Here is a 71,365-nt window from a genome sequence, read left to right on the forward strand (position 1 = left end):
TGTAGAAGTACCCCCTGCCGAGCAGTTGGTACTCACGATACCTTCGTAGGTCGCCGATTGGAGGGAACAGTTCATCAAATACCTCTCCAACGGTGAAGTACCCGTCGACAAAATCAAAACCGAACGACTAATTCGCCGAAGTAAGCACTACGTGTTGGTGGATGGTAGCCTGATGAGGAAAAGTGCCAAGGAAGGGATACTGCAGAAGTGCATCATCCAAGACGACGGTGTGAAGCTACTATATGAAATTCACTCTGGCTCCTATGGCAATCATGCGGCTTCGAGAACACTGGTCGGCAAAGCTTTCCGAGCAGGTTTCTACTGGCCCACGGCCATTACCGATGCAAAAGATCTCGTTCGACGATGTGAGGGATGTCAATTTTTCGCCAAGCAAATACATGTGCCGGCACAAGAATTACAAACCATTCTAGCTTCCTGGCCATTCGCATGCTGGGGACTGGATATGATCGGGCCTTTCAAACCTACGCTAGGAGGTTTCCGGTATGTGTACGTCGCCATTGATAAGTTCTCCAAGTGGATCGAGTACAAACCACTCGTCGCAGCTACTGCTAAGAAAGCAGTCGAGCTCTTTGAAGACATCGTACACAGATTCGGTCTCTCGAACAGCATCATCACCGACCTCGGGACAACTTTTACCGGCCATCATTTTTGGGACTTCTGCGAGGACAGGTGCATCTCTGTTAAATACGTTTCCGTTGCTCATCCTAGAGCTAACGGTCAGGTCGAGCGAGCTAACGGTATGATCCTCGACACCCTCAAGAAAAGGCTCTATCAAAGAGAAGAAAAGCACCCAGGCAGATGGCTCAAAGAACTACCAGCTGTGGTCTGGGGACTGCGCACTCAAGCTAGTCGCAGTACCGACGTATCTCCATATTTTATGGTATACGGCTCAGAGGCCATACTTCCAGCGGATATTGCATTCCGAGCACCCAGAGTAGAAAACTATGATGAAGACCAAGCCGTAGCTGTTCGGACAGAAGACATTGATCGGGCCGAGGAAGAACGTCGGATTACTTGCGTTCGCACATCCAAGTACCTCGAAGGTCTGTGGAGGTATTACAACCGTAACGTCAAAGGTCGTTCGATCACAATCGGCAACCTCGTCTTACGTCGGAAACAAAAAACCGAAGGGCTTCACAAGCTGTCTTCACCGTGGGAGGGTCCTTACATCGTAAAAGGTGTTACTCGACTAGGGTCTTATCGCTTATGCGACTTAGATGGACTCGATGTTCCCAACTCCTGGCACATAGAGCACCTTATACGTTTCTACCCCTGAAATAACATAGATATGTATTCTTTACTTTAATATTAATAAAGTTCTGGTCTCCATAATTTCTCTACATTTTTTCCTTCATCATAAGCTTCACTTACTGTTAGCGGGATATAAGCCACTCCGCGACGGCCTCCAATACGCTCGACAGGTACGCCCAAAGCGCCGAGTACGATTTCTCCAAATCACCGAGCACGGTAACTCCAAATCACCGAGCACGATTTCTCCAAATCGCCGAGCACGATTTCTCCAAATCGACTAGCATGATTTCTCCAAATCGCCGAGCACGGTAACTCCAAATCACCGAGCATGGTAACTCCAAATTGCCGAGCATGATTTCTCCAAATCGCCGAGCACGATCTCTCCAATTCGCCGAACACGTTAACTCCCGATCGCCGAACATGACCTCTCCAATTTGCCGAACACGTTAACTCCTGATCGCCGAACACGACTTCTCCAACTCGTCGAACACGTTAACTCCCAATCACCGAACACGATTTTTCCAAAAATCGCCTACTATGCTTCCTCCGGGTCGCATAGGTTTTCTACAAAAACAACGACGGTCTTGCGTTCCAATTTTCGCAACATAGCCCGCCGATCGTCAAGCAGCACACCTTTTTCCTTCTATTTTCTATGGAAACGACCCAGTCTCTGACTACATCCTACACGTGCTTAGGGGCTCCGCCCTCTGCGTTATGGTTGGTCGGCTGCGGTTCCTTGGCCATGCCTGTTCGTCCTACACGTGTCAGCGCCTCTGCGCTCGACGTTATGGACTATGGGCTAGTCAAGGCCTAGATTTTAGGCATGAACTAATTGCTCGGACGCCGCTTTAGCCATTTCTCTCGCCACGTTACTCAAGTTGGCTACTGGGCAGCATGTTTTTTCACAATAGTAACTCCGGAGGACACCAAGGCTCTAACATCCCACCAAACGTACTATGAGCTCGGTGCTCTGCGTGTTGGGCAGTAGGCCACGGTCTTATGACAACGCCTGTTTCTCCAACATATGCATGGGCTCCGTGTTATGCGTTACGGATCACGACCTAACTAAGGCATCAAGTTTAGTGAAAACTAACTGATCGAACACAGCTTATATTACGCATAACTGCATCGGGTTGATAATACGAAGATTCTTCATAGCCAGATAAATCAAGTATTACAGGCGGTAATATCCGGGCAGTTCGTTAAGCTTCGCCAATAGTTTCTGTTTCGCCAAACAGGTCTATATCGCCGACAAGCACTTTCGCCACATCCTCAACGTCATCCTCCAGCTGCTGGGTTTGCGCGTCGCTCAGCCCATCGGCGAACCCACCTCCTATCGACTGGATGTCGACGGACGGATAATGGGACCGAACCACTGCAAGGGCATGAGTAGCGGCGGTCAAAACGGCGTCGCGGTTGAAGTTTTTGAAGTTCTCCCACGCTGCCTTGCATCTCTGAACGATGGTGTCTGGTCCTTGCTGCCTACCATCAGGACGGGGCGCCGGTTCAACGTCGACGCAGTCGAGCACTGGTTTTATTGCGGCAGTTATAGTGTTGAAGTTGTCCTTCTGGACTTTGGCTTCCTGCACCAGCACATCGAACTGTGCCTTGGTTTTATGTCGATAATCTGCAAGAATTACAATGGTTTGTCACGGCAAAAAAGTATTACGGTGTCACTTCCGATCAGGGGAAACCTACCTTTCAATTCTTTGGACAGTTTGTCGGCTCGCTCCGACTCCTTCGTTTTCTCTTATCGGATTTGTTCGATGGTCTGGCAAAGCTGATTGAGTTCTGCATCTTGCTCTGCAAGCACAAAAGATAAGAAACAGAAAAATATACGGCCACTTACTGCAAAGCACATTATGTGAAAAAGAATACCAGATTTTAGCTTGGATACATCCTCCAACTGCTGGCACTTCCGGTCGAGCTGCTCAGTTTTACTATCGAGTTCTCCGTTTTTCTTGCTCAACTGCTCGGACGAAGCCGTTAGTCGCTCGGACAGAACCCCATTCTGATGTTCAAGGTCCCGCGAGTTCGACTCTGCAAGGTCCCGCTCGCGCTGGGTCCTCTGAATACTTTTCTCCGAAAGACTTAAAGCCTCTCGGAGTATCTTATTTTCCTCGGCGAGGGGCTCCATCCTCTTTATCAGTTGGTGCCGTTGATCGGCTGTCCGAGCTATCCCCTGCGGATTAACAATGAAAGAGATAAACCTTGATCTTCCGACAACATATATCGGTGTTATTGGCGCGGCACTCACCTCGATTTGAGTCATAACTCCAGCGACGGCGGATTTCAACCTCTTTATCTCCCTGGTGGTGTTTTCTTCCTCGACGACTACCACCTCTTCCCCGCGTTTCTGGAGAATCCGGACGGACTGGGGCTCAGGTGCGGCACGCTCGATCTCCATGACCTCGTCCTCCTCCACCGTCGCTTGAGGCACCACCGGGGGGCTCCGTGGTCAGACCGCCGCTCCGACCACTCCTGGCATCCCTGCGGGTGATGATGTTTGCTCCTCAGCCATTAATGGAGTCGCATCTGTAACCTCCAGCGCATCAACAATAGCCGCAGTTTCCGCTTCCAAGGTAACGGCTTTTTCGGTCGTAGTCGAGGTTGCGGTCGCCGACGCACCGGCCGTGTGCGCCAATGATTCACCATCGCCAGGTCTGCTGGGAGCGGCGGCTGGCCCGTCCTCTATTCGTCGAGCATTAGGGGACTCCCGGACAGGAGCAGTCGTCGTTTTTTCTTCTGAGGTCACGGGCCTTGGCGTCGCACTGTGTAATATCGGCTTCTCAGTAACAAGGAGAAATCAAGGAACAATATTATTACTCCAAGGCAAATATACTTACGGTTTGGTCTTCCGATTGATCTTCTTGAATCGGTGATGCCTGCCTGACCCCCCAGGCATGGCTGCTTGGTCGGCTTTATGGGAGGACTCCTGCGCCTCTACAGCGGGCTGCCGCTCTTCTTGGTGCCCGGGGGCACCCCCTTCTGTGCGTTGTTCAGGGACTTCGGTAGTTTGCATCACCGGGACATCCGCCGTTGCCCGACCATAACTTTCCCATGATCGATGCTTGGGAGCGTCAGCATCCACCGGTGCCTCCGTCGTGCTCGGTGGAAGCGCTGACTGGTCCTCGTCATCGTCCGACCACTCCAGCACAGCCGTTCGTCGTGGCCGAACTGCTCGGTCCTCTCCAAGAGAGATGCCGCCTGGTTTGTGTGCATGAGAGCTAGCGGGTTTTCTCCTTTTTTGGACCGGCTCGTCTACTGCCGGTCTTTTCCCGCGGACCTTCTCTGACACTGGGGATGGACTATCCAACGAGGAGCTCGGCTCATCCTCTTCGGGCTGCAGTGGCCACCGAGGATCTACTCCTTTCGGCCAATCGGCTCTCGGCACGTCTGAAAAGTATATTGCCCTATCTTGCGAATGGATCTTTTCATAAGTAAGTCAGTCCTATGCTCAGCAATTAATGCCTGATAGACGTGAAGCGAAATGGTTACCTGAGGAGGTGGATTGGTGCAGTTGAAAGCCTTCATTCCTTTTGGCCAGCTGAATGAGACATTCGAAGTAAATAGATCCATGGCACGGTCTATCACTTCCTTCTTCGTCAGACGGTCTGTGTTTTCCCGGGTACTGTCATTGTCACCTTTATAGTCAAATGCCGGGTGGGCCCTCTCTTCGTAGGGCTGAAGGCGCCACACTATAAAGCTAGCCGCCACCAGTTCACCCCGAAGCTCAACGCCCTTAATCAAGTCCAGCAGTTCCATTACCTGCTCCATCTCAGCATTGTTGGGTCTCTCCGACCAGTTAATATGATTAACCGGGATGTGGTGGACGTCACATCGAATCATTGGGTGACTTTGTTTGATATAGAACCATCTGGCATTCCAACCTTTGAGGGAGGTATTTAGTGGAACGCTGATATATTCGCTGGTCATCCCATCCCTGAGTTGTAGGTAAACGCCGCCGACCACCTTGGAACCGCTACCCCCCTTCTTCTTCAGACAGAACAGGTGCCTGAAGAGGTTGAAGTGCGGAAGAACACCGAGAAACGCCTCGCAGAAATGGATAAAGATAGAAACATGCAGAATGGTGTTGGGGTGCAGATTACAGAGGCTAATCGCCCAAAACTCCATAAGATCCCTCAGAAAGGGGTGGACAGGAAACCCTAATCCTCGCCAGAAATAATCCTCAAATACTACAGCCTCATCAGTATGTGGTGTCGGGAAGGGCTCACCACTAGCTGGCCGCCATCCAGCAGTGAGACGGTCTGGGAGAACGCCCACCGCCACCATCTTATCGAGATCCGCCGCCAACGTCTTCGACGGCACCCACTCCTCGTCGCGGCTGGCTCCGGTGGCCACTTTCTTCGGCTTTGCGGCTCCTTTTTTCGATGCCATTTCCTATGGATTGGTCCTAGGGTTGGAGGCGAATGCTCGTGATTGGTGCGGAATGTGAAGCACAGGGATTGCGAAGGCAGGAAGCAGGGTGGCTTGATAGAGGTAGGAGGCGATGTGTGTGGCGGCGCGGTTATAAAGCACTTTCCCCACTCTCCCTTGACTCTGAGGGTTTTTGGGAAACCGTTCCCGCGATCAGCGCTACTTCGACTCCTCCAAAATGGTTTAATGGGCCACAACTTGGGCTATCGCGTCACAGTAGCCCACGCCGCTCATTTATCGCCGCCACTTATTCTCCGAATTCTCTGCATTTTAATGAGGCTTAGTAGCTGATACTGTACAGCCATTACTCCGAATTTCTCGCCGCGGTTTGATTTATCCGATATCTACGCCAGAAACACGGGGACTGGCTACCTGCTTGGACGGTTTACTAATTTTTGAGCCTGGCACCACATGACTACGTCACCTACTGTCAGGCTCGGGGACTAAGTGGGCACACTTCACCTTGCGGTGAATGTGTTTGTTTTTTGTCTCGAGGCTACGCTCGGGGACTGGCTGCCTGCTCAGACGGTTTGCTAATTTCTGAGCCTGGCACCACATGACTACGTCACCTACTATCAGGCTCGGGGACTAAGTGGGCACACTTCACCTTGCGGTGAATGTATTTATTTTTCTGAAAGACTCTGAGCCTCTAAAAGATAAAACTAGGTATCTTTACCTTCGTTTTCGGATTCTAAGTGGGCACACTTCCCTTTACCATGCAGGAATTTTTAATTTTGGACTTGAGCTCCTTACACCCTTATGACAAGCCGTGCTCAGAACACACTGCTCGGCGATGTTGTACGCTGCTCGGCAGCTGCTCACAACTGCTCGGCGACTCCTTATGGTGGTCGAACCACGATTTGGACAGCTCAGTTTTGGTTCGCACCTGCTCGGAAAGTCTCAAGATGGCATTGCACAATGGGTACAAGGCGCTTGGGGACTAGCTGTGGGGGGTATGACCCTGGATACCCATGGCAGGTCACATGGGCTATGCCTCCAGGGGTGGCCCAGCCCGCAAGAAGGAGCCTTACGGGGCACGATTCTGCTCGGCGACCCCCGCAAGGCACGGAGAGGATATCCTGAAGATGTTACGAGATCTGATAGGATATGTACGATCCCATGTTTCTTGTAATCTGTTATTACTTTCTGGTTATCTCTTAGATCTAACCGACTTGTAACCTTGCCCCCCAGACTATATAAGGCGGGCAGGGACCCCTACGAATTCACGGCAAATTATACGATAGCTAATACAAACCAATAGACCATAGGAGTAAGGTATTACGTCATACTGACGGCCTGAACCTGTATAACTCGTGTGTCTCTGTTGCCTTCTTGTTCTTGATCACACGCTCCTCTGCCGATCAATCTACCATCGCGGGATACCCCTCGGTGGACTGCCAACGATATTCTGTCGACAGGGACCCCCTCAAAATATACATAATATCATACGATAGCCAACACAAACCAACAGACCACAGGAGTAGGGTATTACATCATGTAGATGGCCCGAACCTGTCTAACTCTTACGTCTCTGTTGCCTTCTTGTTCTTAATTATGCGCACCTCTGTCGATCAATCTACCTTCATGGGATACCCCTTGGAGGACTGTCGACGATATTATGTCGATAGTTGGCGCGTCAGGTAGGGGTGTGCATGTGTGCATGTTGTTTCCATGATGAACAAGATGGTACACTTTTCAGGCTCTTTGTCCTCTCCAAAGCCTGGCTAGATCTTTACAGTCAGATCGATCTCCTATGTCATCAATGCTGACGGAGATGGAGAGATCATCAAGCCGGTGCAGATCGATTCTATGCCAACAACACCAACGCCTGCAATAGTAGATCCGATCTCAGAACCGCTTCTGAGGTCATTTTCACCACCAACTCGTCGCCTGCTGCCCCGCTACTCGAGGAAGCAGGTCAACAACGACGATCTGATCGTATCTATCGATCAGGTCGGCTAGAAGCTCGCCGATTGCCTCTCCCTCACGGAATCGGCTCTGACCACTCTGGTTCAGCGCCGACCACCTTTCGGTTCTGATCTATCGGAAGCCGATCGGCAAACTCCAGGGGATATGGCCGCCATCCATTAGGATGCCTTAAGGGACAAATTCACCGACCAGATTGGAGATATCTATCCTCTCATTGACTCGATCACTATCTAGCTCTCGTCGACTGTCAACATGCTATAAATCAGCCAATATCCCGAAGAATCCCTCCACATGATTTTGGAGGAAAATCTAGACTCTAAGCCCCAGGGCTCTACAGAGATTATTGCCGAAACCGCCGCCGCCAACCTCCTTTTCCACCCTTCCGTGGGGGTGGGATTTTTAATGTCAGCATCAGAAGCCCTCCGCGGGATGGAGAAACCGATGAGGACCGCACAGCTCGCGTCAACAGAAATGCCAACCGTGCGCAGCGCCGAGCGAATGAGGCTACCATTGTGCTAGCCGATGCTGCTCGCAACGGAGAACAACTTGACTCGCAAGGCAGGCCACGCCCACTCCGCCGCAACCTCGATGATGAATTCGTCCGTGTTGACGGCCACGATGTCTACAAGACCCCAAGCGCCAACTTGGTCGTGGCCGCTAACGAGCTTGCTCGGCTCGAACAAACGCCAGAGGTCGCCGCAGTGCTTAAAGTTGCACACTGCCAGGTCAACGAGATCCGCTAGGATCAAGGACCTTCCATCTGGACAAGCTCGAATCATCGATCCGACGCGCCAAGATCCAATCGCCGCCCCAGCAGAAGCCGTTTTGCCAACCAACATCATGATGATAGACAACCCCTCTAGGGGAGCTAGGGGGAACCATATCAACAACCCTCGCCAACTTGATGGTATTTTGCAAACACCAAAGGGATCTGTCGAATGAAGAAATCATTTCAGCAACAACTCTGACCATGAACTACTCACCTTCCAGATCCTTGGCCAGTTTCTCCGCTCGCCCAGACACTTTTTCCTTCTCCTCTTGGAGTTGATCGATGACTTGACGCAACTAACCGAGCTCCGCATCTTGCTCTACAAAACATAGTAAACAATGGCTACATTATGGTCGGTCGACAATGCGGAACAAGCTCACCGATTAGGGATACCCTTTTTCTGCTTGGAGATGCCTTTCAGCTACTCGGACGTGTCCCTCAGCTGTACGGAGACGGTTCTTAACTGATCGTATAGGGTCCCCTTTTGGTACTCTAGGTCCTTGGTCTTTGATTCAGCAAGATCCCTTTCGCGTTGGGCCCTCTGGACGTTCTTCTCCATCAGTTTCATTGCCTCCCTTAGTTTCTCGTTCTCCTTAGCAAGGGGCTCCATCCTTTTGATCAACTGCTATCGTTGTACAGCAGTCCACGCTATGCCCTGCAAAGCACCAAGATTATAAAAGACCTTAGTCTCCAACGCCAAAGACAGACACCGTTGACGCAACACTAACCTCTATTTGCTTCATATCTGTGCAAAGGGTGGACCGTAGCCTCTTCACCTCCCTGGTGGTGTCCTCCTCTTCTACAACCACACTTTCGTCCCCTCGCTTGCAGAAGATGCGGACGGTCTAAGGTCGTGATCCTCCATGCTCGGTCTCCTTGACCCTGTCCTCTTCCTCCACAGCCGGTGGCATTCCCTAGGGGCTTGGTGGCCGCACAGAGCGACTGACCACGCCCTATGGCATCTCAGGGTGCGCCGCATGCTCCTCCAACGCTGTCGGCCCTACGCCCCTAATTCCGGCGTAGCTCCAGCAACTCCCACTTCCACCTTTGAAGACTCAGCGGCTCTCGCTGTTGCTCCTGGCATCTCTGTCAAATCGCCCATCATTATCGACAACCGCCCTCCACCTCCAACTCCATCATCAGTGGTGGTCGAATCCTCCGCAAACTGATGAGCACCTAGGGACTCTGGGACGAAGTCTGTCCGCAATGTATCCGTGCTGGGACTAGCCCCTAGCTGCTTGCCAGTCTGGCCTGAAGGATTCAGATCCTCCGCATGCCCCGTTCTGCATCAGATTAGCCCATCGATCACCGCCACTATAAAGATTGGACAGCCACCGATCCCAAAGCAAAGATACCTACATGTCAGCTTCCCAATGAATGGTTCTGAATCGGCGCTACCTCCCCGAGCTCCTAGGCCCTGCTCTGGGGTTGACCTGTGTGTCCTGGGCTGGTGGTCTTGTGGCCCCTGTCGTCGGCGTCTTCTCTACCGGCTGCTTCTCGGGGACTCGACGCTGGGCGTCTGCTCCTCCCTTCGATCGTACCTCCACATGCATTCTGCGTGATGATGTTTTGGTGCTCGGAGGGGAAGCTACTGGAGCTTCATCATCGTCCGACCACTCGGATATCACCGCACTCTGCGCCCAAGCGGTCTGACCGCCACCAAATGAGATGTCGGCCGGCTTGCGGGGAGCTACATCCGCCGTTCTTCTTTTCTTTCGGGCCAGCTCATTTTTCATCGACCTTTTCCCTAAACTTTCTCCGATACTAGGGGGACTCCGCTTTTGACTAGCACCTTCGCCTCCGTATTCGGAAGAGGTGCTGACGGCACCTTTCTCTGGCTGAGTGGTTGGTCTGGCATCTACTGCCTCTGGCCATTCGCTCCTCGGCATGCCCGAGAAGTATGTCGCCCGTTCCTGCCAATTGATTTTTCCACAAGCGAATTATTCCACTACTCAGCGTTGGCACGAGATAAAAAGCACCAGGAACAACAGTCGAGATTTTTACCTAAGGAGGTGAGTTCATGCAATTGAAGGGTTTTGGCTACCCCCGCATGGTGTATGACACGTTTGGAGTGAATAGTTTAGTGGCCCGGTGTAGCACAGCCTCCTTCGTCAGGTTCTTCGTCCTCTCCTGGGTGTCGTCAGTATCTCCTTTAAAGTCAAAGCCCGCATGAGCCGTCTCCTTGCAGGGCTGGACGCGGCGCAGTATGAAGTTTACTGCCACCACCACTCCACTCATCTTCATGCCCCTCATTTGCTCGAGGAGCTCCTTCACCTGTTCCATATCGGCACTGGTCGTTTTCTCCGACTAGCTCCTTTGATTCTCCGGAATCTGGTCAATATCACATCGGACGGTAGAATTAGTTTGCTTCATATAGAACCACCTGGCATTCCACCCATTCAGCGAGGTATTTAGTGGCATAGGAATATATTCGCTCGCCATCCCATCGTGGAGCTGTAGATACACACCGCCGACAACTTTGGAACTGCCCTCTCCTTTCTTCTTGAGCAAGAAAAAGTGTCGAAAGAGATTGAAATGGGGAAGAATGCCAAGATAAACCTCGAAGAAGTGGATAAACACATAAATATGCAAAATAGTGTTTGGATGAAGATTACATAAGCTCACTCCCCAATACTCCAATAGATCTCGCAAGAAAGGGTGTACCGAAAGCCCTAATCCACACCAGAAGTAATCTTTGAATACAACGAGTTCGTCGGTGTGTGGCATCAGATAGGGCTCATCGTTGCCCGAATGCCATCCGGCGGTGACACGATCAGGAAGAACGCCCGCCTCCACCATCTCGTTGAGCTCCATTTCCCCCATGAGTGATGGTACCCATTCCTTGTCACGGCTCACCCTGGTAACCGCCTTCTTCACGTTACCACCTCCCCTCTTCGGTGCCATTCCCTCAAATCTGGATCGGAACTGGTCCCTTTACGCAAGCTTTTTAGCCCTAGTGATGGAGCGCGTGTGAATGCGAATGGGGGAGCGCGAGGGCAAGGAGGAAGACCAAGTGACGAAGTGGCAAAGGTGGGAAATCGCACCATGCTAATTTGCGCCCTTCTGAATTACCCAAAGCGGCATGCTGGGCCGTTATCTGGGCTTCCGCGCAATTATGGCCCATATCGCCCATTTTTTGACGTAACTCGATATTGCACACCGAATATTCACCGACGTCTCCACAATACCATCAAGGCTCAATAATTTCTACTATACAGTCATTACTCTGGTTTTTTCTCCATGATTTGAGTAATCGACACTTCTTGATTTATTCGAGATTTTCACTTATGGCTCGGGGACTACGTCATCATTATGATTCGGTTTCTCACCATACTGGGGACTTTTTTCTGGTTACTATTGTTTCTAACCCCCGGCACCACGTGACCACGTCACCTACTGTCAGGCTCAAAGACTAAGTGGGCACACTTCACCTTGCGGTGAATATGCACTTTTCATTTTAGGGCTCAACCTATGGACTGGTTGCCTGTTCGGCTGGTTTTCTGTCTTTCTTCTACTTTCTGGACCTTGGCACCACGCGACCACGTCACCTACTGTTAGGCTCAGAAACTAAGTGGGCACACTTCACCTTGCGGTGAGTGTGTTTTCTTTAACCTGTTCATTAGAAGACTCCGTGCCTCCTGAAGTTGAAGAAGATTATCTTCCTTTCTCATGGTTAGACTCTAAGTGGGCACACTTGGTTCACAACGAGGGAATTTTCGATTTTGAACTTGAGCTCCTTACATCCTTCTGGCAAGCCTTACTTGGGTAAGCCCGGGCTCGGCCGGACAGTTAAGCTGGTCGGTTATAGTCCACAACTGCTCGACGACTCATTAGGGTGGTCGGACTATGTGTCTGACTGCTCGGCTTTGTTTACACCTGCTCGGATAAGCTCAAGACGGCGTTGCATAGCGGATACAAGGCACTTGGGGACTAGCTGTGGGGGGTATGACATGGGCTACTCCGCCAGGGGTGGTCTAGCCTACAAGATGAAGATTTACGGTGCACGGTACTGTTCGGCGTGTACCGCAAGACATCAAGGACGATATCCTGAAGATGCTACGAGATCTGTTAGGATATGCTCGATCCCATGATTCCTGTAATATGTTATTACTTACTGGTTATCTTCTAGATCTAACCGACTTGTAACCCTACCCCAGCTATATAAGGCGGGTAAGGGACCCCCTAAAAAACACACGCAATATCATACGATAGTCAATACAAACTAACGGACCACAGGAGTATGGTATTACGTCGTGCAGCCGGCCCTAACCTGTCTAATTCTTGTGTCTCTGTTGCCTTCTTATTCTTATTATGTGCACCTCTGTCGATCAATCTACCTTCGTGGGATACCCTAGGAGGACTGCCGACGATATTCTGTCGACACCTAGTGCCGTGGTGTAGCAAGCGAAAATGTTTTGAAAACACTTTAAGAAATCATAAGTCAAGTGCTTAGATATTTAACAAAACATTTGGGAGTTGGCACACTTGCGAAGTGGGAGATAAGAGTTGTTGGCAGTGTTGTTTTGCACTTCCAGAGCTGTTCGGTGTGGCACTGGAGCTCTTGATCAGTGCCCTGACTTGAGAGAAATTTCAGCCTAGCACATTGCCTTCCGCTGGGCACAAGAGTGGTGGCACCGGTGGGATCCAGTGCTGGCTTGACAGAGCGCGAGGAAATTCAAAGCCCCCACGAGATCGGATCTTGAGTTACACCTTTACACCATAGAGGTCTTTTTTTGATAACACACCAGAGAGGGTTGTAACAGGGAGTTTGAGTGCTAACACGCACCGATGCTGTCCGGTGCACCACTAGACAAGTCCCCGGACTTGATTTCAGTGAAGGTGTTTTCGGGGACTCGCTGGCCGTGCTCATTGGAGCCGTCCAATGCGGTACCGGACTACCGGAGCTGTCACCGGAGTTGCAATAGTTCAATGGATAATTTTTTAGTTGCTGGAAAATACCTATTGGAGAGCACTCCGATGCGCATCCGGTACTCCACCGAAGTTGTTCGCTGGTCATGTAGAAGCTGACTCAGGAGGGTAATTGTTTGATTATCGAGTGGGCCTATAAATAGATGGGGTGGTCGGTCTTGGTCACTCTCTTGGTACCCCTAACACTGATATACACTCTTTGAGAGCTAAGCAGCATACTCTACTCATCTGCATAACTTTGGCTCACATTTTGGTGAAATTAGAGATGCTCTAGTCCATTTGCATTATCGATTTGCATCTCGTGGCACTAATTGAGCGTGGAGATTCTTGTTACTTTTAACGATTGTCGTCGCTTAACTGGCTTTGAGCTCATGGGATCATTGAGGGGATTGTTGAATGATGAAGTACAAAGGAAAAAAAAGTTAAAGAAAAAAAGGAAACGTTAGTTTCTTTCACAGAGACGGAGGATCATGGTCTTTTTGGACCTTAGATTTTGTTGGGTGGGATTCGTGCTCGCTGGGCGATCCTACTCTCTCGCAGCCTGTTTGTTTGGCTATGGCTTGTCGTAAACGATCGTAAATTTTTAGTCGGAACAGTATTTTTTTCTCATACAAACCAGCCAACAGTACTTTTTCATGAACCAACAACGATACGAACCAGCCAACCAAACATGCTGTCAGACGGGCGACTTGATTCACATTTGACACGACGTACTAGGGCCTGCGCCGCTACTGCCACTCCATCCGCAGCCGGCCTGCCGCTCCCGGCTCGGCAGCCGTCTGGGTTGGTAGCTGGCACGGTGGCACCTGGCAGCAGCAGGCCAGCCGCTTCGATTAATCAATCGCTCACACACGACACGACACGACACGACACGACACATGGGAACCCAGGCGAGAAGCAGCAGCGAACGCGGCAGTGGGCACGCTGGCACTGGCTCGCCACGGCACGGCACGGACCACGCTAATCTACCCCCGCCGCCCTCGCTAAAATCACTGTAATTGCGGGGCATCATCTCCCTAATGCCCCCACCACACCCGCTTTTTCGCTTCAGTCAGTTCACTCCCTCGCGTTCTCGTCGTCTCTCTCACCTTTTGTTCCGCCTTCCCCGCGCTCTCCCCCCCTCCCTCCATCCGCTGGATCCTCGCCCCGCCAGCCACAAAAGCGGCGGCGGCCCCCTCGCCTGCCTCCGTCCGTCCAGCCGAGATCCGCGCGAAGGTGGGCGGGCTTCGTGTCGCTGTTCATTCGTCCTCCTCGGTTTCGGCTGGTACGCTTCCCACCCAGATCCAAATCTCCTCTCCCCCTCCTCGCCTCGGCTTGCTTGTTTTGTTTGTTGTCTCCCCTGCTGATCCGAACCCATCGCCACGGCCATTTGCTAAGGTGCTTCCTTCTCTTCTTCGGTGAGGTCGACGGCGCAACTTCTGCCATCGCCGGCCTTCACCCCTCCGCGCGGCGCGGCCGCGCACCAAGCCCCCCCGCCGCTCCTGCCCCAGGTTCGTCCTTCCTATTCGGTGCTGGTTGTGTACCCTCGGCAGTCGGCACCATCATGGCTCAATCACCTACTCCTGTCCCGGTGTTATCGGTCCGTAACACCGAATGATGCCGCTGTTATCATGCTCTCTCGCATCACACATTTTTTTAATTAATGACATCGCATCACATATTCATTGCCGACGCAGTGGAGCGCACAGCTCATAGCAAACATAGCAGCAGCCTTTTTGCACTCCCCCCTCCCCCTCCTCTATTTGTTGGACTGTTTTTTTTTGTCTCCGAGTACTCGGTGGGCTATTACTGCTGATTCACCCATGATTGCCTGCTTTTTCTGGATCGCCGATTTAATATGCCGCTAAGCATACAGCCTGTTGAATCTCACTTACTCCTGTTTGGGTCAGTAGTCATGAGGTACTAGTGCCTTGTCTTTTGGCCTGAAAAATAATGTCCTTTTTGCTGCTCGTACTTGTTTGTCTGTTTCTTCACCGCAGAGATCACTCAAATGCTTTGCGTCTCTGTTGTATTGTACTTGTACCGCCTACACATCATGTTCATCAACAGCATTTTTCTCTCAGAAGGCTGCCTTCGATGTGTATCATTTTACTATTACGTTCAGGTCACTGAGGGGAATCATGTGTTCAACTTCTGCAGATAACCATTGCCACAGGGATGAGTTGAACTCCAAACCACTCTGAGGGGGTGGGCAGAGCTGAAAATGGTTTTATGAAGCTTCAACATGAAACCTCCGATGCCGAGGCGCTGGTCTCGGCAGCATCAAGGAACCTCTCGTCCTCTTCATCGGCATTTGTTTCAGCAAATCAGTCCCCTTTCTTCACGCCACGGTCACTGTCTGCCCGTGTCCCAGAGCACACTGATCCTGAGAACAAGTGCTCCTCCAATGGCATTGCGCTGAAAATAAGTGATATACTCTCTGGTGATTCCTTCACACCACAGGAGCAGTTACCATCAGCTACCGTCGGGGTCTTGCCGTCAGATGTGTCTCCTCCTATTAGCCTCTGCACTTCAAGCAACTTTGGCACTCCAGCGATTGTCTACAACATTCCCAGCTTTGTTTCTACTTTCAATGGCCCATGCCAAGGTAGTTCATCAGCGACCAGCAATGGTGGTCGTTCTGCTCCAAAGGAAAAGCACATGAGGCTAGGGGGAATATATCGTAAATCATCATCATCCCAACCGACAACATCAGCTGCCTCTGTCAGTAGGATTCGCAGTTACGATGTGTACATTGGATTTCATGGCCGCAAGGCTTCACTGCTGAGGTTCACAAACTGGCTCCGTGCAGAACTAGAGATCCATGGAATCAGCTGCTTTGTTTCTGACAGGTCTAGATGCCGAAATTCTCGCAGCCACGATGCTGTCGAGAGGATGATGAATGCTTCCACCTATGGAGTTGTTATCCTCACGAAGAAGTCATTTGGCAACCCTTATACCATCGAGGAGCTCAGGAACTTCTTTGGCAAGAAAAATCTTATCCCTATATTTTTCGAATTGGATGCAGCTGATTGCCTTGCCAGGGATATCATCGAGAAGCGAGGAGAATTGTGGGAGAAACATGGCGGTGAGCTGTGGATGTTGTATGGTGGGATGGAACATGAGTGGATGGAAGCAGTTGATGCTCTTTCTCGGGTGGTAGATGTGCAATTAGAAGCGAATGATGGCAACTGGAGAGATTGCATGCTGCAAACAATCATTCTTTTGGCCACAAAATTAGACAGGCGAAGCGTGGTTGATAGGGTGAACAGGTGGAAAGGGAGGATGGAGAAGGAGGAATTCCCTTTCCCTCGTAACGATGATTTTGTCGGCAGGAAAAAAGAGCTCTCGGAATTGGAACTCATTTTGTTTGGTGATGTCACGGGAGATGGAGAAAGAGAATATTTTGAGCTCAAGACAAAGCAGAGAAGAAAAGGCCTTGCAGTTAGGCGGTCTGCTAACAATCATGAGCACGTAAATACCGATGACAGCAAAGGTAAGGAGCCAGTTTTTTGGAAGGAGACTGAGAAAGATATTGAGATGCAGAGATTGGGTAGTCCATTGCGGCATGGGAATCCACTGAGAGTGAAGAATGGCGTAAGGTGTGGAAGGAAAAAAAGATCTAGGAAGATACTTTATGGTAAGGGTATTGCTTGCATATCAGGGGAGCCTGGAATTGGCAAGACAGACTTGGTTTTGGAGTATGCATATAGATTCTTCCAGAGATACAAGATGGTTCTGTGGGTCAGAGGGGAAAGCCGATATATTCGACAGAACTATTTGGCTCTGCGAACTTTTCTGGAAGTCGACTTAAGTGTAGATACTCACTTGCATGAAAAGGGAAGTGATCGATGCTTTGAAGAGCAAGAAGAGGAAGCCATTGCCAAAATTCGTCAAGAATTGATGCGTGACATACCATTCTTAGTCATAATTGATAATTTGGAGAGCGAGAAGGACTGGTGGGATAAGAGAGTCATAATGGACCTTTTGCCACACTTTGGTGGGGAGACTCACTTCATCATAACAACACGTCTTCCACGAGTGATGAACTTGGAACCAATGAAGCTTTCTTATCTATCTGGTGCTGAGGCAATGACTTTAATGAAGGGAGGTGTCAAGGACTATCCACTGGTGGAAACTGATGCACTCAAAATCATTGAGGAAAAGCTTGGAAGACTACCTCTTGGCCTAAGTATTGTTGGAGCTATACTCTCAGAGCTTCCAATCACTCCAACTAGGCTACTTGACACATTGAATCGTACACCGCTCATCAGGAATTCTTCATGGAATGACAGAGAAGTTCTCAGCTTGAAAAATCATGAAATCCTTGTCCGGCTGCTGGATGTGTGCTTATCAATATTTGACCATGCAGATGGTCCTAGGAGTCTGGCAACTCGGATGGTTCAAGTATGTGGTTGGTTTGCACCCTCTGCAGTTCCAATTCACATGTTGGTTCGGGCTGCACACAAAGTCCCAAAGAAGCACCGGAGGGGTCCAAGGTGGAGGAAGTGGTGGCGAACACTTACTTGTGGCCTTGCAACTTCTAGGATGAAGAGATCTGAAGCTGAAGCAGCTGCAATGTTAATAAGGTTTGGAATTGCCAGATGCAGTGCAAAGCCTGAACATGTACAGTTCCATGATCTGATCAGGCTATATGCTCGAAAGCGAGGAGGCACAAGAACGGCTCAGGCCGTGGTCCAATCAGTGTACCTCCAAGGCTCAATCAAACATTCCTCCGAGCACCTGTGGGCTTCCTGCTTCATGGTTTTTGGATTTGGTTCTGATCCTCTGTTGGTAGAACTGAGACCATCTGAACTAATGTTCTTTGTGAAACAGATTGTCATGCCACTTGCAATACACACATTTATAACATACTCCCACTGTAACGCAGCACTAGAGCTGCTTCGCCTGTGCACTGATGCATTAGAGAGAGCAGCTGAGTCCATGCTTGCTCATGCTGGAAAATGGAGAGAAACGTCATTCTCCTGCTTTAGGCAAGCTCATTCAGAAGCCCAGTACACTTATCTTTGGCAGGAGCTGGCTCTTCTGAAAGCTTCTGTACTGGAAACAAGGGCCAAGCTGATGCTCCGGGGTGGACAATATGACATTGGAGATGACCTGATAAGAAAGGCTATATTTATCCGCACTTCTATCTGTGGCGAGCACCATCCTGACACTGTTTCTGCTCGAGAAACCCTCAGTAAACTTACAAGGCTTCTTACAACTGTTCAGCTTAGTTGATTCATATAGTTTAGGAGCTCACAATATATTATTTTCAGTGTGCCTTTTCATGAACGCCGTACAAAATGCACCAGATCTTAAAATAACAAAGTAAATTTGTCTCAAGTATTCTTGACTACTTTTTGTTGCTTGATGGTTCTTTCTTTCTATCATTCTTGTTTCATCACTATGCTACATTGGAGTGAGCTACTGTATTCCAGTTTTATGGACTATACTTGCAACAGCACACTCAAAATAATAGTGAACTAATGTGTGTGGAAGTTTGCATCCCTCAATGCTAAGGTATCATAGTTTTTCTTGATGCTACAGTGATGTACATTATCACTTTAATGATCGTGTTCAGTCAAACTCATACATGGAATGTTTTCATTTGTTGTGTTGTTAGTTGAAGAGTTAGCCATTGCTTTTAGTTTTATAGTTGCATCAAGTGCAGCTAATGTTAACTTTAGAAGAACTTGCAGCCATGGATTTGCACCATGCTGTTATCAACTTCCACATTCCTTTGCAATGAACTTGCTGCATGTGGTACTTTTGATGCAAACATCAATAATGAAAGCAACTAATTTATCAGCAACTATCATGATTGCAACCTTCAGCTCAGGGATGTAAATTTTTGTTACTGATTTGCCAAGTTTTGGCTGATGGTTGGACTACTCTCTCTCTCTCTCTGACTGATCTTCACGTTTGAGTGTAACCTTCTGTTGGAGATTTGAGACAGATTTGTCAATTGGCCTGGCTCAAGGCAGAGATGATCTGAGGTCATTTCTGTATGTTTGAATACTGTGAATGGGCCATGATTAATAGGATATGTTTCTTTTTTGTGCAAGTCTGGACACATTTGTATCTTCATGCATTACTGTAATAGCTATGAGCCTATGACAGAATTAGCATTAAATATGAACCACACAATGTAAATAAGATATTGATCGATTATTATTACAGTTTATTTTATTTTATTGATCATATATTACATTGTTTGTCATAGGATGCACTGGCACTAATGTCTACTAGTTGCCCCTTGTGTACTCTTCATACTCCATATAGTTCTGTACTCATCTCAGTGCTGCAACTTTCTCTACATTAATTGTGTTGACTTTGTCATCAACCTTGTTCTGTCACTAATTTGTTGACTTTCTCCAACCATATGTTAGCGCACGTTTGTATATTCCAACTCCTAAGTCCTAACTGGCTCCAGTACTCCAGTGGGCAGTGGTTCTGCTTGAATATGGATCGGTATGAATGTGGAAATTGTGTATATTTGGTTCTATTGTGTAGCTGGGAGTGAGACTCTTGTTATATCTGGCAATTTTTTTTTGTAATTTTAACCATATAGGGATGCTGAAAGTGTTAATGTGGATTTGAATTTGTTCTTTAGAATTTTATAGACATTACTGAATTTGGGTCCAGATGCAGCATCAGGTTTGTTGCAGCCTCTTAATCTAAGTCAGAATGTACCTTCCTTTTCCTTTTTCTTTTACCATGCAAGATGAATGAAACAAGTTGTTGAGACGTAATTATATCGCCATATTAGCTTATCTGGCATACCTATGAGTTGCATGTATGGTTAATTTAGTAACCTATAATATATCAATAAATAGATTCAACAAAGTACCCATTCTAAATATTGTGAAGCTGGATTCATTTTAGTAATTTACTTGTATTTTTTTTTTATTTTACTAAGAAATGAAGTCGTTTCCAAATAATTTTTCAGAGAAATATTTTGTTTAGAAATAGGAATTTTATTCTGGTAGAGAAATATTGATATCAAAACACTTCTCTTCTGACCCAGATTGTCAAACTTTGCTGCCACAAATCTCGATGTAAGCATTCCTGGATCAAGGAATTTTTTTGTATACGCTTGACATTAGTGGATTATGCAGTATTACCAATTTGCCAGAGTTCTTGTGAGTTGTACTATTGGAATTTGGAAAGGTAAAACTCTAGAAGCTGCTTATTTGTCATCAATCTTATAATATGCATTTGATGTAATCTTGATTTTTTTGTAGTTGACATGCATTTTGCTCCAGCTGTCAAATGTGGGTTGCGAAGGGCGGGCCTGGTGCAAGCGGTAGAGTCTTACCGCCTGTGACCGGAAGGTCCCGGGTTTGAGTCGTGGTCTCCTCACATTGCACAGGCGAGGGTAAGGCTTGCCACTGACACCCTTCCCCAGACGCACAGAGCAGGAGCTCTCTGCACTGGGTACGCCCTTTTTTGTCAAATGTGGGTTGCAGCTGTGTAATATTACTTGTATATTCACTAGCCGTATTGTATAGATGTTATAGCTGTGGTGGCTCTGGGAAAACTAGATTAGTGTCTTTTGTCATGTTATAGAGGCCCAAGATGGCATGATGGCTGTTAGAGCAGTAACTTTATATGTATCATTTCTGACATTTACACTCTGCAATCATCGAGGTGAGCACAATTCTGTGGAGCAATTGCTGGTGACTCTCCTTATACATAACTAGTAGACAATAAAATGATGTACGTCAATTCTCTTATTGCTTTTTTGCTAACTCTACAAAATCATCTCATGTACGTTGCACCATCCAGCTTATGTCATACCTAATATAAGATAGGGAGCATGTGTCATAGAACTTTTAGCCAAAAACTTGAAGATAGCTGGGCAATGAAGCAAATTGTTTAACTTAGTTCTCCCGTGCAAAAATAGAAGCAACCTAATGTCAACTATAAGTTTGTTTTATCTAGATCATGCTACAACCAGAGTGATGGCTATGCTAATGATTTTCTTTTGTATTTCAATGTACACCCTTTCTTTCGTTAAGTTTCTTAAGTGGGCCTTAGATGTGGATCTTATATATTCCGAAATGGCTAGCTGGTTATGACGAAGGGTAGCTAATTAGCGATATGTTTAGGTGAAAATAATTGCTGGATCTTGCCTGTCTAATATGAGAGCCTTAACCTGTCTCTTTTGGGTGTTCTGGACTTCTGGTTAAAGGTACGTGCATTAATGATGATGGCAAGTTAGTGTGCCTGGTTATTGATAGGAAGTAACATACTCACAGGCCTAATAATTTGAAAGCAAGGGGTGTGTTGTATCAAACCTTTTTCCTAAGCTTCATACAGTGACATGCTGTTCAGAGTGTTGAGAGAGAGAGAGAGGGGGGGGGGGGGGGGGGGGGGGGGGCAAGAAAAGCGGTATTTGTGGGCTTCCAAAGCCATCATATTGGTTATAATAAATGTAGTTTGCAATAAAGAGATTTTTTGGGAAGATTTTTTTTTTTTTGGGGGGGGGGGGGGGGGGGGGACAGCTGTCCAGTTCTGTGATATCTATATTGTGTTTAATTGAAAAAGGTGCCACTGTAGCAGATGTTTTAGGTCATGGTTAAATTATATACACACTGTTTATCAGAGGTATTTATTAAATAGTAGTTTTGAATTAATAGAGGCTGTTAATTCTGTTACTTCCATAATTTTGAAATAAAGGAATCATACTCTGGGTTGTATTCCTCTCGATTTTGTTATCCTATTATATATTGTAGAGGCGTTTAACCGATAATATCTCTATGCCTGCTATTTGGAAGATTCATGTTCTTTGCTAGAGTTGTCACACATTTATGGTTTTGTGACATCACAAGCTTATGACGAAAGCAGGGCTTGCTAAAAGTAATTCAACTGACCAATGTAGTTTCTGCAACGAACGGTGGTCAAACTTGCACTTATTTTCTTGTGTTTTGGTATTGCTAAAATTGTGTAAATTGGCGACTGGCCAGATTTGGCATCATTAGCAATAAGAAACACAGACAAGCATACTTGCTGCTGTGCTGTGTTCTGTGCCCTGGGGCCTATGTTGATGTCGTAGCCATCTGGTTTATCAGAACACCATTGGAAATGCACATCATGGAGATATTATAACAGAAAACAAAGTTCTGCATCTTTGATGACTTGCAGGTCAATACACGAGGAATCTATGCTGCAGACGATGGAGCAGAAGACCCAATGTTGTTTTTCATGTAGTGCCTCTTCTAGATTTGATTGCTGTCTCCACATTTCTTCGCCAAAAGGCTTGAATTCTTCCTCCCATGATGGGTTAAGTTCAACTGGAAATGAAGAAGTATACCTCGTGATGGGTTGACCTGCCTGTCGACAGACAAGCTCACTGGAGAGATCTTTCCTTTCGATTGCCGTTGGAGAAAATAAGACTCCATTGGTGCGGATGGGAAGCAAGTGTGAAGCTCGCCAGAGTTTTTGGGTTCCTGTCTTCGTGTACCGAAAGGACAAAGCTGGACGATAGGAGCAATACAAGCCTCGCTTGGATTTGAAGAAGAGTCGGTACAAAGCAGAGTGGCACTCCAGCTTGATTGATGATACCTGAAGTCTGCGGCGGCATCCAGGATTGAGATCCTCGTCGTGCGTTCCATGTCGATTTCATTTCATGATACTCTGCGCATTCGACATAGTAGAATCCTGCCACACCCGCGGCGCTATATGTATGTATATTTTCCTGCGTCACAGTTCGGTTACGATTCGAAGGGCAGGCCGGGTGCAGGTCGCACAGGTTTTAAGCAGTCTCTTCACAAATTTTGCGGAAGGAAGGCGGCTCGATTTTTCTCTTCCCCAGACCTTACTCATGGGAGCCACCACGCACCGGGTCTGCCCTTTTACAGTTCGGTTACGATTTACAACTCCGATCCCACGTACGTGAACCCGAGTTACTTTACGCCCGCCGCGCCGCCTTTAGGTCGATCGATCGGCATCGCACCGACGCCGGAGCTAGGTAGATGGCGGGGTTCTGGTCGTGGCTGGCCAAGGTGGTGTGCTGCAGCAGCAGGTCTGCCTCTGCCTCTGCCACCACGGACGGCCCCCGCGATCCCGAGCTCCTGTCCAACCAAACCATTCTGCTCTCCTATACCTTTTCTCGCTGCCATCTGCATGCAACTGCTCTCTTCCTTCCTGAGTCCTGAGTGGCTGAGTACTACAACTTTATGTACTGTAATATATACGTGCGTTGCGTGGTGTAGTTAGCGTCAACGAGATCGAAGCCCTCTACGTGCTGTTCAAGCGGATTGACCGCGCCGCCGTCGAGGATGACATGATCAGCAAGGTCAGCTATATATGCACGTACAGATCTATTTCAATATTCCATCATCGTATTCGTACCTCTCACTCTCAGGGGCGAAGCTAGCTAGAGGCCAATGGGTGCAAATGCATCACCTAAAATTTGTGAAAACAATGATTTTTTTTTTTCTAAAATTTAACCATATATGCACCACCTATAACACAAGTCTATGCGCCCACAAGATAAGTGCACCACACTCTAATTTGCTCTAGATTCGCCACAACACTCTCAGTTGTATGCATGCCTGCAGCTGCTCTGCTCTGCGTGCATTTCGTGTTTTCCCATCCGTTTTCAGGGCATGCATGCGGCGTCATGCATGTTCATGTTATCTCCATCCGTTTTTTGCAGGAAGAGTTCAACCGTAAAGTCTTCGGTGACAACAAACGATGCACAATTTTTGTTGACCGGGTACGTACGTGTTATGCTCACGCCATGCTGGGGAGCTTTTATATATCTCAACCTGTTTTTTTTTTCATGTCCTCAAATAATGGAGTGGATCAATATTAATTACTTCTTTTTATTAAGAAGAGGATAGGCACTTGGTATGCTAGTTTAGAGATACCAACATTGGAGATAACATTGCTGGTATCAATTGTCACCGGGTCAATTTATTTATTTAACCCCATTCATTTCAAAGAAAAATTGATTTATTTACTCCCCTAGCTAATACACCATGTTTAGAGGTAGAGAACCGAGCAATTGCATTAATTTGTCTATATTGTTTGGATAAATGAATTAACCAAAAATGCATGCCCACTGATTTGTTATATTGTCGATAACTTTGCACATGTGTTTTCAGGTGTTTGATTTGTTTGACACCAACGAAACCAAGGGACTCGAATTTGAGGAATTTGCTCAGGCTCTTTCGGTCTTCCATCCTGACACTCCTGTTGATGATAAGATTAACTGTAAGTCAATTATTTTCTAGCTGTCTTCATCCACAACCTATCTTTTCTAGATTGACCCGCCTCTTTATTATCTGTATAAGTTGAGCAACTGCAATATCCATGCTACAATATAATGCCATTACCTCATCGAATTCTTATCTTATATTAATTGAATTTGGCATTACTAGGCAACCTCCCTATTGTGCTCTTGTGAAGACTGATAAACCTACTCAACTTTGCATGTTGAGGGTTTTCCATATTTTTTCTGTACTGAGACTAGTTTAGCTTCTTTTACCATATACACGTACCTAAGATATTCAAATAAGAAGTGCTTACAAAAGTTTCCTTTCTGAAGTTGCTTTCAGACTTTATGATATAAAAAATCAAGGCTTCATCGAACGACAGGAGGTGAATACAATATTGCCCAATTACATAACTATCACTATATTATGCAACAAATAATGGTCAAATCTCATAGGCCTTTGTTTCGTTACAGCTGAAGCAAATGATGGAGGTAACACTTGCCGAATCAAATCTAAACCTTTCAAATGAGGTCATTGAAATCATCATTGACAAGGTATTAAATCTCTGTAATGCACAAATGCTACAAGCCAAAAAAAAAGCTGGTGTCCGTATGATTATGTGAAACCTTTTTAAGCTACTAATTACTAGTGCATAAATTAAACCACTTGGGCAGACGTTTGAAGAAGTAGATACAAAGAAAGATGGGAAGATTGATTTTGAGGAGTGGCAGAGTCTTGTGATGGCACATCCTTCTCTACTGAAGAATATGACACTCACATACCTCAAGTAAGGATGCTCATTAACTCTATATGTAAATACAAACTTGTTTGTTTCGCTGAAATTTGGCTTGTGCTGATGCTTATGTTGAAATGTTGTGAGAGAAAAACATTGTTCGTTCGCTGAAAAATACTGTTGAGATAGTGCGGACCAAAAATATTTGCTTGGCAACTGGTGCCTACAGTGGTCTGGTGCAACTTTTGGAATTTAGCATTCTTTTGGAAGTAGTATACTTTGATGGAAAAATTAACAGGTTGTGGGGGAGGGGGGACTTTTGGTTTCATGCAGAGGCTCGGCAACACTAACGTCTTTGATGCCATGTCCTTGTTGTAGGTATTGTGGTGTGGTCCTTTTCTCCAATGTTACCATTGACCAGGTTTCTGGCTTGGCGCTGTCAGCATTAGTGGATGTTGTTTTTCTTTCTAGAGGCATATTTACGACCTACGTGGAACCCACATGTCCTCCATGCTTGTTTTGCTATAGAGTGGTTCTTTGCTTGTGCTTTTTGTGATGGTTGTCTTGCTTCCACCTTCATCTTTTGGGTATTTTGTAGTTGGATTGTTTTTATTGTATTTTGGTTGTTGAAATTTGCTGCTTCTTTATTATTAACTAGAAGAATGCCCCGCGCGTTGCTGTGGAAATCGCTGGTAAAATTATACTACTTATATTTACTAATATGATTGAATAAATATCATAATACATGTTAGTGGATGATTTTTAGCATTATGATGTAGACAACTAAATATATGTTAGTAAATGATGTGGTTTGCTAATGTCAACAGCTTGAATAAAGACATAATGACATGTGTTAGTTGGATGTGTTAGTGGATGCTGATGTGGACACTTTGCATGGCAAGATAGTTGAATGTGCTAGGATGTTTTAGGGTGTGTTTGGTTGAGCTGTGGCTTTCGCAAAAGTAGTTGTGAGCTGTGGAAAAAACTGCTGTGAGTTGTGGGCTGTGAGAAAGCTGAAAGCCATTTGGTGAAACAACTGTGGCTTTTTGAAAACACTTACGAGCGGACCCATATGTCATTCACAGTCCACCCCACTGAACTCTCTTCCTCTCTCACTGACACGCGGACCCCACTCGTAATTATCTTCTTCTTCCTCGAGACGCACAGATCTTCCTCCTCCAGGCGCACTGGGTCGCGGGCTAGAGCAAGGAGGTGCTCTCCTCCATGGAGCGCGAGGTCGAGCGCCGCAACCGCGAGGCCGAGCTCCTTGCCCTCATGCACCTCCACCCCATCTCCACCCTTGACCCCTCCTTCCTCCTCTCACCGGAGCAGCACACCGCACTGAGGCAGGCAGCGCCACTGACCCCAGCGGCCGCACCTCACCCTTCCCCTCTCCCTTCCCCAACCACCAGAATAGGATGCCCGCGCCCTCCCCTTGCTCCTCCTACCTTCCCCTTGGTCCCTAGTAGCCTGAGGCCCCAGGCCGGAGGAGGATGGGCGCCGCCGCCGGAGGAGGAGGAGGGGCGCCGCCATCGGAGGAGGAGGGGCGCCGCCGTCGGAGTGAAAGCCGTGGCAGTGGGTAATTTCTTCCAACTTGTGAAAGCCAAAGCTCAAGAAAGCACCTCCTCCCCTACTATGAAAAATGAACTGCACAAAAGCAGCTTTCTCTGGAAGCCAAGGAGTATGGGTACCCCCTTTGGTTTGGCTTCTGGCTTTTTTTTGGAAGCCACAGCACCTAGAAAGCCAAACCAAACGGACCCTTAGTGGATGCTTGCGAACACAAGGTTGACAAGTACTCTTGTGTGTTCGTTTTGTGATGAGTGACTGTCAATGTGATCCACGAAGTAGGTTGAGTGGTGACTAACCCTACCATGGCGAAAGCTATGTGTGCGACATGTCTTTTGGCTTGTGTTGTGCAGGTGTGGAGCTCGGATGCGGTGGTCGACGGCGAGGTGAAGGTCAAGGAGGACGTGCCGTGCCGATAGACCGGGAGCGGTGAAGGACGGACGTGAGGCTTGGACCGAGGGACCCAGAGGCCGGGTGACTAGCCACGGTGGCTGACACTTGGGACATCGACAAGTGCAAGAAGACATGGAGTGACGGTGTTGATCGGGTCAAGATGGTGGACGCGTGAGTCGAGCGAGGCTCAGGAGGACTTGGTGGGCCGGCCGGTCGAGGACGGCGGTGACACGTGTCGGATGGCGAGGGACGCGTATGGAGTACGCTACTCGTGGACGGTTTGATGGTTTGGACCTCAAAACCATCGGATGGACGGTTTACAGGTTTGGGCCTCAAAACCCGGGCGGAGGTTCCGAGGAGGGACGGACGGCACGTGGCGGCATCAGGGAGTTCGCGTCGAGGCGAAGCTACCGATGAGAAGGCGCGGTGGCCGTCGGATCAAGATTACACCGGGTTGGACAACAACGCCCTTGGGCTTAGCGGTTCAACTCATTTGTATCTAGGGGCAAAACTGGAAATGTGTAATAGCCCTGTTAAATAGGATGAGGGAGCCCCCATCTCCCTCACCTCCTCCAGTTTTCATTTTCTCCTTTAGGGTTTCTTCCTCTAGTTTGCTTCCATGTATGAGAGAGGTCCACAACTCAAATTGTGACTTGGTTTTCAAGGAATCGGTGGCCGTAACCACCGTATGCCCTCCGGGATTCATGATTTAGTTGTGTTCTTGATGTGATTTTGGTGTTCTTCATGAGCTCCTTTTGTCCCTTCTTGTTTCCCCTCTCGTTTCTTCGTTTTGGGATGGTTTTGGTTCGTTCTTGTTGCCTTGGATCGATCAATGACATGAGTAGAAGCTTTCCACCGAAGGAAATCCACTAATTCCTCACGAGATCGTAGATCCGAGCAATTTAAGTTCTTGACCTATTTTTTGAGGGATTCTTCAATTCCTTCGATTCATGGAGTTAGAGTTTGTTTCGGGCCATGATCCTTTAGAGGTTGCCTTTCTACTCGCTTGTGAACCCTTGTGCAAAGTTTCAAGTCATTTGGAGTTGATTTGATCAAGTTATGGCTTGATTTGATTTTTCCCGAGAAACTGCTCGTTCATACCGGACGCGTCCGATATGATCTAGGACGTGTCCGATATTTCTCACTTTGGAGTTCTGAGCTGAAATTTGGTGGAGACCTTCCCTTGGTGTCTAAAGAGCTATGGTTAAAATTTCATGATTTTTGGACACCATTTGACGGGGTTTTGGATTTTTCTCTTTTGGTCAGCTTGCTGCTGAAAATACCGGACGTGTCCGAGATCATACCGGACGTGTCCGAAAATACCGGACGTGTCCGATATTTGCAGGAGCAATGCTGTTTTCTTTTGGGAGTTTGCTCGTTTGGGCTTCGATCTGTGTTCCGTTTGCTCTGTGGTGACCCGCTGTGTTCTGAGGGAGCATCCACCCTTCTCTAGGGTCGTGGTCATCAAGTCTTTCGTGTATGTTTTTTGGGGATTGATGTTGGGACAGTGGTCAAAGATTTCGAAAGAAATTTGAGGCTCCCATTCACCCCCCCTCTGGTCACCATTTTCGGTCCTTCAATTGGTATCAGAGCCGGTTAAGGATCATTCCACCTTAATCGGTCCGTGATCCACGAAGGCGACATGGAGCGTGGTTCCGGCAAACCACCGCACTTTGATGGGTCCAACTATCCTTATTGAAAGATCCGCATGTCTGCGCATCTCTAGGGGATTGATTGGCTCGTCTGGGAAATTTGCGAGGATGCTACTTATGTTGTGCTCCCTATTGCGGCCCGTACCACCCAGGATCACAAGGATCGGCACAACGCAAATAGCAAAGCTCGCAGTGTGCTTTTCTCGAGTCTTTCGCTTTCTGAGTTCGAGCGTGTCTCTGATTGTACTATAGCTCGAGAGATCTGGGTGAGGCTTCAGAGCTATCACGAGGGGACCGCACAGGTCAAGACCAGACTCTACGAGACGCACAAGCATGAGTACGAGAATTTCTCTCATCTTGATGGCGAGTCCATCGATGCCATGTTTTCCCGCTTTCAGACTATCGTCAACAAAATGAAAGCGAACAAGGCCAACCTACCTTATAGCGATCATAAGAGGGCGCTCAAGCTTCTCTATGCCCTTGATCGAAAGGTATGGGATGTGAAGGTGTCAGCGATCATCGAGTCGGCCAACTACGACACCCTCACCGTCGACGAGCTTTTCAGCAAGCTCAAGTCCACAGAGATCGACTACCAAACCTAAGCCAAGCTCAAGAATCCTTCTGCACCAACCATGGCTTTGGTCTCAGGTAGTGGTTCAAGTTCATTGACTAACCCTTCACAAGCTTCTTTCTCTTTGTCGTGCTTGATGTCAGTCACAGAGGAGCAGCTGGAGTCTCTTGGGGATGATGAGTTGGCACTCGTCATAAGTCGGTTCTCTCGGTTTCACAACAACCGTTTGAACCACCGACGCAGTGGTGGCCCGAAGGAGGGATGCTATGGATGTGGAGATCCGGACCACTTTGTCGCGCACTGCCCCAAGAAGAAGCCCTTCACCAACAAGTACGACTCCGGCAAGCGCAAGGATAAGCGCGACTACACCTCCGGCAAGCACAAGGCCAAGGGCGGCTTCGACAAGGAGGCGATCAAGAAGGCGTACCGCAGGAAGGCCAAAGCTCAAGAACGTGCCTTCCTCGCCTCCCTCAGCGACCTCGACGACGACTCCGACGATGATCACTCTTCTTCTCCCTCGACCGACGATGAGTCCGAGAAGAAGCGCGAGGACAAGCTCAACGATCTCTGCTTTGTTGCCGGTGCAAACCGTGGTGAGTTTTGCACTATGGTGGTTGACGGTGGAGCAAAGCTCAAAAAGGACGTCGACGTCGACGACGATGAAAATGAGGTACCGCCCACACTTGACTCACTTATGCTTGAGCTTGATACTATGAATGATACATTGATGAGTCAAGATAAGTTGCTTAAGCGTGCTGCCCGCGAGAGAAAAGAGTTTAAGGACCAGCTAGAGGTTGCTTTGAAGGAGTTGGAGCTTGCCAAGAGTGGTGTAGTGGTGTCAGAGGAGGAGGAGTGCGATGAGTGCGCTATACACATGTCTAACCTCTCTGACTTGCAATCCAAGTATGCTGTTTTGCTTGATGAATGTGATGAGCTGAAGTCTCGTTCTGGGTTGCTCGGTGCATGCAAGTCCTGCTCAGGCTTGCAATCTGAGTTGGCAGAGAAGGTTGCCAAACTTGCTGAGTTTGAGAAGGCCAACTCAGATAGCACCACCACTACATGTGTTCGATGTGAAGCTTTGGTGTTGGAGCTTGAGTCCTGCAGGCATGACAAGATGGGAACCGAGGAAGAAAACACACAACTTCGGTCCATCTTGAGCTGGGTGTCGTGCAGTGAGCCTCAGTTGGGCATGATGGTGAGCCAGTTCAGGTGGGGAACTGACTCATCGTGAGTAGGCTTTGCTATAGGTGGGAAGGGTGAGCATGTCTATGGCAAGGTTGGTGAACATAGTGGTTTGAACCCAAGTGAGAAACCCACCAATACTCCCAAATTGATCAAGATCCCTCCACCAGAGTCTACCAAGCCTATGATCAAAGATGGTGTGTTTGAAGAACCACCAAAAGCTCCACCATCCAAGCAAGTTTGGGTTCCCAAACCGAACCACTTTCGGAACTCACTCGATACTCTACCCAACATCTCTAGTGCACCCCTTCCTAAAGCCAAAAAGCCTTAGAGAGTGAACCACATCCACAAGAGAGTGAGTCAACCACCATCCAAGAGAGAGGTGAGGTACCACTGTGACTATTGCCATAGAGATGGTCATTTGGCTAAGTTTTGCTTTAGGAGGAAGAGAGATGAGCGGCGCGAGTACGAGTTAAACAACCGGAACATGTACCATCCTCCCCATGGCGTACATGTACCGCCTGTTCAGAGGCACAGTGTTAGGCCTAGAGGTGCAATGCCTCAAGGTGCTAGGCCTCAGGTGGCGAGACCACGTGGTGGTCGTGCCCGGCGTGGCCCAAGTCATGATCTATATGACTCTAGACCTCACGATGGTGGCTTTCAGTCCCACACTCCTAGCGGACCACATTTTCCCCCACGTGATGATCGCTTCTCTCCAATGGGACATGGCATGTATGGTGTTTTTCCTAACACTTTTCCAGGGCAAATGACTCAACACTGGTATTCTCCTCATTTCACTAACCCCAGTGTTGTGCCATTTGCTCACCCCCTGTCTTTCTATTGATGCAGAGCGGAGGCCTGGAGAACACGTGGCTTGTTGATTTCGGCTGTTCGCGCCACATGACCGGAAGTTCCAAATGGTTCTCCAGTCTCGACCCCATGCAATACAAGGAGTACATCACATTTGGGGATAATAGCAAAGGTAAGGTGCTGTCTCGTGGGACCATTCGGGTCAATGAGTCTTTTATCTCGAAGGACGTTGCTTTGGTTTCAAGCCTGCATTTCAATTTGCTCTCTGTTTCGCAACTCCTTCAAGATGGGTTTGAGGTGCGCTTTAAGACTGGACTTTCTCGTGTGCTCGATTCTCAGGGACATCTAGTTTGTCAGATCATTCCTTTTGGCCAAGTTTTCAGAGCTGATTTCTCTCAGTCTTTTGGTTCTTCTCGCTGTTTGGTTGCTGGATCTTCTTCTGATTTGTGGAAGTGGCATAGGAGACTTGGTCACTTGAGCTTCGATCTCCTAGTGAGGTTGAGTTCTCTTGACATGATCCGAGGATTGCCCAAACTTAAGTTTGAGAAGGATCTGGTATGCCATCCCTATCGCCATGGAAAGATGGTGGCTGCTTCCCATCCTCCAGTGACTCAGGTCATGACCACGAGACCCGGTGAGCTACTCCATATGGACACTGTTGGTCCGGCTCGGGTTCGGTCAGAGGGAGGGAAGTGGTACGTTCTTGTGATCGTGGATGATTTTTCTCGCTATTCTTGGGTGTTTTTCATGGAGGGCAAGGACGAAGCGTTTTCTCATGCTCGTGACTTGATCTTGAGGTTGCAAACTGAGTTACCAAAGAATGCCATACGAGCTATCCGCAGTGACAATGGCACTGAGTTCAAAAACTCTCAGTTTGACACCTTCTGTGCTTCCTTGGGTCTTGAACATCAGTTTTCTTTGCCCTATGTCCCTCAGCAGAATGGTGTTGTTGAGCGCAAAAATCGAACTTTGGTTGAAATGGCCAGGACGATGCTCGATGAGCATAGGACTCCTAGGCGTTACTAGGCCGAAGCCATCAACACCGCCTGCCATGTTTCAAACCGCATTTTTCTTCGTGCTTTCTTAAAGAAGACATCCTATGAGTTGTGGTTTGGGCGTCCACCCAAGGTGAGTCATTTTCGAGTCTTCGGTTGCAGGTGCTTCATTCTTAAGCAAGGTAATCTTGACAAGTTTGAATCTAGATCTTCGGACGGTATATTTCTCGGTTACGCTTCTCATTCACATGCGTACCGTGTGCTTAATCTTGAGACTAACCGTGTTGTGGAGACTTGTGAAGTCACCTTCGATGAAACCATGCCCTCTTCTATTTTGGTCTTTGAACGTGCAGGTGATGAAGAGATGGGTGATAGCATTTTTGTTGAGGATGACGATGACGTCGATTGGGATGATCCCAAGCCATCTCAACCAGCTGCCTCGATCGAGCCAGCTTCGACCACTTCGGCTCACGGCCCTGAGCCCTCCACCTCTACTTCATGGGGTCCGTGCGAGCCACTTCCTCAATCGATTGAGGAGGCCCTAGCTGTGGATGAGGGGGAGGCAACTTCGTCTTTGGGTGCACCTTGACATATCCAGCGACGCCATCCTCCTCAGACCATGATCGGCGACATCGACGAAAGGGTAACGCGTTCCAAGTCTTATCATATTTCCCATTTTGCTCATTCTGCTTTCGTAGCTTCTTTTGAGCCTCGAGATATTGGACACGCACTATTTAATGCCGATTGGGTTAATGCTATGCACGAGGAGTTAGAGAACTTTGAGCGGAACCAAGTGTGGGTTTTAGTTCCACCTCCACCAGAGTGCCACCCCATAGGTACAAAGTGGGTTTACAAGAACAAGCAGAGTGAGGATGGGGTGGTGGTGAGAAACAAGGCGAGATTAGTGGCTCAGGGTTTTTGCCAAAAAGAGGGAATAGACTATGAAGAAACATTTGCTCCTATTGCCCGTCTAGAAGCCATTAGGATTCTTTTAGCATTTGCAGCTTCGAAAGGGTTCAAGCTGTATCAGATGGATGTAAAGAGTGCCTTCTTGAATGGGTACATAGAGGAAGAGGTTTATGTGAGGCAACCCCCTGGCTTTGAAAATCCAAAGTACCCCAACCATGTTTTTAAACTCCACAAAGCCTTGTATGGTTTGAAACAAGCCCCGAGAGCTTGGTATGAGCGTTTGAAAGCTTTCTTGCTTGATAAGGGTTTTAGGATGGGTTCCGTAGATAAGACTTTGTTCCTCCTCAAGCAAGGCACAGACATCCTTTTGGTTCAGATATATGTGGATGATATAATCTTTGGTGGCTCTTCTCATGCTCTTGTTGCCAAGTTTTCAGATACTATGAGCAGGGAATTTGAGATGAGCATGATGGGCGAATTGACTTTCTTCCTCGGGCTGCAAATCAAGCAAACTCGTGAGGGGACGTTCGTGCACCAAGGCAAGTACACCAAGGATGTGCTCAAGAAATTTGATATGGGTGAGGCCAAGCCTCTTTCGACGCCTATGTCAACCACGACGGCCCTGGATGAGGACAAGGAGGGAGAAGGCGTGGACCAGAAGGAATACCGAAGCATGATCGGGTCCTTGCTGTATCTAACAGCGACGAGACCAGACATCCAGTTCGCAGTCTGCTTGTGCGCGTGCTTTCAGTCTTCGCCGCGCACGTCTCATCATCAAGCCATCAAGTGGATCCTCAGGTACCTTCGTTTCACACCCGAGTTTGGTCTTTGGTTTTCAGCCTCCTCCTCTCTTTCTCTTTGCGGATATTCTGATGTGGATTATGCTGGTTGTCGTGTTGAGAGGAAGTCCACTTTGGGGACTTGTCAGTTTCTTAGATCTTCTCTTGTGTCTTGGTCTTCTCGCAAGCAGTCTAGCGTCGCCCAATCCACCACAGAAGCTGAGTATGTTGCTGCTGCTGCTTGTTGTTCCTAGTTGCTTTGGATGATAGCTACTCTGAGAGACTTTGGGTTAGAGTTTAGGCGAGTGCCTTTGTTTTGTGACAGCACCAGTGCCATAAGTGTAGCCAAAAACCCAGTCCTTCACTCAAAGACAAAGCACATAGAAGTTCGCTTTCACTTCTTGCGTGACCACTATGAGAAAGGTGATATCGATCTGCACCACATTGATACCCAAAACCAGCTCGCGGATATCTTCACCAAACCACTTGACCAAGCCTAGTTTGCTCGCTTGCGAGGGGAGTTTGGAGTTTGTTTCCCTTTTTAGAGGAGGGAAACTTTGGTTATTGTATTCTAGTTTTGCTTTTCTTTGTAGTTTAGCCTTTGTTTTTGTTTTTATATCATACTTGCATATCATATCATCATGTATCATATTGCATCCTGAGCTTCATCCTTATAGTAGCTAGATTGACACTATGCTCTTGTTGGGGATGTTATGGATATACATGATGTGCTTTTGGCTTAGGCTCCTCTTGATCAATTGATGCATGTTATGAGCTAAGCTTGTTTTCCAAACTGTGAACTTGATTAAAACTTATTGAAACATGAAATGTGTTCACCACTACTTGTGGCACTAGCATGTGTAGAATGTGTCGAGATCTTTTTCTTGCTTCATATATATGCTTAGTTGCTACGGCTCATACCTTGAGTTACACACTTGCTTGAGAAACTTGAATTTGTGCGAAAACTTGAAAATCAATCTAAGTGATTTGAAAAGATCGGGATGGGTCTGTACTATCCTATGTCAGAGTATCGAGACAGCTCCAAATTGCACTCATTGGTGAACTTGAGCTCTGTAATGGATACCGAGATCATTGTCTTAAGCTTCTAATTGCCTTTGGCATAGGCTTGACATGGTCGCTAAGTCAGGTTTTGATGGCACAGATAACCTCCCGCACACACTTGTCTGACAAACTTTGGTAATAAGCTACATAACTCTGATAAATTTCAATTGGTGTCTAAAATTTGATCAAACCACAAGTTTGTCTCATGACATGATGTGTGAACTTTGTTTGGGGTAGTTCACTTTGCATACATGTGTAGCACAAGGTCGATCTCCTGTCTATTTTTGCTATGTGCTCCTTTGGTGGTGAACCCTCTTTTAAAATTGCTCAAACTTGATCAAACTTACTTAAATGTCATATTTCATTTCATTTGGTCACCTTGAGCATTTGCTAGCACTTGTATGTGTTGCTATATATACATGACAGCATCCACTAGAGCATTCTTTCAATCTACTTGCTATAATCTTGAAGCTTCTGCATTCGCGCATTTCTGCATTCCTAGCTTGTTTTGAGGGGGAGTTGCAATTCTTGGGCTCTAGCTTGATAAGTGCATAGTCAACAAGGGGGAGAAGTTTCCACACTCACAATGTCACCTAAAGTTGAGCGATATGCATTCATTTGAGAGAGATTGCACTTGTTCAGGGGGAGTTGCATTTGAGGTGTTTTGCTAGATGTGTTGAGCCTTTGCCTCTTCTGGAGGGTCTAGCAGTTTTGCATTTGAGGTGTTTTGCTAGATGTGTTGAGCCTTTGCCTCTTCTAGAGGGTCTAGCAGTTTTTCGGTTTTTCTGGCTTTGCTAGTGGTGTTGAGCCCGTTGCCTCTTCTTGAGGGCTAGCTTTGTTTTACTTGGTTGCGTCGAGCCGTTGCCCATGTCTTTGGGGACCAAGTTTTGCTCATTTTCAAATGACCCGGTTCTTGGCTTTTCTTTGGCTTTTGGTCATTTGGGTGAGTTCTTTCTTTTCTCTTCTTCTTCTTTTTCTTTTGCTCAAGCTGTTCGTGTATTGGTGTTGACAATGCACTCATCAAGGGGGAGATTGCGAACACAAGGTTGACAAGTACTCTTGTGTGTTCGTTTTGTGATGAGTGATTGTCAATGTGATCCACGAAGTAGGTTGAGTGGTGACTAACCCTACCATGGCGAAAGCTATGTGTGCGACATGTCTTTTGGCTTGTGTTGTGCAGGTGTGAAGCTTGGATGCGGTGGTTGACGGCGAGGTGAAGGTCAAGGAGGACGTGCCGTGCCGATAGACCGGGAGCGGTGAAGGACGGACGTGAGGCTTGGACCGAGGGACCCAGAGGCCGGGTGACTAGCCGCGGTGGCTGACACTTGGGACATCGACAAGTGCAAGAAGACATGGAGTGACGGTGTTGACCGGGTCAAGACGGTGGACGCGTGAGTCGAGCGAGGCTCAGGAGGACTTGGTGGGCCGGCCGGTCGAGGACGGCGGTGACACGCGTCGGATGGCGGGGGACGCGTATGGAGTACGCTACTCGCGGACGGTTTGATGGTTTGGACCTCAAAACCATCGGATGGACGGTTTACAGGTTTGGGCCTCAAAACCCGGGCGGAGGTTCCGAGGAGGGACGGACGGCACGTGGCGGCATCGGGGAGTTCGCGTCGAGGCGAAGCTACCGATGAGAAGGCGCGGTGGCCGTCGGATCAAGATTACACCGGGTTGGACAACAACGCCCTTGGGCTTAGCGGTTCAACTCATTTGTATCTAGGGGCAAAACTGGAAATGTGTAATAGCCCTGTTAAATAGGATGAGGGAGCCCCCATCTCCCTCACCTCCTCCAGTTTTCATTTTCTCCTTTAGGGTTTCTTCCTCTAGTTTGCTTCCATGTATGAGAGAGGTCCACAACTCAAATTGTGACTTGGTTTTCAAGGAATCGGTGGCCGTAACCACCGTATGCCCTCCGGGATTCATGATTTAGTTGTGTTCTTGATGTGATTTTGGTGTTCTTCACGAGCTCCTTTTGTCCCTTCTTGTTTCCCCTCTCGTTTCTTCGTTTTGGGATGGTTTTGGTTCGTTCTTGTTGCCTTGGATCGATCAATGACATGAGTAGAAGCTTTCCACCGAAGGAAATCCACTAATTCCTCACGAGATCGCAGATCCGAGCAATTTAAGTTCTTGACCTATTTTTGGGGGGATTCTTCAATTCCTTCGATTCACGGAGTTAGAGTTTGTTTCGGGCCATGATCCTTTAGAGGTTGCCTTTCTACTCGCTTGTGAACCCTTGTGCAAAGTTTCAAGTCATTTGGAGTTGATTTGATCAAGTTATGGCTTGATTTGATTTTTCCCGAGAAACTGCTCGTTCATACCGGACGCGTCCGATATGATCTAGGACGTGTCCGATATTTCTCACTTTGGAGTTCTGAGCTGAAATTTGGTGGAGACCTTCCCTTGGTGTATAAAGAACTATGGTTAAAATTTCATGATTTTTGGACACCATTTGACGGGGTTTTGGATTTTTCTCTTTTGGTCAGCTTGCTGCTGAAAATACCGGACGTGTCCGAGATCATACCGGACGTGTCCGAAAATACCGGACGTGTCCGATATAATACCGGACGTGTTCGATATTTGCAGGAGCAGTGCTGTTTTCTTTTGGGAGTTTGCTCGTCTGGGCTTCGATCTGTGTTCCGTTTGCTCTGTGGTGACCCGCTGTGTTTTGAGGGAGCATCCACCATTCTCTAGGGTCGTGGTCATCAAGTCTTTCGTGTATGTTTTTTGGGGATTGATGTTGGGACAGTGGTCAAAGATTTCGAAAGAAATTTGAGGCTCCCATTCACCCCCCTCTGGTCGCCGTTTCCGGTCCTTCAATGCTGATGTGGACATTTTGCATGACAAGATAAATTGTTAGTGAGATTTATCTTTATAAGAGATATAGATATATGCTTGACAAACTCTTGTCGATTGCCTTTTAAAAAATGCATTAAAGAGAGAATAGATGAGCCTCCTAAAATATTAAAATAATCAAAACTTAATGAACGAATTCTTATGAATCGTCATTAGCTCCGTTGCATTGATGTAATTGTGTTATTGTAAGTGATATATGCATGCTTAGTTACAATTTACGAGCATCATAATTGTATTATGTGCAGAGATATTACCGTGACGTTTCCAGAATTCATCTTCCACTCACAAGTGCGGGAATCCTAATGCTAATGGATCCAGGAAGACATAGGCAAACCTAAATAAGACAATTGCCATGCACTTCTTTTCTGTAGAGGAATAATTGTGCTCTTTCAGGCAGCAACACTGCACCTATATTATTTGGTCATAGTAGCCAACATGTTCATGCATTATATATTATTTTGTCATAGTAGCCCACATGTTCATGCATTATAATAGGATGTACAACTTGTTGTGCGGCCGGCTGAATGACTTATGCTTCAAAAATTTATTCAACATTCATGTTATACATTCCAATTCATCTTGGAATCGGACATCATAATATAGCTGGACACATGGTACTCTAACTCGTATATGAGACCTAGAGGCTTGGAGATTTATCCAATGATCGTCCTACGTTTCAATTCATTTTGGGATCTACTCTACAATCCGGCCTAGACATGCTATTTGTGAAAATGTTGCAGCCATATAGTTATAGACATGCTTTTTATGTTTCTTTACCTGTGTGCCATTATAAAATATTGCAGTTGCATACAAGCTACTAAAAAATTCGAGCGGTCACAAGTGTCACTGGTCAGCACTTTTTTTTTTTTTTTTTTTGTCCACGCCATTCAGTCGAATAGCATACACGAAGGAGGTAGACTATCCAATTTTTTATTCATTCAAATCATGTGTGGGGCCCACCACTTCCATAACCCAAAATCAGAAGGGCCAAACAAGGGAAGAGTACAAAAACCGTTGAACTTATCCCTAACCCACCTCAACTCTATCCATCTTTATATCCCAAACCCATTCCCATGGGCTATCCAAATGCCACCTTTGATTCGGTCTTGCCGCCTGCAACAAAGTTGTCATTCTCCCAAAGCTCTACAACTTTCATTAAGGGTCAGGGTCATTTGCACTTCAAATTAGCGTCTAATTAAGTCCTAAGTTGACACTCTCAGACAATACGAAAGCCATAGGATCAGAGAGTGGCAAGGAGAAAAACACAACTTTCAGCAAATTACTCTAGCTAGAGGACAGCTGACTTTTCATAGCTCCATTTGACACTGTTAGCAGCAGACGAAATGGCATGGACGGCAAAAAAAATTCCAGCCAGTACCACTCGAACTTTTTAGCGACTTGTAGACAACTGCAATCTTTTATAATGACACACAGGTTTGCTCCATTGCTTTCATCTAAACCCAACCCACGAAGCAGGAAAACCCGTCCCCACCCATCGATACATACCCCATGTGAGAACCTGCCCCCCAAAACCCATCAAACCCCTCCCCATTAGCAGGCCTACGCTACTGAGATTCTCCATCCTCTCCAGGATTGCTACCCCAGCCGAGTATAAACGAGCAGATAGGTCAGCAATTTAATCCATTTCAGCTTTGAGAATTTCATTCAAATCTTACATCAGAACAAGCGTTAAGAAAGGAACACATAAATGTTACATGGGGCACTCACACATTTATGAATGTCATTTCTGGGTCGAACAGTTGACCCGCAATTTAATTTACAACATCAATAGTCTGACAAAAATAATAAGAAATTCCAGTCAACCTGCTTCGTAGCAACACTGATACAGAATGAAGAGCTTTTTGACCAGGCAATCCGAGCAACACAAGGTCGGTGGGGCTTTTTGTCCAAGCAATCCGAGGAACACAAAGTCAGGGAGGTCATCACCAGTTCTTTCCATTCTAATAGCGGTTTTTGCCTGGTCATAATCCCACCTGTGGGGATTGCTGCAATTTTCATCTAGCAGCAGTTCAAAATAGTATATCTAGAAGTTTCTTCCTCTGTATTGTTGCATCTCCTGCAAAACATATTTCAAACAAAATCAAGAAAGGGTAACTCACTATAGTGCTCTGATTGCTAGTCCAATGTCATGGTATGTACAAAGGCATATAAAACAGTCATTTTTTAACTTACATGCGCATAATAATAAACAGGACGAGTCTGCCCCCCCATCATCATCTGCTGCCCATACTGCACATACAAAGAAGTAAACTTAGCCCAGCACTAGCTTGGAGCAAATTAACAGTTCATCAGCAAGTTTCAATTTAGATTGAAGTGCTCAAATAAATTAAATAAGTGAACCTGCTTGATCACAATGCATTGTGATTTGTCAATCAAAATATTAAAGAGATGACAGAAGAAAGACCATTGCAAAGGATAAAGTTGTATTACTCAAACAAATAAGTTAATAACACTAAATGTTACTTCCTCCGTTCCAAATTATAAGAAGTTTTGGCTTTTCTAGATACATTGCTTTTACTATGTATCTAGACATAGGTATGCATAGCACAAGCTATGTATCTAGAAAAGTCAAAACGTCTTACAATTTGGAATGTAGCAAAACTTAAAAAACGCAGCCATTCACGATAATATATTTGAAATCAAATTTATCTGGGCAGCCCTACATGAGAACCCAGTATCATATAAAAGTGAAAAATGCAAAGTTAACTTACGGGTAAACCTTTTCTCACCTGTGGACCAGCAGGATGCATGTAACCCTGCGGTGATGCTCCAGGTTGAGTATTATACATGACAGGCTGGGCACCATATGCCGGTGGGAACTGCAATTTAATTTATGTTAATTTATGTAAATGCAATGACTATAATGTATTGCTCATTCTGAATCAAGGTTTGACTAATGAAGTACAACCTTCTGAAAAGAATGACTCAACAGTTTACACTTCATTAGTGCTCAATAAAATTAATCCCTCCATTCCAAATTATAAGAAGTTTTGGCTCTAGATACATAGATTTTGCTATGCAGTTAAATATACACTATGTTTAGATACACAGTTAAAGCAATGAATCTAGAAAAGTCAAAACGTCTTATAATTTGGAGTACAAACATATTATGAGAAATCCTTTCAGAAAAAACAAGAGATGAAAGTCCACTCGTTTAAGGGAAGATATTTGTCTGCAAAATCGTGATGTTACCAATATTACTACTGGTCAGTAAACTTTCAAGTTCTACTTAATATCGTAAACAATTCAGGAAAACAGAGAGACCAGTTCACAAATCTCATATTGGAGAGTTGATGGGGCTAAAACAATAACAATTACGTTAAAAAACAACAATAAGAATTACTATTACATAAGAAGGTGCCTGACAAGCAGGTAACTGGTTCTTAATGACAATTATTTTTGTTGGCAAACTAGTGCTCTCTTCAGTGATGTCTACTGAGAAAACTAACTTATTCATCTGAGACCAGTATTTGACCATCTGCATTCAGTCTGAAATCATGTTCCACCTATTTCATATAAACTTTCGAAGAACAAACATGAAAAAGAAACAGAGATACAAAGGCTCACCCCCATGCCCACTGGCAAACCAGGTCCAAGTGGTGCAGCCGGCATGTTATTAGGATAGTAATATGATGCATCAGATGATGTAGGGTGTGGTGGCCTCAAAGATGCTGACGGAGTGAAACTCTTGGCATTAGCATTTAGCTTGAATTCCTGATTGAAGAAACAACTATCATTTTTGATAAATTGCAAAAACAGATAAATGGACATATGTTCATAAACATGCAATCATAAAAAGGCCAATGTACTACCTCTTATCACACATCACAGATATGAACCATTTTAGGTTCCTACCAATAAAACTTATCTAAGTTTGATATTAAATACATAAAAGTTGTGTAGATTAACTTAAGATTTGGTATTAGCAGATTCATCAGGAGAAGTGATCAAAGAAGAACATAAACAACTTTATGTCAGACAGACCTTAGCATTAGGGTTCAAAGTTGATTTTTCAGAGGTAAGGGATCCTATTGAAGAGCTTGGTGACAAGCCAGGAGCACTCGCAGCTGAGTTTGCAGCAATGCGCTCTGATGTTGACCATGTTGAACTGCCAGGTCTTTGAGAGGAAGTCACAGGTTCCGTCGCAGAAGGATGTTTGACAGATACTGTCAAATCAGGTGTTTCTCGAGATTTGAATCCTTGACCAGAAGATGAGGGTTCATATGCATGTGAACTTGAGGGTCGCCCATCCAACCCTGCAGAAGTAGCATAGCATCACATATTATGCTATTGAAATGTTGCAATTTAGTAGAGCCAAAGAACAGGAGGGTCCAAAGCAATTTACTCAAATGAATCAAGATGCAGCTATAAATAAGCTCAAAACTAAGGAAAATACACATGCCAGGCACAAAAAAAACGTTTCCTACAAATTAACATCTGGTACGTAACATAATAATAGGGAAATTGGTCGGAGCCCAGGGGAAATGGTACCCCCATAAGATTAAATACAGTTGATCCAACATGTCGCGAAGTTTAAAAAAAATCAATAGAAATCATGTAATGGTGCACGTAAAACACACACATGGCACAGGAACAATCCATAAATGTAATGTACGTAATGGAACCATCCATTTAGAATCTTATCTTCATACAATTGATAAATAGCAAAAAGGACAAAACAACAACAATGAGATCCAAGAAACAATGCTTACACACAAAGAAAAGGAGAGCTGACATACATCCAAATGATCAAGATAAATGGAAAATGAGTCACCAAGTCTACAAGTACAGGAAATTTCCAATTGATGCTTAAATTTACTACTCACCTTCAGAAATAAGAGGTCTGGCACCATCAGATAACTGTTAAATAAAAAGAAAATAAGTTCAATTCAGGTGTGAGATGATTTTTTTTTAACGAATATATTTAACAAAGTAACATAAACTTACATTATTCTCAGGTTGCAACTTTCTGTTATCCATGTTTTCATTACTCTCTTTGCTCAGCTTTCTGTCCAACCTAAGGTGCACAACAATATGTCAAATTTGCTTTGTGCATCAATTATGCTGTCATCTGTTCTAACATGTTACTAGTGATCTACTTCGAAAACATGTCAAGTTCAACCAGTAAACACTGGAGTACACCAGTTCAGGAGCGATTTGATTTAGCTCATTTACAGTTAATCTAACTGTTGGTAGAAAGTTATTAAGTTGAAATCTTCAAAACGCATGTATACCATCTAATTTTGAGAGTACTGGTAGAATTTTCGGTTCAGAAACCCTGCCTACTGATATACAGGAGCAAGGAGAGGAACATGTACAATCAGCATAGCAGTTTAATGCCAAACAACATTTACACTTACACAGAGAATCTGTATTATGCTAAATTCTACGCTAGCAGAGACCATGGAAGGACTTTTCAGGGTTATCATAAATGGTCATTAAAATAACAGGTCAACTGGAAATGTTTATGCTGATAGAATTAATTCGCGTTTCGAGGAAATGATTAGAGAGGACTTTGCTTGGTTAGTCTACTTCCTGAAGCTGCCAATGTAAGTACTCTAGTGTTCTCCAGAGTTTCAAATTTTGTCTGAACTCTGAAGTCAAAGTTAGTTAGCATAGCAAGCCAAAATTCATAGATGTACAGCAGCTTGTAGGCAGTGGTGTGCATGCTAATTAGTAAGGCCAAAAATATGTTTGTTCCCCATCAATGTATGTGACTTGACATTGGTAAATGAGCCAGCACTTTCCCAGTTTTAAAAATACCCTGTTCTGTTCTATTTCCTATTTAATGTTTCTTATTACATGAGAGCTGCGTACTCCCATCTCCAACAGTGGAAACATATGTAAACCTAAGGAAATGCAGGTTTGGATACTACTTACATTACATACAAATTACAAAACATGCTTCAACACAGTATCATTGAAGTTCATGCTTTGCATGGGCTAAGAAGACGACGCATCTGCTTTGCAGTTGTTTATCATTCAGTAAGTACAGTTTCAACTACCACAAAGGATACCAGCTACATATGGTCAGCCCAGAAGAGCATACTTTTTAATGTTAGCATAAATCAATAAACTATCATTAGGATTGTAATGGTTAATATAAGTGATACAATAGAAAAAGCTTCAAAAGAGGCAAGCGTAACTGAAAACCATGACTCCAAAAATCAGAGTGGACATGACGAGCAACAGTCCTTGGAGCAATTGGTTAGACTAATAGCATAGCAGCTATGAACTCTTATGTATTATAAAGGTGGAAACTTGCACCCAAACTGGGGTTAGTTATTAGCATACAATCGAACCATTTTTGCGGAAAGGCTAGCTTTGAAGTGTTCTAAAATATGTTATCCTTCTTCAAATCAAATGACAAGTATAAATCTGGTGGTCTCCTGGAGGATTAACAATCACCAAATAATCATTGCTGATGAATTAGCAAGGGGTTAGGGGTATGAACATGCCAAGGTCTTAAACCAGCTTGGATGCAATTGAGAGCAGAAAAACAAGAAATGAATTTTAGTCCTAAGCAAGTCAGGGTAGACTTTCATTTGAAAGCAGAGCACTAATGAAAATAGAGCTTGAGCTCAGATTAACTAAAGCTAAATCGGCATGCGGTTGGCTAGATTGAGTTTAGCTACAGGTCAACAAGAAATAGAAACCTTATCATGGGAAGTAACATGAGATCATTGTGACTGCCTTGAAATCAGCTACTATTATATACAGATCTTACATTAACTTATATGCCCATAATTGAAGACTGAACAACCCAGGTGAAGAGGACTTTGTACCTGTTTTCATCATTGGACAAGGGTCTATCTGATAGGTGATCAGATGTTGGCTGGCTAACGCTATTGGTTTGGATAGTGGCAGATGCATCGGTATCATCAAATATGTGGGATGATGATTCTTCATCCTGAACATCAAAGAAATAAACTAAGAAACGTGCAGATGTCATGCTTCGAAATATTGCATTAGCATAGCTATTTTTATGAATATACTGCATCAATCAGATCATAGAATAACTATTCTCTGAAAACAAAAGGCTCTTAAACAAAAATGTAATTTGACTTGTAAGGTTCTCATAGAATAGATTGGAAATATTGTTGATAAAAGTTAAAAGGCAAACACTCCCCCAGGCTTCTTCAAGATAAAAGAACATGTAAAAAGCAAGACCTTATACTCTTCCATTCCATGTTTTTGAGAATGTATCAAGTCAAACTTACAGCAAAAAATAAATTAACAAGCAAAGTTGCACAGTAGAGACTGCCTAACACCTAAAAAACAGTACTTCCCCAATGTCAGTATATAGTGTACTTTGACCATCAATTATTAAATATATGTATGTCCTGTGCACAAAAGATGCATCACTAGATTCTTATTTCACAAATGTTGTAATAAACACTGGCTTTGTAGTAATTGATACATATTGTAAGCAAGATAAGCTAATGGTCAAAGTATATCTTGAAAGACTTTATGGAGTACTTAATTAACAACATTAGTATAAAAAAGTTATACTTCTGTACCATTTTTGATGAACATGCCAGTGAATCCTTGGGATCAATATTGACTGTCCTGTTAAACGAATCAACATGGCATGTACTGCTTGGAATTTTAGCAAATGGTGGCTTGTACTTGCTGTTATCGGTGTCTCTACGCACTGCTGAATATTTTATCTCTTCATCATGGTCCAAGTCATCACCCAGGAATAAGCCTCTCTCCTGCAGACATAATCTCAATACTTCAGATCTTTAATACTAAGAATGTGCCTGTATACTATATTTTTATGCACTCCAGTCTTCACTATACTTGCAACATTGAGACCAAAAACAGAAATGTGAGCCTAGGCTTACCTCTGCAAGATGAATATCTTTGGTATCTTCTCCCTCTATTTCTCTAGCTATTCTCAAAGCATGCTTTTCAAGCTCTCTCATATGAGGACCTCTCTCAAGCTTTGTGGTATAAATTTCTTCATTGAAAGTACTCTTTACCCCAAACAAAGCTGCATTGGTTTCAAACTGGTCCCAGCTCCTGCAAATGTATGAATTACTAATTATCATGCAGCCTTGTACAACCAAAGCAAATAATGTCAGAGATGTTCCAGCAGTATTTCCATCGATGCAGGCACTAGGATTAGGACATCAGTACAAACAATAGGTGCCTACACTGATGAAATCACATATTGCTGTTCAACATTATCATCTACATAGTCCATTTTTTGCTGTTCTGTTATATGGAAGTAGATTATACAATGTATGAGTATGAAACAATTAAAAGAAGCTGATAAGCAGAGATGATTGCTCATCTAACGACCATACATATCAATGACTAAGGTAGTAAGGTGGTTGGTTGTTGCAGTTGAAGGAAGAGGGAGAAAAACTTATATTACTTCAGTACATCAAATACCTATTTCCCTTTCTGTCATACTTCTCCAGTTCAATACACTCTGAATCTCCTTCATCTGGTGCCCAGCGCTCAAGTTCCCTCTCTTCAAGATAATGAGAGCGGGAAATAGCAGAATCAATCAGCAAGTCCTTCCTTTTGTCATGGCCAGGACCTTTTGGCAACTCATCAACGCCAAGTGCTACATCCTGACAATCCATATTGGATAGTCACTACATAATTAAATTAATGACATAGAAAAGGGATAATAATTCACAACACCTTGTCAATTCAATCCATAAACACATCAGAAGTACCCCCACATAAATCAAACAAACTAATAATTAGGGAAGGAATAACAAACGAAAATTTACGAACCATAGACAAGAAAAATAAGAATAGAGAAAGAAACCTTGGCGAAGACTTGTACAAGCTCCCTTGCTGGTATTATCATAGTCTCAGGTTTCTTTACAACATCATCAGCATATCTTTGTCCTCTGGCAGAACCATCCTTTATGACCTGAGCCATTTTTAAGACTACTCCTGTAGGAGAATCTTGAAGTTAAGTATTGAAGGAATATGACAATATAATTCAGGAAAACTGTGCTCGAATAGAAAATTGTTAAGGATTCTTAAAAGCTATGTCAGGAACTGAGAAAAAAAGAGGTGTACCGAAGTCTTTGTCAGAGTTTGTTGCATGGAAAATTCCAGAGATTATAGACCCATTTTTCACATGCACGTCCACATGATGCCCAATAAGTTGTGTTAGAACATAGATTAGCCGGTCCCTCGAATGGCTTCCATGCCCTAGTTTGATGCCATTTTCTTATCAACAGAAAACATTATCAACAATAGCTCATTTCTTAATAACAGAAAACATTATCAACAATAGGTCATAAATGTTGAAGTATTAAACCATTTAATATAAGGTGTGATGTTTACCTGAATTGGTAAAACCACCAGACGATGACCTCACCAAATTTATTTTACTTTCATGCCTTCCACTACCCTCCCTATCCAGCTTTCGATGGGGGAATCCATTCACAGAAACCCTACTAGGAGGGGCAATTTGCTGTTGATGACTCATCATTCCTGTACAGGAACCCAGAATTAATGCTGAGTCAAGTATAAGAAAGCTTTGCATTCACCAGACGAATTGCACTGGTTACTTGTGACAAACTGTTGGAGAACAAGTACTTAAGAAGCTGACCATCATACGATGACAAGGTCACAATTATCTTAAACACATGGAGTCTATGTAAACGGATGTATAATATTGCAAATACATATAAAGATCTAAGTACATTGTTGGCAAATACCACAGATGTATATAAAGACCATTGATATCTATAATATTGGAGTTGCATCTAAAGATTCCCATGCACCGCATAAAATGTCTATCACTGAGGCATATGCCGCATATCTAGATCAGAATTTGTATTATCAACCTAATAAAGTGACTAAGTAGAAAAACTGTGGCAAAAAGTGCTACTTGACAATTGTATTACTCATAACACATTTTGCGCAGCAAAAATGGGTGTTGCCATGACAAGCAAGCAAAGGTAAAACTAGGTAGTTCAAAAATGAGACGTATATAAATGCCTGAGTCCCCATTATATTATGTGCATAAGCACAGAAATGAACTACGCATTTGCAGTAGTTCCTTTCATGTACTCCAAACCATTATGGTAGTACATAAACTGATCCATTCACAGGGAGTGTAATCACAGACTGTGATCTTGTAAGATGTTGAAAACAACTAAATCATATGAGACTACATAAGATTACATAAGACTAAGACCATACCCATCATCTTATTGGATTTACCAGATGCAACATCATGTCAACATGTTAAACACAAGCAACTGGATACTGATTACAATAACCTGATTGCTAGTATAATAAAATAGGATTAACTAGATGCAACATTATTATATCACTTGAATTTTGGCACGGGTAGCGCTGCCCACCCAGCCAAAACAATGGATAGAAAACTACAATACAATAAGAATGAGTTGCCGTCTGACATATGCACAGCTATCGGAGCATGATATAAGCACATGAAATCAGGATCTCGGCAGCAGGTACAAAACAAAATCCGGACAGAGAAACGGCTCTCCAAGCTTTCTAGGAGGCCACGCACCTCCAATCTCAGAGATCTAATCCACCGCACCTAGGTCTACGATCTCGAGGAGGCGACCGAGCGCGGATGCACGCACCGCCCGTCCCGAATCCTGATCCAACAGGAGGAGCAGAGAAGAGGGAAGAGAGGCCCCGCACGAGGGACGGTAAGCTACCTGCTTCGTCGGAACCCTAGGATTCCGGTGCCGGCCGGATCGCCGCCGGGGACGGGTGTACGAGTCGAGGGGGCGAGGGCCTCCGGTAGCGAGCCGACGCTTGAACCGAGTGTGGAGGAGGGGGAAGGGAGGGAGACGCGGCCGCCGGAACCCTGCTCTTGACGACGAAGGCGCGGGGGGCGAGGGCGGCGGGAGGTGGGGTTGGGGTCGCCGCAGCAGCCGCGGTTGGGGAGGCGGAAGGAAGTCCGAATGAATCGGGGCAGCTCGTGCGATGCGACGGCGTGAGGTGTTAGTTTTCCTTGCCGGGTTCGGGCTTCCGCGGGCGGGCCGGTCCGCGGGTACGCCGCGTGGGCGGGCTGAGCCCGAGTTGCTCGTGCCGCCCTTCCAAGTCGCGCACCTGCCGGTGCCGCAAGCCGGGAGCCGGGAGCCGGGAGCCGGGAGGACGTGACTTGACCACGGCTAGGTGGGTAGGTGCCACGGTGAGCTTTCTCTTCCCCTTCCTTCCCATATCTTCTTTTTCTGTAAACGTCCTCCACTTCCGTTTCGCCAACATTTCAACACGCTTTTCGGGTGGCATATCCCCAAGACCCCAACACGTAGGAGGAATGTCATAGTGAGAGAGTACATGGCTGGCAAAGAAAGTATATAAATACCACTAGCTTGTAGAGCTTGGTTTGGATGAGCTGAATTGTGTTCAAACCGAAACAATTGCCTTGTTTAGTTAGTAAGGAAATTGATGAAGAGGAAACTTGATCTAGTGACTTCGAATTGATGTTTGATTTGGCACTTTGAGAACCCCATATATTTGCATACTTATTACCAACGAGGAGGAAGACAAAAATGAAGATTGACTACGAAATTGTCTCCAAAAATTGCATCTCGATAGGGACAAAATAAATTAATTAAATTGGTTATGTAAAGCTAGTGAGACAATCCCATTTACTTTGTTATCCCATCCCAAAGGAAAAAAAGTACAAGCATATGTGATTCGGTACGGTCAATGGCATCCTTGCTCAGTTGCTCGCCTCTCTATGTTTGTCCTAGTTGACATTGAGCCAAGCAATTGTATCAGGCAATGATAGTGTGACTAAGAGTTTGATCTAGAAACAAGTATAAGTTTGTGGTCTGCCGGAAGACGTATCGATGCGTCTCGTCCCCTCACCTCCCCACGCCACCGCCGGCGGCCACCATGGCCCTGCCGTCCACTAGCCCTACCGCCGCCGCGGCAAGCTTCCCCGCTCAGGCGCCTGGTTCCGCCCCCTCCTTGTCTCCCCACGCTCGTCCTTTCAAACCAGCGGGCCGCTCCAAGGAGTCACGATGGTCGGACTTGAGCCCAGCGTCCGACGATGGTGTGAGTGCCAGAGCCGGTACCTCTGGCTACCGTTCTTTTCTAGGAGGTGGTCGTCACTTCATTTGCCTCTAAGGCTCCGACTCCTTCTCGTCGTGACCACGTATCCTCCTCCGGTTCGAGGTTGTTCGTCCCCAACAACCCAAGAGAGTCCCTGATGCCGATGGAAGGATGAGGAAGGAGTCCCGCGCCACTCGCCGAAAGCTGCACAGTCCTCAACCGCGTCCTAAACGGCCGGTGCCTGCGGACGTCCGAGGGCTTTGTTTCAACTGCTTCTCGACGGCGCATCGTGCGGCCCAGTGTCGCTCGCGTCCTCGGTGCTTCAAGTGTCGTGGTGTCGGGCATCACTCTTACATCTGTCCTGGTGCGGCCTGCCTTGTTGGTGAGCGACCGGTGCCGGGCGGTTGTGTCTCGGTGTGGCAAAGGATTTATGCTCCGGCCCCGACGATGGAATCGGCAGCTGGTACGGCCTCCGCTGGGGCAACCCAGTCCAATGTTGAGGCCGCACTGGTTGTATGCGCCCCCATGGAAGGATGGGCGCGTCGATGACATCGGCCACGGCGGCGGCGCCGTCCAGCTCATGACGGCTCACCTTCCTCCCGGCGCAACTTTGAGGGCTGCGGTGGAGATGCCTCTCTGGGCTGTAGACCTTGGATGATGGCGCTTCCTCGGCCTTGACGCTTCCCTGTTTCATCGATTGGTCCGATTGCATGGTGCAGGCGGAGCAAGCTCTTCACAGAGCTATCATCGCCATGATTGTCGGCGACATCAGTCAAGCCTCGGCAACTGCCGTGGCTAGCCTGTTGGTGGCTAAGTTTGACACTAGATATGACAAACAGATAAATCCGCAAGCGCACGGATGTCAATGTAGCTTTTACCCAGGAGTATTCCAGGGTATCGAATTTCCACAAGGAACACGAAGTGATCTAGTGTAAGAACTAAGTTGTCTATGGATAGCATAAGGGTAAAGATAATGGGTAGAAAGGATATCTGTGGTTTCTATGAACTAATGCAAGACTAAGGAAACCTATATCATGGTTGTTTACTTAGGGGCACATCCCGCCTAGCAACCAGGAGGGATAACTAGACAAGGTCTGCCACGAGCCATACGTTTTAATAACTAAACCTATCGTGGTGGAATACAGAGGATGGACAGGGCTGTCACCACCTGCCACCTACCACCATCTATCCGGAGGCCTAGCCGTAAACATAGGCAAGCTATAGCCTAAACACCACGCTTAATCTATAGACTCACTACTCTAATCATGTACAATCTTTTGCTAAAACACTGCATAGCATCCTATTTATGTGTAAATGTATGTAATATAGGGTGTAAATCAATGTACGTAACTTAAAACGACCAACGGAAATGCTTAACGAAAGGTCGTTCGTGAAGTATAGAATTATCAAGTACGGATATTTGTGAATTTTTATTGAACGAAAACACTATTGTTGGGTTCATAAACCCGGGGTCCCTTGGGGACTGGCTTCCCAAACAAGGGCTCGGCCCAAACTGACAACGCACAACTCATGGGCCGGCCCAAGTATCAGAACGATGGGCCAGAACGGTGATCCGATCACCAACCGGAAGGCCCGACCGAGGAGGAACGACACCTACTTTCCGACTCTGGCCCACCTCTCCGACCGAAGCACTCACTTTAGACTCCAGCCGCCTCCGGCCAGCCTCTCTGATCAGAAGGCCTGGCCCAAAGCACTACTGCCGACTCCGACCCCATGTCTCTGACCGGTTTTTGTAGAAGCCCTGCTCACCGCTCTTCTCCGACTAGCGCAACCAGAGCCGACTAGGACCAACCGACCGGGGACGCCCGCTCGGAAAGGACTAGGGAACAAATGGAGAAAGCAAGGCATGGCACACAAGTCATGCCATGATACCAGGGACCATACCATGTACGCCTGCAGGAACAGTACTCTACAACCTCCCTGACACACACAGTGTTGTAGGCGCCGATATTTTTTCCTACAATATTGTGGGCACCATTGACTCCTATACGGTAAGGCTCCCTGAAAGGTCCTTGTTGGTTTTGGTAATTGAGTGACAACCTAGGTGGACTAATTGTGTTTATGTGAGATACACAGGTGATTAGTCCACAGGTACATGTGTGTGAGCAACATATGCCATGAAGGTGAAAATGGCTTGGAGATGTTGCAAAGCTCACACATGTGATGATGAAAGAGCTTATTGCACATGAGACATGACATTGAGTCATGTGATCAAGGTGGAGAAGATCAAGACAAGACTTGGCTTGATGGACCGGTTGCAAGCGTGAAGGGCAAGTCGAAGGCTTTGGAGTGATGGACCGCGTGGCGGTGAAGCTTGAGCAAGACTTGGCGCCGATGGACGATGGCAACGGCGAAGAGCAAGTAGAGTCAAGATCGATGAACCAATATGATCATATGATGATATGAAGTGGATCATATCATTGTTGATCGTGTTGGTGCATGTGTTGCATCAACATTGGAGAAGATGGAATGGAATGCGCAAGGCAAAGGTATAACCTAGGGCATTTCATTTCACCGGTCATAGGTGTGTAGAGAAGTTTATGACCGGGTTTAGGATAGATGGCCGTACTATCAAGAGGGGCAAACTTGTTTGCATATCGGTCATCTGGTGCCACTCGAGTGATCTAACTTTGCATTATCGCTAGGATCGAGTGGCGTGGCAAGTTGAGTGGCTAACATCCTTTGGGAAATGATTGTGAAAATGCTAACACACATACACATGGTGGTGTACACTTGGTGGTGTTGGCACATTTACAAAGGAGGTGGTGTTTGCAGGGGTGAGATGGGTTTGGGTCCCTCTCTCCCTCCCGCCGAGCTTGCGAGGTGGGATTCGGCGCTTTCGGGAAAATGGAATACCTATTTTCTATTGCGCCGGATGCAAATTCTTGGTGGTTAGCACATTGGTGCAAGGGTGAAGAAGTTAGAAGTGAAAATGAGTTGGTCGCGAAGATGCCGGCGTCGGTCAACTAACCTGAAAGGACCTAGGATGCCGCCTAGAGGGGGGGTGAATAGGCGTTTCTGAAAATTAACACCTTTAAATGCGGAAACAATTAGAAAGGGGAGTTTCCAAAATGGAAACTCCAAATTAAGAGTACTACCACCCCTCACAAGTTAGTCACAAAGTAAACAAGGTATAAAGAATATATTTAGAAGCTACAACCCTGCAACACCAAGTTAGAACAGAGAATAAATATTTTCAGTGCAGACAGGAAATACCGGACGTGTCCGGTATGAATACCGGACGTGTCCGGTATACACGATTTCTGCAGATCGGCCCCGAACTTGCTCCTTTCGATTTCTATCTTCAAACCAAACTGCAGGCACTTGATGGAGATGACAAAATACACAGAGAACCTGCAGAATAGCTAGAGCAACACAAATATCAAATGAAATGCGAATTGAGACACGATATTTGTTTTACCGAAGTTCGGACTCGTTCGAGTCCTACTCTCCGTTGAGGGGGCTGTGGGCGACCCAGCGAAGGTCAGCCCTAGAGGGTACCACGAAGGTCACTCTAGCCGGAGTCTTTTCCAACTCCTTTTCCTCCTTCCACTAATTTGATTCCGAGGCGGCGGAATCGACCGTTACAAACTTTCCAAAGCAACCACAATCTCTCGGTTGCTCTCCGGCGACGCCTAGCCGTCTAGGACCGAAGAGTCTAAGAGTAACAAATGCGAATCACGAGATTGACAATATGCACAAGTGCTCAAGTGGTGGCTTGCTCTCTTTTTCAAATTCTTTCTCAACCCACAAATTGATTTTGCAATTTGGATCACACACTCACTAAGAGAGGGTTTAGGAGAGTTGGCAAGGCTCAAAAACGTGTGTCTATCTCAGCAGAATCAGCAGCCTCCAAAGGTGGAGGCTTGGGGGTATTTATAGCCCCCTTGAAAAACTAGCCGTTTTATAGCCGTTGCAATACCGGACACGTCCGGTATGCGGTATGATTCATACTACGCCAACGGTAACTAAGTTACAGTGAAGTTGTGAGGCGTCGGAACTCCCGAAGAACGCCGGGACTTCCGACCATCGGAACTCCTGACTCAAGTCGGAACCCCCGACCCTCAGTAATTTTGAAAAACATGTAACTGAGTTAAAGTTAGTGAGGTGTCGGAACACCCGACATATGTCGGAACTCCCGATCGTCACAGCTTTTGAAAACTAGCCGTTGGCTTCTGGTCATCCATACCGGACACGTCCGGTATGCATACTGGACATGTCCGGTATGACTAGGACAGTGAACCCTCCAAGTCGGTCGAAGTGCGCCACGTCGGAACTCCCGACCCATGCCGGGACTCCCGACCGTCGGAACTCCCGACCTACGTCGGAACTCCCGACGAACCAACCCAAGAACAACAGGTTTGCAGCTGCTGGACAAATACCGGACACGTCCGGTATGAATACCGGACACGTCCGGTATTGCCAGACCAGCAAGAAAATCAATTAGCACTTTTGTCGCTCAAATACTCAAAACTCACATGGGTTGGCTTGAGCACTTATGAAACATTATCTATCAACATGATGCATCCCTCTTAATAGTACGGCATACCTATTAAACTCAAGATAAACGGAAATATGAATTTGTACCACTTGAGTTGTTCTTTTTGAATTGATGCCGTCCTTTCCAATCTTCATCAAGTAGGGGTGCTAACATGTTGATGTTGATCTTTTCACTTGAGCATAGCCATCTTGAGCATGTGACTTGATTCCATTCATCAAGTTTGAATAATCCCAAAGGTATCAAGTCACTTCCATCAAAATACTTCATTATAGATTTGATCCTTCACATCAATATGATCATCTAAGCTTGATTAGTACCTCAACTAAATGCAAGTACTTTCTTCTTCACCCTAGCTAGGTTCTTCGGCCGCCAAGCCGTCGCTTGCCCTTCACCCTTGCTTAGTACCTCGAAGCCTTTCCTTGCTATCTTCACCATCTCAAGCCATCAAGTCACATCTTGTGTTGAATCATCCATTCATATGTATTGTTATCTTTTTCATTTTAATTTAGCAAGCTTCAAATATGAGACCATTCCATATGCAATCCCTCATGTCTCATTAACTAATAATCACAAGCTTGCTTTCACATAGTACATGGAAATCCCACAATAAATAAGCCTTCACATGAATTCCATTTGCATTGTTGTCTTGTGCTTGAACTAGATTGTTTATACAACAACACATCATTTTGGCTTTCATTAAGTGCCTGTGAGATAACCTATTACCTGTCCACACTTAGCAAACGGGTTAGTCCTTTAATCACGTTGTCATTCAATCATCCAAAACCCACTAAAGGGCTAGATGCACTTTCAATCTCTCCCTTTTTGGTGATTGATGACAACTTGATTAAAGCTTACAAAATGATATAAACATTTAAGCTTTTGGGTTCAATGATTTATGAGAGGCTCCCCCTTAATATGTGCTTATGATTAGAATTCACAAAATGACCTCAAATGTCAATTGCACATATTAAAACAAATAGGAGACTCCCCCTAAATCATTGCATCCGTGGGGTGCATGTGTGTGTGACAAAGTGAAACCGTGATGCATATGACAAGATATATCACACAAGAATAAATATAAAAGCATCACATCAAATATTTTCATTCTAGCATGCATAGTCCTTATGAAAATAAATATGACATATGTAATTCACACATAGCACTCATTACAAATTTTCTCAAGTCCAGAAACCACTGATATATATAGATAAAGATCATGTCTCAAGAGATACATAGATAAAGCATAAGTAAGTCTCATCTCTCACATGATACAATCTATCTCAAATCCAAGATACATCAATGAAGCTCAAAAACAAACTACAGCCTGCAGTACATATCTTCAGGTACAAAGATAAGAAAATGAAACTATCCTGAAGCTTTAATCAGTCTCTCTCCCCCTTTGTCATCTATCACCACAAAGGTCCAACAATGACATACTAAGGACAAAGGGGCTACAAGCTGTCACGGAAAGCTGAGATCACTCATCATCTCGACCAGCATCCTCATCATCTGAGCGTGCAACACCGGCTGGACGAGAACCACTCGCACCAGACGCGTCATAGCCACCAGACCCGTAGAAGCCACCACCACCTGTCAGGTCACTCCACCAATCTGTAGCATAGTCGTCTGCAGTGCTGGGACATGGCTAAGAGTGAGTAGGCACACGAGCCTGAAGTGGTAGAGTGTCAGGGTGCTCAGGTGCCTGCTGCTGCTGCTGTCGCTGTATGAACTCAACATACTCTCTATCATATCTAGCCTGCTGCTCCTCCTCAGTCTCAGGCTCACTAGCCGCCTCATCTGATAGAGGAGACCTAGGAGGATCAAGCTCAAGATTAGAAGCAATTTGCTTCAAAGTCCGAGTGTCCTTCCTCCTAGCCTCCCTCTCCTTCTGCTGCCTAGTCTGGATGTCATGGCACATCCCAAATATGGAGCTGAAAAGCCTGCGGATAGGCGAAGGAGGACTGCCACGGCGTGAAGTAGAACGTGAAGGAGCATGTGGTGAAGGTGAAGCTCCTGCTGGTGCACCACTCCCAGGTGCATCTGCCTCTGGTGGTGCTGCTGCTCCTCCTGGTCCTGCTGGAGGTAACCCTATCTCAGGCAAATCTGCAATAATCTTCAGGGCCTTGTGAATCTTATCATACTCAAATGTGTGCCCTGTCACCTGCTCAATCATATGCATGATATAAGGAGCAAAACCACAGCCCTTGAGGGGCCTCTCTCCAACACTCCTGATCTCGGACCAAATAAAGTCAAACACGCTGAAGGGCCGAGCATCAGGTGCCATCCTGTGGAGTAGGTTCCTGGAGTAATCAGCAATGGTGCCCTTGTCTCCACCCTTGCAGTCAATAGTCTTCCTGAACATCCTGTCCAGGTACCTGTAGGTAGGGTGAAGACCTAGAACCTTCCCCACAGCTCCTCTCTGACCACCAGGAGGATACATATATGCGAGCTGCTCAGGAGGTAACACCTGCTCAGTGTGGATCCTATCCCTCTGGAGATCATCCTCAGAGAAGCCAAGCTGGGCGGCAAATACATCATAGTCAACACTGTACCACTGGCCCTCAAGCATCCAGTGCATACGCCGCTCATCCTCCTCAACAAATAGAGTAGCATAGAACTGAGCTACTACCTCTGTGTTCCAGTCATGCTGGAACTCCATGATCTCATAGACCCCAGTGCACTGGCAAATGGCAATGGCATGATCAACCGAGGCCTTCTGCAACTCTGTAACGTACTGCCAGTCAATCCACTGAGACCTGGCAATCACAGGGTTCCTGGTGAGAATCACACTGGAGTAGAAGTCCAGGTGAAAGGCTGTCTGGAAGCGGTGATCGTACTGAACCTTAGGTAAGCCCCTCGGATCAACCCTTCGCTCATCTCTAGCTCTCCTGGTCATACCCTTTCCTCTGTAATCAACTCTGGGAACATAGGAGGGCACATTGGGCAGACGTGTCTCAAGAAGACCATAATGCATCCCCTGACCAGGCTGGTGCTGAACTGGAGGAACTAACTCCTCCTCCTCAATCTCCTGCTCCTCATCTGAGCTGTCACCATCTGATCCTCTATCAGTGCTCTTCCTCTTTCTTTCATCTCTAGACTCCACTCTGAACTCATCAGTATCTGTGTCAGAAGAAGAGCTCCCGGACCCCTCTGCATACTGAGCTGCTGCACTAGTGGCAGCCCTGGTGGACCTCCTGCTGGTCGGCTGAAATCCAGGATGCATATCCTGTCTCGCCTTCTTGTACTTCTCAAGTGCTGGATCATGCCTGTGCTTGGACCTCGGCTCCTGTCATCCACTCATGGCAGCTGTCCTTGAGAGGAGAGAAGAGAGAGCGATGTGAAATCCAAATCCACGGGCCTTCAATCCTTGATCCAAGCCTTCTCCAATGCAATCTCCCTCTCTCTCTTTTCTTTGGTGAAATCCTTGGTCGCCTTAGGGGAGAAGAAGGGCGCTGGCTGGTTGGTTTGGAGGAGGCAAGAGTGTTTGGGCCGAAGGGGTACGCTCTGTTTTTATAGCCCCGCTCATACCGGACACGTCCGGTAGCATACCGGACATGTCCGGTATACGCGGGCTGGCCCAAATAATTCCAAAATGTGTTCTCACTCTTCCAAACCCTTTCTCTGTTGTTGCTCAGTCCAAAAAGGTATATGATCTTGATCCAAACCGAGTACTATCACTTTTCTTATCGAATGCCATCAATTTATTTTCTCTTTTCCAAATAAATGGCATAATCAATAATTTGCTTGCTTGAGAGAGATAAAGTGAGACAAAGTAGATTGTGGACTTAAGAAAGCCATGTCATGTGTGATTAGCCAATCAAACAATCAAGGAGAGCTATAATCATCACATGGCAAGGCTAGGTCACAAAGACCAAGATTCAAATAGTTTTTCAAATTCACACCACCTACACATGCTAGTTGTGGGTTTTGAAAAACATCTCTCCTATGTCACACAAATGCACATTCTAACATGTAAAGGGCCTTAGATGCACTTACAATACATGTATGTAAAAACATACCTTTGCCTTGAGCCCACAAGAATACCACTAAGAAGACACATGGCATGATAATCTTTATGTTGACCTTGATTGCCAAGTAATCATGCTTGATACAAATTCAATTTTTCATCCAAAGGACTACAAAGAGTGCTAGATAAATTTGTTAGTCCACAATGGTGCAAAATAGAAATTTAGCTCCCCCTAAATAAGTGCTTCAAGTATTTTGAATGACTTTCAACGAGCACTTTTATTCTGATAAGAAATTGAGAGCCAATTTTCATTTTGACCATGAACCAAATAAGATTGCCATATTTAAAAGTGAGCTTAAGAGATGCTCACAATCCACTTAGATTTGATAAAACACAAGCTTCTGAGTATGTTAGGGATATATGAAAAATGTATGGATCGAATACTCAGTTGTAATACAATTAGTGTTCTGGTCCATGCAATACCGGACATGTCCGGTAGTATACCGGACACGTCCGGAATACACAGAACAGAAACATTGACTTTCTGTCCCTGGCCATACCGGACACGTCCGGAAGTAATACCGGACACGTCCGATAGGTTCAGGACAGAACCAATTAAATCACTGCATGTAATTTTTTTGTTTAGCTTTATTATTTATTGTATACTAGCATCTCAACAGATAAATTACTCTACTAGAGAACGATCAAAAGCATCATATGGCAAACATGATAAATCTCAAGTGAAATTAATTAGCCACTTTCATTATTTCACAAATGTACCTATTTGTGAACTATAGAACACGAAACAAACAAAGTGGCTATCCTACAAGGTTTAGGTACTTGTTACCAATGGTGAGGATGAAATCTATGATATGTTCATTGAATTATCTTCGGGTCAACCATATAAGAGATTATGATGAGAATTGGTTGATAGATTGAGTGAATATTGTCAATTTGCTTGCTCAACCACCCCGAAGCTTTCATCTCACCACCAAGTACCTACATCATTAACCTAAGCACACTTTGGTACCCAACTCTTGTTGGGTCCTTTTGAGTTAGTCAATAAGTGCTTAGGCACCCAAATGGCTTTAGCATTAGTTTGTGGTGAACACATCACCTTACTAGTGCTAACTCCATTTGTGGTCTTCCTAAGCATATCATTATAAACAAATGTGTTTGGCTTAGGAGTCATACCATTTGGGCATTCATAGCTTAGATGTCCCTTTCTTCTACAAGCATAGCATATGCGGCCTTTGTGTGCTCTATGCTTGCTTTGCTTGTATGGACATCTATCAACCTTGTGGCCCATCTCATTGCACCCATAGCATCTTCTCGTTGCGACTTGGGCTTCCTTTCTTGCTTCTTTGTACATTGGGCATTTCTTGGTAAGATGCCCCAATTTTTTGCTCATGAGACAAGCACTTTGTCCATGACTCTTCACTTGCTTGGCCTCCTTGGTAGAAGCCTTTTGATTGGCGGCTTCAACCTTGTCGGCCCAACTCTTGTGTGGACACATAGCCCACTCATGTCCATACAATCCACAACCATAGCACATCCTTTTTCCATGTTTCTTGCTCTTGGTTGTGTTGGCCTTGCTTGAGATGTGATTCTTTTGTTGGGCTTGGGAGGAAGCAAGGTTTGAACCCTTCTCAAGCTTCTTCACCATGTTATCACGGTTATCTTGAGAAGGTTGTGTTTTCTCCTTACCCTTCAACCGAATCACATCTTTCTTTAATCTTTGCACTTCTTCTTTGAGCTTTAGGTTTTCTATAAGATTTAGCTCAATCGAAGATTGGCTTGCTTGAGTAGCACATTCATTAGTACAAGAAATATTTAATTGAGATGGTGTACTAGTGAGCGGATGTATGAGAGGTTGAGAGAATTTTACCGATGTAATCACAACCTCATGAGCCACCTCAAGCATGATGCTTGATTCTACTACTTCCTCATGAGAGCACTTTAGATGAACATAATTTGCTTGTAGCTCATTATACTTGCTTGATAGTTCATCTAGCCTTGCCTTGAGCTCAAAGTTTTCCTTCTCTAGTTGTGAAACACTAGAAGAGGAGTTAGTAACTAAAGCATGCTCAATTGACAATTTTTCATACCTCTCATTTATTGCCTTTAGCTCTTGCAATTTGGAGATGAGAAACTTTTCTTGATTTTGAAGCGATTGCTCTTGCTTCTCAATCTCTTCTTCAAGCTCATCATTCTTTTCAACTATCTTCATGATGATGAACTTGTCTTTATGGTTGAGATGATCAAGGTTGTAGTTGTCTTCAATTTCAACATCACTCTTATCTTGATCATCTACTTGTGCTTTCTCCTTTTCTTGATCTTTTTTGTTATTCTTCTTCTTGCTTTTCTTGGCCATGAGACACAACTAATGAGTATCATGAGATACTGAGGTTGACTCATCACTTGGTCGCCATCGGGCTTGAGCATCACTGCAAACAGCTGCCTGCTGGTCTGCTGCCTGAAGACACAATGGACATACTTTCCATTGACTCGACCTCAAGTGCATCATCGCATTTGGATTCTCCATATAACTCAACGAGTTTGGTCCAAATGAGATGAGCACTCTCCGGAGGTGGTTGTCCATTGAATATTGCCTCATCTTGAACCTCTGCACTCAATGTACTCAAAATGATATTAATAGCTTGAGCATTGAGTTGCACACATATCTCTTCCTCTTTTGATAAATTCTTATAGTTGCTCTAATCAACTATAGGAAGAGGTATGCTTGCAAACACAATATGCTCAACAATAGGACTAATATGTCTAAAAGCATTGAGTACATGAATAGACCAAGGTAGAAAGTTTGAACCATCATTTTGGAGAAGCACCGGCTCCGACTTGATAGGCGTCGACATCCTTTTCTCACGGCGGTGAAGCTTTAGGTGAGAACCTCGCTTTGATACCAATTGAAAGGACCTAGGATGCCGCCTAGAGGGGGGGTGAATAGGCGTTTCTGAAAATTAACACCTTTAAATGCGGAAACAATTAGAAAGGGGAGTTTCCAAAATGGAAACTCCAAATTAAGAGTACTACCACCCCTCACAAGTTAGTCACAAAGTAAACAAGGTATAAAGAATATATTTAGAAGCTACAACCCTACAACACCAAGTTAGAACAGAGAATAAATATTTTCAGTGCAGACAGGAAATACCGGACGTGTCCGGTATGAATACCGGACGTGTCCGGTATACACGATTTCTGCAGATCGGCCCCGAACTTGCTCCTTTCGATTTCTATCTTCAAACCAAACTGCAGGCACTTGATGGAGATGACAAAATACACAGAGAACCTGCAGAATAGCTAGAGCAACACAAATATCAAATGAAATGCGAATTGAGACACGATATTTGTTTTACCGAAGTTCGGACTCGTTCGAGTCCTACTCTCCGTTGAGGGGGCTGCGGGCGACCCAGCGAAGGTCAGCCCTAGAGGGTACCACGAAGGTCACTCTAGCCGGAGTCTTTTCCAACTCCTTTTCCTCCTTCCACTAATTTGATTCCGAGGTGGCGGAATCGACCGTTACAAACTTTCCGAAGCAACCACAATCTCTCGGTTGCTCTCCGGCGACGCCTAGCCGTCTAGGACCGAAGAGTCCAAGAGTAACAAATGCGAATCACGAGATTGACAATATGCACAAGTGCTCAAGTGGTGGCTTGCTCTCTTTTTCAAATTCTTTCTCAACCCACAAATTGATTTTGCAATTTGGATCACACACTCACTAAGAGAGGGTTTAGGAGAGTTGGCAAGGCTCAAAAACGTGTGTCTATCTCAGCAGAATCAGCAGCCTCCAAAGGTGGAGGCTTGGGGGTATTTATAGCCCCCTTGAAAAACTAGCCGTTTTATAGCCGTTGCAATACCGGACACGTCCGGTATGCGGTATGATTCATACTACGCCAACGGTAACTAAGTTACAGTGAAGTTGTGAGGCGTCGGAACTCCCGAAGAACGCCGGGACTTCCAACCATCGGAACTCCTGACTCAAGTCGGAACCCCCGACCCTCAGTAATTTTGAAAAACATGTAACTGAGTTAAAGTTAGTGAGGTGTCGGAACACCCGACATATGTCGGAACTCCCGACCGTCACGGCTTTTGAAAACTAGCCGTTGGCTTCTGGTCATCCATACCGGACACGTCCGGTATGCATACCGGACATGTCCGGTATGACCAGGACAGTGAACCCTCCAAGTCGGTCGAAGTGCGCCACGTCGGAACTCCCGACCCATGCCGGGACTCCCGACCGTCGGAACTCCCGACCTACATCGGAACTCCCGACGAACCAACCCGAGAACAACAGGTTTGCAGCTGCTGGACAAATACCGGACACGTCCGGTATTGCCAGACCAGCAAGAAAATCAATTAGCACTTTTGTCGCTCAAATACTCAAAACTCACATGGGTTGGCTTGAGCACTTATGAAACATTATCTATCAACATGATGCATCCCTCTTAATAGTACAGCATACCTATTAAACTCAAGATAAACGGAAATATGAATTTGTACCACTTGAGCTGTTCTTTTTGAATTGATGCCGTCCTTTCCAATCTTCATCAAGTAGGGGTGCTAACATGTTGATGTTGATCTTTTCACTTGAGCATAGCCATCTTGAGCATGTGACTTGATTCCATTCATCAAGTTTGAATAATCCCAAAGGTATCAAGTCACTTCCATCAAAATACTTCATTATAGATTTGATCCTTCACATCAATATGACCATCTAAGCTTGATTAGTACCTCAACTAAATGCAAGTACTTTCTTCTTCACCCTAGCTAGGTTCTTCAGCCGCCAAGCCGTCGCTTGCCCTTCACCCTTGCTTAGTACCTCGAAGCCTTTCCTTGCTATCTTCACCATCTCAAGCCATCAAGTCACATCTTGTGTTGAATCATCCATTCATATGTATTGTTATCTTTTTCATTTTAATTTAGCAAGCTTCAAATATGAGACCATTCCATATGCAATCCCTCATGTCTCATTAACTAATAATCACAAGCTTACTTTCACATAGTACATAGAAATCCCACAATAAATAAGCCTTCACATGAATTCCATTTGCATTGTTGTCTTGTGCTTGAACTAGATTGTTTATACAACAACACATCATTTTGCTTTCATTAAGTGCCTGTGAGATAACCTATTACCTGTCCACACTTAGCAAACGGGTTAGTCCTTTAATCACGTTGTCATTCAATCATCCAAAACCCACTAAAGGGCTAGATGCACTTTCATAACCGGACACTGGATCTGAATGCACCGGACGCTGGAAGGCTGCGTCCGGTCAGGCTGACGTACGGTGACGCAGTAGCTGGAGTGTGACCGGACGCTGGCTGCGTCCGATCGCGTTCGACCGGACGCGTCCGGTCATGCTCGGGAGCTTACTGGAAACGACCGGACGCTGGGGGTTCAGCGTCTGGTCAGTTGAAAGCTGCAGCATCCGGTCAGGTCAAGTGACTGTTGGAATCGGGACACGTGGTCGTCTGCGAGCGACCGGACGCTGAGGTCCAGCGTCCGGTCAACACGACAGGAGCGTCCGGTCGGCCCGATCGTTGCCCAGTGAAGGGGTAACGGCTAGTTTAGCCCTTGGGGCTATAAATAGAAGTGGCCTTCGGCCATGGCTGGTGTGGAGCACCTCAAGGGACTTAGTGTCCATGCTTGTGAGTGCTTGGGAGCCCTCCATCACACATATACTTGATAGTGATCATTCGATTGTGTGAGTGAGCGATTCTAGTGCGATTGCATCGTGAGGTTGCATCGAGTGGCACTAGGTGATCGAGTTGCAAGCCGGTGGTGCTTGTTACTCTTGGAGGTTGTCACCTCCTAGACGGCTTGGTGGTGGTCTCCGTCGAAGCGCGCAAGAAGCTTGTGCGGCGCTCCGGAGAAGTGCTTGTGAGGGGCATTATGCTCGCCCCGTGGGAGCCGCGAAGAGCAACTCTAGTAAAGCGTGTCATTGAGCTACCCTCACTCAAGGGGTAGGTTCTTGCGGCGCCCGACGTGCGGGCTTAGCGGGTGATGCTAATTAGCCGCCGAACCACCAAGTGAGCGGTCGACACAACGGGGACTAGCGTGTTGGCAAACACGTGAACCTCGGGAGAAAAATCATCGTGTCAACCTTGTTCTTCCCGTTGGTTTGCATCCCCATTACACAAGCTTGCAATTACTTTTATACATATTAAGCTTGTGTAGTTGCTCTTGTAATTAGATAGCTTGCGTAGCTTGCTAATTACCTTCTTGCTTGTGTAGCATAGAAGTAGCTCCCTTGCGTGGCTAATTTGGTTTTAGTAACCTTGTTAGTCACATTGCTTAGTTTGTGTAGCTAAGTATTTGCGCTCTCTAATTAGGCATTGGTTGCCTTGTTATTGAGCATTGCTAGTGAGCTAAGTTAGCTTTGTGCTTTTGCTTACTAGCATGTGTAGGAGCTCCCTTGTCGCTTAAAGTACTAGTGGCATAGGTTTGTGTAACCTTGCTCCTAGAATTGTTTAGGAGAGCTCTAGCTAGCCCGGCACCTTTGTTGCATAATTGTTATCTTTGCAAGGTGCTAGTGAACATATATAGTGGGGTGTAGTCTTGGCTAGACCGTTAGTTTAAATTCTGCATTTGTATCGGTTAGCCAACGCGATTAAGTTTTAGAAAAGACTATTCACCCCCCCTCTAGTCACCATCTTGACCCTTCACTCCCCCACATGCCTCTGGACATCGACAGTGTTGTGGGTGTCGGAATTACCATACCGAGTGAACGTGGTGAAACTCCTCACATACCTCTAGGCATCAACAGTATTTGCAGGTATCGACATCTGCCATACTTGAAGAAGGCAACGCAACCTCCCACATGCATCTGACATTCTACAGTAATATCAACAGTGTTGTGGGTGCCTACCATTATCTTGTACCCATCGACATGGGCAACAAAGTTCAGTAGCATACGTATCCTCACCCTCTCACTTGTAAAGCCATCCCCTTTATCTATAAAAGGGGATGCGCTCCCTCCAACATAGCTTAGTCCCTTTAGATTCATTAGATCGACCAAGTTCACTAGTCCACAACTATCGGAGGGGTGCCCTCCATTGACTCCAGGACGCACGACTTCAATGACGTGGCATCTGCACTTCATTCCGAGCAAACTCTCTGCTCAAACCCCACTATAAGTAATATGCGTAATATTATTTACTCTTTATTTACTATCTCCCACCGATCATCCAGAGGGACCGTGCTGCCCATGCCATGAACACCATACTATCGGTTCCCCTACGGTCTCGCGTCCCCTGTGGATGCATACGCTCGGGGGCTCCGAAGGATGCCGGCGCCATCCCCCCTCACATCCGAATTCGTGGGAATGGTGAGCTATGCCTCTGCCACCTTCCACGAACTCTCGGATGATGAGGGTGAGAGCGATGGCTCTAGCATCGGCGATGTGGCACCTCGCCACCGTCCGTCGTGGGAGTGCACTATGGCGGGCGCTCCGGGACAGCTGCCGGTGGTTGTGGAATCTGCATAGACCCACACCCCTCTGGACCCACGCACGGGGGCCCTCATGTCTGTGTAGGCGCACGTCAAGGAATTACGACAACGGCGGCAGAACCAGCCACCGCCTATGCCGGCGCGCTCGGTACATGTTGCGCCCCATGCGCATGACCCGGCGGGTGGCACTCGGGGTCATGCCTGCCAGGTCCAACATGACATCATGAATGAGGGAAACGATCTCCCACAATTTGCTCGGGCTAGCCAGAACATCGCTGCTGCGGCAATGCTTCTACGCTGCGTTCCCGAGCCCGTCGACCCCTAGGAGCGGGCAGTCTATCGAAACCTCCGGGTTCTAGTAGAAGCCGCCGTTGTTCAATAGGCAGAAAGCTCCGCATCGTGACTCTGATACGCGCCCTCTCTCCCCACTAGGGGAATAGGGACGCGCCAGACGGATTGCTCCATCCACTTATCGCTACAGCCTCCAGGTGCGGCTCGGGGGTGGCAGCCGCGCCACGGTCCGACCTAGCGCCTACCCCACACTAACTGCTGGTACATGAGTGGCCCGGTCCGTACTAGGACACTCACAGCATCGTCAGCAACCGGCATCAGGCCTGACATGATGATTATGTCCACCGGGTGGCGGCAAGAGCAGGCGACACGAGTCTCGGCCCAACCATCGAGGGGAGTGGTGAAACACGCCCTATTCACGGTCACCGACAGGACGACCGAAGTCCTAGCCCTGAGGGTCCAGGGTCACGGGCCTTTGATCGGTGTATCTGGAGAGCGCTGTTCCCATAGCGCTTCCGACCGCCCACCAACATCGCCAAGTACACCGGGGAGACAAACCCCGGTATTTGGCTCAAAGATTTCCGGCTCGCCTACCGAGCCGAAGGAGTGGATGATGACTATTTCATCATTTAGTATCTTCCCATTTGTGTGGGGGAACATGTTCAGGCATGGCTTGAATTCCTCCCGCACGACAGCATCCGCAACTAGGTAGACCTCAAGAGGGTCTTCGTCAGAAATTTCCAGGGGACGTATGTTCGCCTTGGAAACTCCTGGGACCTCAAGAGCTGCCAGCAGGAGCCCAGCGAGTCCCTGTGGGATTACATCCACAGGTTCTCCCAACGACACAACTCCCTCCCTAATGTCGTCGACGTGGACGTCATCAGTGCATTCCTCTCCGGGATGAACTGCGAGTCCCTAATCCACAAGCTTGGCTGCCTAAAACCCCGTACCACCCGTGACCTGCTCGACGTCGCCACTAACCACGCCTCTGGCGAGGAGGCAGTCAGAGCCATCTTCAGTGGAGGCCAGGACAAAGGCAAGGCTAAGCGCGTGGACCAAGACGAGGGCCCTCCACATAGAGGGGCAAGAAGAACAAAAAGGATCGGCGCTAATCGGACAACACCACGATGGTCGCTGTGGCTGATCACACAGGCAAGCAGCCCTAACTAGGGCTACCTGACCACTTCAACAAACTCATGAATAGTCCATGCACCAACCACACCTACCCCATACACCTCTATAAGGACTGTGAGCTCCTTAAACATTTCCTCCGACAGGCCGATGGGCCAGAGGAGGAAGACAGCAAAGAGGCGGCAGCCAAGAAAGGAGGTGCGGTAGGCAAGGATAGAGACGGCTTCCCCAAACTTGAGGAGTGCATCATGATCTTCGATGGGTCTGACACCATCTGGATGAAATGCCAGCACAAGGTGCGCTACAGGGAGGCATGCGTCACCGAGACGGCCGTCCCCTCCTTCCTCAGCTGGTCGGAATCTCCGATCACCTTCGATCAGAGGGACCATCCCTCCCACATCGCAAGACCAGGATGCTACCTGCTCATTGTCGACCCTATCATCCACAAGAAGTGCCTCACCAAGGTGCTGATGGACGGAGGCAGCGGACTCAACATCCTTTACGTCAACACCCTCGACACCATGCGCATTCCCCGGTCGGAACTCCACCTAGCGGGTTCTCCCTTCCACGGGGTGATCTCGGGAGCGCAGGCATACCCACTTGGGCAGATCGATCTGCCCGTCACATTTGGCAAATGAGCCAACTTTCGCTCAGAGGTCCTCACCTTCGAAGTGGTGGACTTTCTAGGGTCCTACCATGCTATCTTGGGGCGTCCATGCTACGCCAAATTCATGGCAATCCCCAACTACACCTACCTCAAGCTAAAGATGCCAGGACCAAATGGCGCCATCACTGTAAGTAGTGCCTTCTCGCACGCCTTCACATGCGACCATGAGCATTTCGAGCTTGCCACCACGGTCGTCAACTCATCCGAGCTCCCACGGCTCTAGGAGTCATCAACCCCAGTAGTCCCAGACTGCAACAAACCGACCTCCTCGATAGCCTTCCACCTACTTGAGGAAACCAAGGCGGTGGGTGTCGACCCCATTGACCCAACCAAGCTGGTGCAGATCGAGACCTAGCTCCCCGCCAAATAGGAATGTGAGCTCATTGACTTCCTACGCATCAATTGTGATGTCTTCTCATGGCACCCTTCTAACATGCTGGGCATACCACAGGAGGTTGCCAAGCATGCACTGTGCCTCATCCCGGGCTTGAAGCCCGTTAAGCAGCGCCTGTGTCGCTTCGACGACGAGAGACGTAGGGAATAGGCGAAGAGATCGCCAAACTCCTGGCAGCTGGATTCATCAGAGAGGTATTCCACTCCAACTGGCTTGCCAATCCTGTTCTTGTTAAAAAGAAGACTAGAAAGTGGAGAATGTGCGTTGATTACACTGGCCTCAATAAAGCATGTCTAAAGGATCACTTTCCTTTGCCGCGCATAGACTAGATAGTCGACTCCACCTCGGGTTGCGAGATCCTCTCCTTTCTGGATGCCTACTTAGGCTATCACCAGATCACGATCAGCTCGCAACCTCATTCATCACCCCGTATGGTTCGTACTGCTATGTGACCATGCCTTTTGGTCTAAAGAACGCTGACGCCACCTACCAAAGGTGCATGGAGCAATGCTTCACCAACCAAATCAACCCGCTCGATCAACCTGATCAAGCCGAGCGGCCGAAACCAATAATCGTCGTCTATGTTAATGACATAGTGGTCAAAATAGATCAAGCTTGTGACTTGATCGCAAACTTGGCCGCGACATTCGTGAACCTCCGAAGGTTCAACATCAAGCTAAATCCCAAAAAATATGTTTTCGGGGTTCCGAAGGGGAAGCTGCTTGGATACATCGTGTCCGATCGTAGCATTGAGGCCAACCCTGAAAAGATCACGACCATCTCCAACATGGGCCCCATACACAACGTCAAGGGTGTACAAAGGCTCATCGGCTGTTTGGCTACCCTGAGCCGCTTCATCTCCCAGCTCGGCGAACGGGGGATGCCACTCTATAAGCTCCTCAAAAGGACGGAAACCTTCGTCTGGACTGAGGAAGCCTAGCAGGCTCTCGAAAGCCTCAAAGCATCCCTAACATCGGCCCTAATCCTTGTCGCTCCCAAACAGGGAGAACCCCTCCTCCTTTACGTCATGGCAAGCAACTATGTGGTGAGTGCCGCCCTGGTCGTCGAAAGGGAGGAACCAGGACACCAGCTCAAGGTACAGCGACCCATATACTTCATCGGAGAGGTACTTACCAACCCCAAGGTCTAGTACCCCTAGGTGCAGGAACTCCTATACACCGTGCTAATGGCGACTAGGGAAATATTATTTCTTCAAATATCTTCTTAGAGTTCTTTGCATTAGTAGATCTACATGGCATGGCTTTAACCCACTTGGAGACATAGTCAATTGCCACCAAGATGTACTCATAATTCTTCGACTTTAGGAACGGTCCCATGTAGTCAATTCCCCAAACATCGAAGAGATTGATCTAGAGGTTATTGGTGAGTGGCATGACATCTCTTGAATTGACATTCCCATGCCTCTGACATGATCCACACCTCCAGATGAAGTCCGTCGTGTCTTCATATATGGTTGGCCAAAAGAATCCACTTTGCCATATCTTTAAATGAGTACAGAATGCACCATAATTCCCTCCATATGGTGATGAGTGGCATCGTTCTATAATTTTGATGCCTTCTTCGACTGGTACACATCTTCTGAGTAGGCCATCAGAGCAGACTCTGAAGAGTATGACTCATCCCATATGTGGAGACAACTTTCGTAGATGAGCTTCCTTTTGTTCTCCCCTAGTGGTACATAACCTGCAACCAAAAAGTTGACAATATTTGCGTACTTGGGGTCAGATTTTGTGATCTTGAAGAGCATGTCGTCCCGTAGAGAATCATTGATGAGTAGTTCCAGCGGATTTTCAAACTACATTCTAGACAAGTGATCGGCAATAGAATTTTGTCCTCCCTTTTTATCTTTTATTTCTAAGTCAAATTCTTGGAGTAACAAAATTCATCTTATTAGTCTAGGTTTAGCATCTTTCTTAGTGAGCAGGAATTTCAAAGCAGCATGATCAGTGTAAACAATCACCTTAGCTCCTACTAAGTAAGATCTAAATTTATCTATAGCAAAAACAACAGCTAGGAGTTCTTTTTTAGTTGTTGCATAATTAAGTTGAGGTCCTATTAGAGTTTTGCTAGCATAAGCAATTGCATGATGCTTCTTATCTTTTGTTTGATCCAAAACTACCCCCACAACATAATCACTAGCATCACACATAATTTCAAAAGATAGCGACCAATCTGGGGGTTGGATGATTGGTGCAGAGATGAGTGCTATTTTAAGAATTTCAAAAGATTTTAAGCATGCATCAACAAATTCAAAGGGAATATCCTTGGCTAAAAGATTTGTTAGTGGTCTAGTAATATGTGAAAAATCTTTTATGAAACGGCGGTAAAACCCCGCATGACCAAGAAAATTGTGGATCCCTCTGATATTTATAAGAGGAGGTAATTGTTCAATTACTTCAATTTTAGCTCTATCCACCTCAATCCCTCGTTCAGACACCAAGTGTCCAAGCACTATGCCTTCTCTAACCATGAAATGACATTTTTCCCAATTAAGGACTAAGTGTTTTTCTTCACATCTTTGCAAAACCTTATCTAAATTTTCAAGACAATCATCAAAAGTTTTTCCATAAATAGAAAAATCATCCATGAAGACTTCCATGATTTCTTCAATCATATGAGAAAATATAGACATCATACATCTTTGGAAAGAAGCTGGAGCATTAGATAGTCCAATAGACATTCTACGATAAGCATATGTTCCATGTGGACATGTAAATATGGTTTTGCTTTGGTCATCAGGATGGATCAAAATCTGGTGATAACCTAAATACCCATCAAGGAAATAGAAGAAATAGTGATTTGCTAGTCGCT

General features: G+C 46.2%; 3 protein-coding genes across 8 annotated transcripts; 2 read left to right on the plus strand and 1 right to left on the minus strand.

Moving 5' to 3' along the window:
- Nucleotides 1-14,371: 14,371 nt before the first annotated feature.
- On the plus strand, nucleotides 14,372-22,515 carry LOC136467046 (uncharacterized). 5 transcript variants are annotated; one of them, XM_066465597.1, is made up of 5 exons: nucleotides 14,372-14,600; nucleotides 14,714-14,826; nucleotides 15,476-20,488; nucleotides 20,563-20,696; nucleotides 22,466-22,515. In XM_066465597.1, the coding sequence occupies exon 3, from the start codon at nucleotides 15,548-15,550 to the stop codon at nucleotides 18,554-18,556; it is 3,009 nt and encodes a 1,002-aa protein (XP_066321694.1). In that variant the 5' UTR covers nucleotides 14,372-14,600; nucleotides 14,714-14,826; nucleotides 15,476-15,547; the 3' UTR covers nucleotides 18,557-20,488; nucleotides 20,563-20,696; nucleotides 22,466-22,515. The 5 variants fall into 5 exon arrangements, with proteins under 5 accessions (XP_066321694.1, XP_066321695.1, XP_066321696.1 ...); XM_066465598.1 differs by lacking the exon at nucleotides 22,466-22,515 and having other exon boundaries at nucleotides 15,476-19,789; nucleotides 20,346-20,488; nucleotides 20,563-21,003; XM_066465599.1 differs by lacking the exon at nucleotides 22,466-22,515 and having other exon boundaries at nucleotides 14,714-14,830; nucleotides 20,563-21,004.
- A 931-nt stretch (nucleotides 22,516-23,446) lies between these two features.
- On the plus strand, nucleotides 23,447-25,832 carry LOC136465593 (calcineurin B-like protein 6). The gene is made up of 8 exons (XM_066464266.1): nucleotides 23,447-23,501; nucleotides 23,536-23,618; nucleotides 23,982-24,041; nucleotides 24,433-24,541; nucleotides 24,876-24,928; nucleotides 25,017-25,097; nucleotides 25,218-25,330; nucleotides 25,655-25,832. Exons 1-8 carry the CDS (start codon nucleotides 23,447-23,449, stop codon nucleotides 25,830-25,832), a joined length of 732 nt encoding a protein of 243 aa, XP_066320363.1.
- A 13,854-nt stretch (nucleotides 25,833-39,686) lies between these two features.
- Nucleotides 39,687-48,986, minus strand: LOC136467048 (polyadenylate-binding protein-interacting protein 4-like). 2 transcript variants are annotated; one of them, XM_066465602.1, is made up of 15 exons: nucleotides 48,746-48,986; nucleotides 47,391-47,540; nucleotides 47,121-47,255; nucleotides 46,861-46,991; nucleotides 46,473-46,657; nucleotides 45,920-46,097; nucleotides 45,593-45,787; nucleotides 44,858-44,982; nucleotides 43,020-43,089; nucleotides 42,899-42,932; nucleotides 42,057-42,328; nucleotides 41,640-41,786; nucleotides 40,802-40,891; nucleotides 40,245-40,301; nucleotides 39,687-40,128 (listed from the first exon to the last, which is right to left on the minus strand). In XM_066465602.1, exons 2-15 carry the CDS (start codon nucleotides 47,536-47,538, stop codon nucleotides 40,096-40,098), a joined length of 1,800 nt encoding a protein of 599 aa, XP_066321699.1. In that variant the 5' UTR covers nucleotides 47,539-47,540; nucleotides 48,746-48,986; the 3' UTR covers nucleotides 39,687-40,095. The 2 variants fall into 2 exon arrangements, with proteins under 2 accessions (XP_066321699.1, XP_066321698.1); XM_066465601.1 differs by having other exon boundaries at nucleotides 47,121-47,273; nucleotides 48,746-48,984.
- Between the last annotated feature and the right edge of the window lie 22,379 nt (nucleotides 48,987-71,365).

Source organism: Miscanthus floridulus, chromosome 7 (genome assembly GCF_019320115.1).
Source record: "Miscanthus floridulus cultivar M001 chromosome 7, ASM1932011v1, whole genome shotgun sequence".
NCBI classification, from domain to species: domain Eukaryota; kingdom Viridiplantae; phylum Streptophyta; class Magnoliopsida; order Poales; family Poaceae; genus Miscanthus; species Miscanthus floridulus.

What these genes read in the sequence shown, in the direction of transcription:
- LOC136467046 (XM_066465597.1), top strand. Translation starts at nt 15,548, where the DNA reads ATGAAGCTTCAACATGAAACCTCCGATGCCGAGGCGCTGGTCTCGGCA.
- LOC136465593 (XM_066464266.1), top strand. Translation starts at nt 23,447, where the DNA reads ATGCAACTGCTCTCTTCCTTCCTGAGTCCTGAGTGGCTGAGTACTACA. An exon ending in TGTTGATGATAAGATTAACT is followed by an intron (nt 24,542 to 24,875) that starts GTAAGTCAATTA and finishes TCCTTTCTGAAG; the next exon opens with TTGCTTTCAGACTTTATGAT. An exon ending in ATGACACTCACATACCTCAA is followed by an intron (nt 25,331 to 25,654) that starts GTAAGGATGCTC and finishes TCCTTGTTGTAG; the next exon opens with GTATTGTGGTGTGGTCCTTT.
- LOC136467048 (XM_066465601.1), bottom strand. Translation starts at nt 47,538, where the DNA reads ATGATGAGTCATCAACAGCAAATTGCCCCTCCTAGTAGGGTTTCTGTG. An exon ending in AGTTGCAACCTGAGAATAAT is followed by an intron (nt 42,933 to 43,019) that starts GTAAGTTTATGT and finishes TTTATTTAACAG; the next exon opens with TTATCTGATGGTGCCAGACC. An exon ending in TGCATCCTGCTGGTCCACAG is followed by an intron (nt 40,302 to 40,801) that starts GTGAGAAAAGGT and finishes TTGTATGTGCAG; the next exon opens with TATGGGCAGCAGATGATGAT.